General features: G+C 43.9%; 2 protein-coding genes across 3 annotated transcripts in view; one reads left to right on the top strand and one right to left on the bottom strand.

Annotated features, from left to right (window-relative positions):
• The first annotated feature begins 31,697 nt into the window (after positions 1-31,697).
• On the top strand, positions 31,698-39,849 carry LOC141148853 (E3 ubiquitin/ISG15 ligase TRIM25-like). The gene has a single exon (XM_073636654.1). The coding sequence runs from the start codon at positions 31,748-31,750 to the stop codon at positions 33,308-33,310; it is 1,563 nt and encodes a 520-aa protein (XP_073492755.1). The 5' UTR covers positions 31,698-31,747; the 3' UTR covers positions 33,311-39,849.
• A 14,828-nt stretch (positions 39,850-54,677) lies between these two features.
• The window catches only part of RNPS1 (RNA binding protein with serine rich domain 1), an 18,440-nt gene continuing 1,028 nt past the window's right edge, over positions 54,678-72,089 (bottom strand). The window contains exons 2-7 of one of the 2 annotated variants that reach the window (XM_073636652.1): positions 64,709-64,864; positions 64,020-64,214; positions 63,269-63,371; positions 62,329-62,482; positions 60,723-60,867; positions 54,678-57,484 (exon numbers count right to left, since the gene is read on the bottom strand). In XM_073636652.1, the coding sequence (XP_073492753.1) occupies positions 57,385-57,484; positions 60,723-60,867; positions 62,329-62,482; positions 63,269-63,371; positions 64,020-64,214; positions 64,709-64,864 (853 nt within the window). In that variant the 3' untranslated portion in view covers positions 54,678-57,384. The remainder of the gene's footprint in view (positions 57,485-60,722; positions 60,868-62,328; positions 62,483-63,268; positions 63,372-64,019; positions 64,215-64,708; positions 64,865-72,089) is intronic. The other variant, XM_073636653.1, reaches the window with a different exon arrangement.

Raw genomic sequence — 72,089 nt, 5'->3', positions numbered from 1 at the left:
ATACAGTCCCCCCCCCCCCCCCATATACCATCTAGCCATATAGTTCTCACCCCCTCATATACCATCCATATCCACATATACAGTTCTCCACCCCCCACCCCCCACCCCCCCCCTATACCATATAGTTCTCACCCCCTCATATACCATCCATATGTGCAGTTCTCCACCCCCACCCCCACCCCCCCCCCCATTTACCATCCATCCATATAGTTCTCATATACCATCCATATCCACATACACAGTTCTCCACCCCCCCATGTACTATCCATCCATATAGTTCTCACCCCCTCATATACCACCCCCCCATATACTGTTCTCCACCCCCCCCCCCCATATACCATCCATATATACAGTTCTCCACCCCCATATACCATCCATATATACAGTTCTCCACCCCCCCATATACCATCCATATATACAGTTCTCTGCCCCCTCCCCAAATACCATCCATATATACAGTTCTCCACCCCCATATACCATCCATATACACAGTTCTCACCTTCTCATATACCATCCATATATACAGTTCTCCACCCCCCATATACCATCCATATATACAGTTCTCCACCCCCCTATATACCATCCATATATGCAATCCCCCCCCCCCCCCCATATACACAGTTCTCACCTCCTCATACAAAATCCATATATACAGTTCTCCAACCCCCATACCACCCACTGCCATACCCTCCACACTCCTCTCCTGTACATACTGCCTACTTTCATGCCCTCAATAAATAACTCCTTTATTGCACATACTGCCCTCTGTCATACCCTCCTCACTCCTCTCCTGTACATACTACCATCCATATTCACATATACAGTCCCCCCCCCATATACCATCCATCCATATAGTTCTCACCCTCTCATATACCATTCATATCCACATATACAGTTCTCCACCCCCCACCCCCCCCCCATATATCATCCATCCATATAGTTCTCACCCCCTCATATACCATCCATATCCACATATACAGTTCTTCACCCCCCCCCCTATACCATCCATCCATATAGTTCTCACCCCCTCATATACCATCCATATATACAGTTCTCCACCCCCCCCCCACCCCCCATACACCATCCACATATACAGTTCTCCACCCCCCCCTCCATATACCGTCCATATATACAGTTCTCCACTCCCCATATACCATCCATATATACAGTTCTCCACCCCCCCCATATACCATTTATATTTACAGTTCTCCAATCCCCCCCATATACCATCCATATTTACAGTTCTCCACCCCCCCATATACCATCCATATATACAGTTCTCCACCCCCCATATACCATTCATATATACAGTTCTCCATCCCCCATATACCATCCATATGTACAGTTCTCCACTCCCTATATTCCATCCTTCTCACCTCCTCATACACCATCCATATATACAGTTCTCCACCCCATATACCATTTATATTGTTCTTCACCCCCCTATATACCATCCATATATACTGTTCTCCACCCCCTCCTCATATACTATCCATATATACAGTTCTCCAACCCCCATATACCATCCATAAATAGTTATCCACCCCCCCTATATACCATCCATATATACAGTTTTCCTCCCCCCATATTCCATCCATATATACAGTTCTCCACCCCCCATATACCATCCATATATACAGTTCTCCACTCCCCATATACCATCCATAAATACAGTTCTCCACCCCCATATACCATTTATATTTACAGTTCTTCACTCCCTATATACCATCCATATATACAGTTCTCCGCCCCCTCCTCATATACTATCCATATATACAGTTCTGCGACCCCCCATATAACATCCATATATATGGTTCTCCAAGTCCCCCCCATATACCATCCATATATACAGTTCTCCACCCCCCCCCCCCCCATATACCATCCATATACACAGTTCTCCACCTACCCATATAACATCCATATATACAGTTCTCCACCCCCATATACCATCCATATATACAGTTCACCCCCCATATTCCATCCATATATACAGTTCTCCACTCCCCCATATACCATCCATATACACAGTTCTCCACCCCCCCCATATACCATCCATATATACAGTTCTCCACCCCCCCCCATATACCATCCATATATACAGTTCTCCACCCCCCTATATACCATCCATATATACAGTTCTCCACCCCCATATACCATCCATATGTACAGTTCTCCACACCCCATATTCCATCCTTCTCCCCTCCTCATACACCATCCATATATACAGTCCCCCCCATACACCATCCATATGTATACAATTCTCCACCCCCATATACCATTTATATTTATATACAGTTCTCCACCCCCCATATACCATCCATAAATACAGTTCTCCAACCCCCCTATATACCATCCATATATGCAGTTCTCCTCCCCCCATATTCCATCCATATATACAGTTCTCCAACCCCCATCCATATATACAGTTCTCCACCCCCCATATACCATCCATATATACAGTTCTCCACCTCCTCATACACCATCCATATATACAGTTCTCCACCCCCCCCATACCCCATCCATATATACAGTTCTCCACTCCCCATATACCATCCATAAATACAGTTCTCCACCTCCCATATACCATTTATATTTACAGTTCTTCACTCCCTATATACCATCCATATATACAGTTCTCCACCCCCTCCTCATATACTATCCATATATACAGTTCTGCACCCCCCCATATACCATCCATATATATGGTTCTCCAAGTCCCCCCCCATATACCATCCATATATACAGTTCTCCACCCCTCATATACCATCCATATATACAGTTCTCCACTCCCCATATACCATCCATAAATACAGTTCTCCACCCCCATATACCATTTATATTTACAGTTCTTCACTCCCTATATACCATCCATATATACAGTTCTCCGCCCCCTCCTCATATACTATCCATATATACAGTTCTGCGACCCCCCATATAACATCCATATATATGGTTCTCCAAGTCCCCCCCATATACCATCCATATATACAGTTCTCCAACCCCCCCCCCCCCCCCATATACCATCCATATACACAGTTCTCCACCTACCCATATAACATCCATATATACAGTTCTCCACCCCCATATACCATCCATATACACAGTTCTCCACCCCCTCCTCATATACTATCCATATATACAGTTCTGCACCCCCCCATATACCATCCATATATATGGTTCTCCAAGTCCCCCCCCATATACCATCCATATATACAGTTCTCCACCCCCCCATATACCATCCATATACACAGTTCTCCACCTCCCCATATAACATCCATATATACAGTTCTCCACCCCCATATACCATCCATATATGCAGTTCTCCACCCCCCATATTCCATCCATATATACAGTTCTCCACTCCCCCATATACCATCCATATACACAGTTCTCCACCCCCCCCCCATATACCATCCATATATACAGTTCTTCACCCCATATACCATCCATATATACAGTTCTCCAACCCCCATATACACAGTTCTCATCTCCTCATACACCATCCATATATACAGTTCTCCACCCCCCATATACTATCCATATAGACAGTTCTCCACCCCCCATACACCATCCATATATACAGTTCTCCACCCCCCCATATACCATCCATAGATACAGTTCTCCACCCCCCATATACCATTTAGATTTACAGTTCTTCACCCCCCTATATACTATCCATATATACAGTTCTCCACCCCCTCCTCATATACTATCCATATATACACAGTTCTCCACCCCCCATATACCATCCATATACAGTTCTCCAACCCCCCCCCACTATATACCATCCATATATACAGTTCTCCAACCCTCCCCCCATGCCATCCACTGCCATACCCTCCACACTCCTCTCTTGTACATACCGCCCACTGTCATGCCCTCCACACCACTTTTATTGCACATACTGCCCTCTGTCATACCATCCACATTCCTCTCCTGTAAATACCGCCCTCTGTCATACCCTCCACACTCCTCTCCTGTACATACCGCCCTCTGTCATACCCTCCACACTCCTCTCCTGTACATACTGCCCTCTGTCATACCCTCCACACTCCTCTCCTCTACATACCGCCCTCTGTCATACCCTCCACACTCCTCTCCTGTACATACTGCTCACTGTCTTCCCACACACATTCCTCTCCTGTACATACTGCTCACTTTCATACCCTCCACATTCCTCTCCTGTACATACTGCCCGCTGTCATACCCTCCACACTCCTCTCCTGTACATACTGCCCGCTGTCATACCCTCCACACTCCTCTCCTGTACATACTGCCCGCTGTCATACCCTCCACACTCCTCTCCTGTACATACTGCTCACTGTCATACCCTCCACACTCCTCTCCTGTACATACTGCCCAGTGTCATACCCTCCACACTCCTCTCTTGTACATACTGCCCAGTGTCATACCCTCCACACTCCTCTCTTGCACATACTGCCCACTGTCATACCCTCAACACTCCTCTATTGCACATACTGCACACTGTCATACCCTCCACACTCCTCTATTGCACATACTTCCCTCTGTCATATCCTCAGCACTCCTCTGCTGCATATACTGGTCACTTTTACACCCTCCTCACTCCTCTCCTGCAAATATTACCTACCCTCTGCACTAATTTCCTGTACATAATGTCTTAATTTTGCACTCCTTTCCTACACATACCATCATACGCTCCACATTCTTGTATATACTGCTGTAAATTCTGCACTCCCTTCCTGCACATACCGTAATACCCTCTGTACTTAATGAAAATAAAAAGATGAGCTAATGCCCCTGGTATCCACTGCACTTACCTCTGTAGTAATGGAAGTTTTTATTTTATTTTATTTTTTTAAGTGATTGTGCTGAGGTTTATACATGTCAGTGAGACTCTTGCTTGTGGCACAGCAAAGTAAGCATAGGTACAAGAATTCTTTTGTTTTATTTAATCATGCCCCCCCCCCCACACAATATGGCCACACCAGTGGCGGAACTACCGCCATAGCGACCCACGTGGGCGCTATGGGGCCCCCAGCTGAGTGGGGCCCGGCAGTGGTGTACTAACTGAGGGGCGGTCCGCACCAGGTGGCACACGCTGGGGGGATGTCAGGTGGCGTATGAAACAGTGACAACGGGTAGGCTTGGTAGCGGCAGTGGCGATGTGCGCAGGGAGATCCCAGCTCAGGTGGACTGACCCATTGGGCATAAATATAGGGATGTCGGATGTACTTGACACACTGCTGTGCATTCTAAATTACGTTCTAATAGCACAGCGAGTACAACTCCTTCCCCCCTCCACAGAAATGGAAGAGGCTGCATCGGCTCTGCCCCCCTCCCTCCCCTCTGTTCCTGTGTCCGTCCAAGCTCCGTGAAGCCCATGTGCTGTGTCTGGAAGGAATGTGGGGGCAGGAACGTTTACACAAGTAGCCGACAGCTACAGAAGCTAGTATGAGCATCCTGGGAACATCCAATTGAGTTAGCAGCCTGTCAGTGTCCAGATTCTGCCCTCTATCTTTCCCAAATCTCTTTCTCTCCCCCTCTTTCCTCTGTTGTCCTCCAGCAGAATTAACTCCAAAGCATTTTCTTTTAACCAGCCCATACTAATAGATGGCCACATCATGTTTCTTTAGCCAGGGTTTTCACTAGTGCGATCACAGACATCGCATGTGATTCGCACCGCATTGCTGTGCAAATCACATGCGACGTCTGTGTAATGCAAGTTCAGCCATACAAACTGTATGGTTGAAATCACATTGCATTCGCTCTACAATGGTGCAGGACCCTTTTTTGGGTCCGCACTGGAATCGGATCACATGGGTGTTCACACCTATGCGATCCCATTTCTGCACCATTTTACAGTTTGCACTGAGATCTGCAAACTGATCTGAGGATGTCATTAACTTTACATTGACACCCGTAGCAGTTTGCAAAGGGCAGTGTGATTGCCGGCAAGTGACAAGCAATGCAGGAATCAGCAGTAGAATTGCGCTGATTCCTGCATCGCATATATGTGAACCAGGACTCAAGTGGGTTCACACTGATGTGCTGTGGTTCAGTTGCAGTACAGGTGTATACACAGTTTTCCTGCATTTAACTCCATTTTCACTACAGTCCCACAGACTTCTATTAGGTTACACATTTTTGCAACATTTTCTGAAAGCGCACCAAATGTCCTCTATACTGCAACTTTGGTGTGCTTTCAGAAAACACAGTAACATTATACAAACTAATAGAAGACTGTGGGACTGCAGCTAAAAATGGGGATAAAATGCAGAAAAACTGCGTATACCCCAGCACTGCGACAAACTCCAGGACACCAGTGTGAACCCAAAGGCTTCAGGGTGCAGGGTGCTGTGTAATGTAAGGGGGTCCAGATGTGCAGGGGGTTGTGTAATGTAAAGGGGTCCAGATGTGCAGGGGGTTGTGTAATGTAAAGGGGTCCAGATGTGCAGGGGGTTGTGTAATGTAAAGGGGTCCAGATGTGCAGGGGGTTGTGTAATGTAAAGGGGTCCAGAGGTGCAGGGTGCTGTGTAATGTAAAGGGGTCCAGTGGTGCAGGGTGCTGTGTAATGTAAAAGGGTCCAGAGGTGCAGGGGGTTGTGTAATGTAAGGGGGTGCAGGGGGTTGTGTAATGTAAAGGGGTCCAGTGGTGCAGGGGGTTGTGTAATGTAAAGGGGTCCAGTGGTGCAGGGGGTTGTGTAATGTAAAGGGGTCCAGATGTGCAGGGGGTTGTGTAATGTAAAGGGGTCCAGAGGTGCATGGTGCTGTGTAATGTAAAGGGGTCCAGTGGTGCAGGGTGCTGTGTAATGTAAAGGGGTCCAGAGGTGCAGGGGGTTGTGTAATGTAAAGGGGTGCAGGGGGTTGTGTAATGTAAAGGGGTCCAGTGGTGCAGGGGGTTGTGTAATGTAAAGAGGTCCAGAGGTGCGGGGGGATGTGTAATTTAAAGGGGTCCAGTTGTGGCGAGGGGGTACAAAGTAGTATGCAGGGGGCACAGTGGGGTGTTTTTACATTTTAAAGTTGGGGGGGTGCCAGATATAGGATCTGCCCCGGGTGCCAAATGCTCTAGGTATGCCCCTGGGGCCCGGTGAGGATGAGGAATGTAAGTTTACTGTTAAACCTCCCGGGCCCTGCGAGTCCGGCCATGTCCCGACACACGCAGCCGCATACAGCAGGAGGCAGGAGCAGAGTGGGTTGGAGCAGAGTGGGCGGGGCAAAACGTTCGAGCGCACCTGTGAAGGGACATCATTTTCGGCACATGAGGAGGCTCTGGAGTCTGGACAGGAGGTAGGAAGGGAGTGGGAGACTGTCATCTGTTTTGCACTGTTTTGCTATTTTTGTGGGGGGGGGCCCATACAACATTTTGCTATGGGGCCCTGTGATTTCTAGTTACGCCCCTGGGCCACACCTACCGTATGCCATGGCATGTTCGGTTTTGGCTTAAAGAAAAGGTGGCAACCGTAACTGTAGCTCTTTTATTTTTGTAATAAAATAGAAAATATATCAGTGAAATATGAAAATGTTTAGATCTGTAATTCACTCAGATTGGTTAACCACTTAAGGACCGTTTTTTTCCCTTAATGACCAGGCCATTTTTTTTGCGATACGGCACTGCGTCGCTTTAACTGACAATTGCCCGGTCGTGCGGCGTTTACACAGGCAGATCCCCGTTCTATCACTGCGGAGAACGATTGCATGTGGTCGGCAGACATCGAGTCCGCCCCACCCGCTGATTGGGTGCGCGCGCCCACAAATCGCTGTGTACGAGCCAACGTACAATGACGGCGATTCGCGGGAAGCAGCCACATTGCCGCAATACAAGTGCGGCAGCTGGTCCTTAAGTAGTTAATATTATTTGAATAAAGCAAGAAAGGGTTAGAGCCACGGTGAGGCTCTCTAGGAAGAAGGCTCTTCAAGGGAAATGGGAAATCTCTCCAATGGGAATGCAGATAAAATTAAAGTGGTTCTACAGACAGAACATTTTTTACCTTAATGCATTCCCTGCATTGACCAGTTCCCACTAGAAGGCCATCATATGACTCGAAGTGGTGATATCTGGGTGATGCCTGCAGCTACAGGCATCATCCAGATACCTTTCTTTTCAGCCAACGATTCCCTATCTTGTAAAAGCCATCCTAGCAGCTCATAAGCCGCTGGACTACTTTGGACAGGCAGCGGGAGAACTGGTCCAGTGGTGGCTCCGGATTGCCATAGAGCTGACCGGGGACCGAATGGTCCCCAGCTTGCTCTACAATCCTGGGAAGCTGGAATCAACGTCATGACATCACGTCTGGTGCTAGCAGTTATAAACACTGCCAGTTTTTTACCCTGGAAAGCAGAGATTGAGGTTTTGTTTTTTAGTTCATGCTTTCCAGGGTAGAAGAGATATCTGGGGTCTTATTGACCCCAGATGTCTCCATAAAGAGGACCTGTCACACCTTATTCCTATTACAAGGAATGTTTACATTTCTTGTAATAGGAATAAAAGTGATTAAAAATAAATAAAATTAATAATAATAATACAATTTTTTTTAAAAGTGCCCCTGCCCCCTGGTGCTCACATGCCTGACGAAGGGGTAAAATATAAAGGATAATGTTATGCTGAGTGACACGTTAAAGTTTTTTACAGGTTACCAGTTTAGAGTTACAGAGGAGGTGTAGTGCTAGAATTATTGCTCTCACACTGTTTTCATGGCAATACTGTTTTTGGTAATTGTCTCCTATCCATCTGTACATCTCTACTGAACTGACTTTGCTGAAACATATTTTTGGTAATTGTCTCCTGCTGCCATATCTTTAAACTTTCATATTTACTGCTAGCTCTATAACAAACACACTGCAATAGCAATATTACTGGTGATTGATTCTCAACTCCATGTGGCTTAAGTGATCAAGAGAGGTAATTAGCTTTACGACCCTAGCCTGTGTCTGTAGTTGGTCTGGCACTGGCCATCTCCTCCCCATATTCAGGTGTCTCACATCAGTCCCAATAATGACCAACTGAGCAATGCATCCCAGCTTAGTCTCCCTATAAATTTATGGCAGCTTATGGGGTGGCGCAGACAGGGGCAAGGCGCAGACATCATGGCTCTGTCACCAGTGATGCGCAGTTTCACAGACGCAGTTTAACTAAAGCTGCATGAACAACAACAAGAACTCTGCTCTACTCTGCAAGACGACAAGCAAACCAGCTTTGACATTTATTTTATATTAGGTTAGTTTCCCACTCTCTATCCACTAACATGCTCCTTATTCTCTTCCTTCTCACATTGGTGTCTTCTATCCTCAAATTATCTTTACTCTACCCCTCCTCTCTTCCCTGCAGCATGCACATATCACCCTCACTCCTACCCTCTCCCTACTATGGCACCCATCATCTTCTGCATTTGCTGCACCCACATGCTGACATAAACACCAGAGCCACTAGACACATGCGCTCATGCAAATCCCACTCCCACCCTGCCTTCCTCGCCCTCCTCCTTCTAGTCTCAGGTGACATTTCTCCTAATCCTGGTCCGCCATTTTCCAAATGCAAGCCACATATCCAATACCCCTCCCCCTCTGGCAACCACCGCAATCCACTCAGTTTAATTTCTATCCCCCTGCTTCCTCAAAGTACCCCACCAATCTCATGCGCCCTTTGGAACGCCCGCTCCATCTGTAACAAGCTAACATCTGTACATGACCTCTTTATCTTTCATGGCTTGAACATACTCGCCATAACAGAAACCTGGCTTCAAAATTTTGACTCAGCTTCTCCTGCTGCCCTCTCCCATGGTGGTCTCCATTGGACTCACTCCCCCAGACCCAACAGACAGAAAGGAGGTGGAGTTGGCTTCCTTCTATCCCCACAAAGCACCTTCCAAGTCCTTCCTGTCCCTCCCTCTCTATCCCTCTCTTCTTTCGAGATGCACTGTATTCATCTGTTCTCTTCCATTTCTCTGAGGATTGCAGCAATTTATAGGCCTCCAGGACCGGTATCGCGCTTTCTTGATGAGTTTGCTGCCTGGCTACCATACTTTCTCTCCTCTGAAATACCCACCATTATTCTTGGTGACTTTAACATTCCTGTCAATGTTAACAGCCCAACTACAGCTAAACTTCTCGACTTAACCTCATCTTTTGACCTAACCCAATGGACACATACTTCCACTCACTCCAATGGTAATACCCTTGTATTCTCCCATCTCTGCAACCCTGGCAACCTCATGAACACCCCCTTTCCTCTCTCTGATCACAACCTCATTACTTTCACTGTATCCTTGCCTCCAACCACCCATCCCTCCAAGCAGCAAACAATTACTTGTAGAAACCTTCGCCACTTTAACCCTTCTCTTCTCCATTCTGCTACTGACCACCTATATGACATAGTCTCTCCCCTGTCCTGTCCTAACCTGGCCACCTCTGTCTACAACAGTTCACTCTCATCATCACTAGATGCACTTGCTCCTCTAACCACACGCAGAATCAGGCCCCGACCGTTACAACCCTGGCAAACTGACAACACTAGAAATCTCAAGAGACATTGCCGTGCTCTTGAACGACTGTGGCGTAAAACCAAATGCCTGCAAGACTTCACCCTATATAAATTTGCCCTTCTAAAATACAATTCATGCCTCTATGCTGCCAAACAAGCCTACTTTGTCTCTCTTATTAATTCCTTGTCATCCAGTCCCCGTCGGCTCTTCTCAACCTTTAACTCTCTGCTTCGTCCCCCACCCCCTCTACCCACTAACTCACTCACTGCCCAAGAGATTGCCAATCACTTCAAAGACAAGATCGATGCAATTCGTGAGGACATCTCCACTGTGCGTACGTCTTCCCAACCCAACATACCTTGCCTAGCAGCACATTCAACACTCTCCTCTTTTGAATTGGCTACTACTGAAGAGGTTACAAAAATGTTCTCAGATGCCCACCTAACCAATTGTCCCTTGGATCCTGTTCCCTCACAACTACTACGGTCACCCTCTTCTTCTATCCTATGCTTCCTCACCCACATCTTCAATCTCTCCCTCTCTAGTGGCATCTTCCCCTCCCCTCTAAAACATGCACAGATCACTACCATTCTTAAAAAGCCTTCACTGGACCCTACTGACCTGAACAACTTAGGCTCCATTCACACCTATGCATGTTGCTTTTGGGCTATTTTGGAGGTTTTTTTTTCATGCTTGCCACGTTTTTGAGCAGCGTTTTTGCGGCGTTTTTGCCGCAATTTGCGTTTTGCGTTTTTTTTTTTTTTTTTTTTACAGTTTTTTTTTACAGTTTTTTTTTACAGTCTAAAAAAAAAAATTTAAAAAAAAAAAAAAAAAAAAAAAAAACAAAAAAAAAAAACGGCAAAAACGCATCAAAAACGCATAAAAAATGCTGCAAAAACGCTGCAAAAATGGTGCACTTGCGTTTTTGATGCTTGTCCATTGAAATCCATTACATGCAAAACGCTGCTTTTTGCATGAAAAAAAGTCCCCGACCCTTTCCAAAAATGCAGAGAAACAAAAAGGCATTGATGTGAACATGTTCCATAGGAACCCATGTTAAAAAATTCCCGTGCATTTCTGCAAAATGCAAAATGCATCAAAAAACGCGCTAGTGTGAATGGAGCCTTAAGACCCATCTCATTGCTCCCATTCACCTCTAAATTTCTAGAACGCTTAGTCTACAACCGTCTTAGCTCCTACCTCAATGAAAATAACCTTCTTGACCCCTTACAGTCTGGCTTTCGCTCGCAGCACTCCACGGAAACTGCCTTACTAAAACTCACTAAATATTTACTAACTGCTAAAACCAACAGCCAGTACTCCATACTCCTACTACTTGACCTCTCTGCAGCCTTTGATACTGTTGACCACCCGCTCCTTCTCAATAAACTACATTCCCTTGGCCTCCGAGATTCTGCTCTATCCTGGTTCTCTGCCTATTTATCACAGCGCTCCTTCAGTGTCACCTACAACTCTGTCTCCTCCTCTCCATTGCCCCTTTCTGTGGGGGTCCCCCAAGGCTCGGTTCTTGGAACCCTTCTCTTCTCTATCTACGCCTCCTCCCTTGGTCACTTAATAACTGCCCATGGCTTCCAATACCACTTATACGCTGATGACACCCAAATCTATTTGTCTACTCCTCACCTCACTCCTTCAGTCTCCTCTCACATTACTAACTTACAAACTGACATATCAGCATGGATGTCGCACCACTTCCTTAAACTAAATCTTTCTAAAACTGAGCTATTAATATTCCCCCCCGCCCGTTCCCCCCTCCATGACTTTTCCATCAAAATCAACAATGCAACCATCAGTCCCTCCCCTCACGCCAGGGTACTAGGTGTAATCCTAGACTCTGACTTGTCATTTCAGCCTCAAATCCAATTGTTGTTAAAACTTTGAAGAATTCACCTCCGTAACGTCTCTAAAATTTGCCCCTTTTTAACAAATGAAACCACCGAGCTCCTCATTCACTCCCTTGTTATCTCTCGCCTTGACTATTGCGAATCCCTTCTCATTGGCTTACCTCTCCATAGGCTATCCCTTCTTCAGTCTATCATGAATGCTGCTGCCAGACTTATCCACCTTACCAGCCGCTCAGTGTCTGCCAACCCTCTACTCCAATCCCTACACTGGCTCCCAATCACCCAGCGAATTGAATTCAAAATACTAACCACAACATACAAAGCCATACACAACTCTGCCCCGAGCTACATCACTAATCTTGTCTCCAAATATCACCCAAATCGACCTCTCCGCTCTTCTCAAGACCTCCTGCTTTCAAGCTCTCTCATCTCCTCCTCCCATGCTCGTCTCCAGGATTTCTCCAGAGCCTCCCCCATCCTCTGGAACTCGCTACCTCCATCTATCCAGCTATCCCCTACTCTTGCTACCTTCAGGCGATCCCTGAAAACTCATCTCTTCAGGAAAGCCTATCACGTCTCCAACTAATCTCCTACCACTTCCATCAGCTCATTCCCCACAGTTACAACCTTTTGTACCACCTGCCCCACCCTATTAGATTGTAAGCTCTTCTGAGCAGGGCCCTCTTAATCCTCTTGTATTTTATTGTATTATAACTGTATTATCTCCCTTTTATATTGTAAAGCACTGCGTAAACTGTTGGCGCTATATAAATCCTGTATAATAATAATAATACCTCACATGTGTGGTCCGAACGTTGTTTACATACTGTATGTGGGCTCGACCTTGTAGGGAGATGTAGGTTGTCTAGGGATATTTATTAGACCCTCCATAAGTCTGCATAAGGTGTACCTTACAGTCCCCACAGGCCTGTGAGATTAACCCATTGAGACAATGATAAAAAAAGAATGGACAGAGTCTAGCAGAGCAAATCTAATCTTTATTCTTTGGTGTGAATATTTAAAGGGGGCTTTCAGAAACTACCGCCCCTTGACCGTGTCATACAAATTATCCAATCAAATACAGAAACATTTTATGACAAAAGTGAAACTAATTATTTTTAAGAAATCACGTGCTTTACAAGAAACGAAACACAAAAGAAGATAACAGGAGCATGAGAAACGAAACTAGATTACCAATACGCACCTAGTAATCTGTGAAATAGAGTACAGGGAAAAACACAAAATGGAAACTAAATTATAAAATGGATGTGGTTAAGCTAAATATCCCTTCAGACCTACGTATGCGTTTGCTTCTCTGTGTGATATGTACTGTAGATATTCGCCAGCACACCAAGGATCATCAATTTCGTCCAAATGTTTTTTTATTCAAAGAATGATCACATCACAAAACGTTGTAGTGCAACATTTTAGGAGCCACACAGGACCCCTTCATCACTGACTGTGGAAACATCACACTGGACCTCATGTACCTTGGATTCTGTGCCTCTTTACTCTTCGTCCACACTCTGAGACCTTGATTTCCAAATGAAATGTAATATTTTTTATATTGTAAAGCACTGCGTAAACTGTTGGCGCTATATAAATCCTGAATAATAATAATAATATTTTCCACAGTCCGTGATGATTTGAGGAACCATGTCATCTGCTGGTGTTGGTCCACTGTGTCCAAAGTCAGTGCAGCCCTCTACCAGAAATTCTAGAGCACCAAGTGTTGAGTGCATACTATACTGTACATGGACATACTTTTCAGTAAGCCAACATTTCTGTATTAAAAATCCCTTTTTTTAATTGATCTTATGTAATATTCTAATTTTCTGAGATACTGAATTTTGGGTTTTCACTAGCTGTAATTCATAATCATCAAAATTAAAAGAAAGAAATGCTTGAAATATATCACTCTATGTGTAACGCATTTTATATAAAATATATGAGCTTCACCTTTTGAATTGAATTGAATTACTAAAAATAAATTAACTTTTTGATGATATTCAAAATTTATGAGATGCGTGTGTGTGTGTGTGTGTATGTATGTATATGTATATGTATATATGTATATATATATATATATATATATATATATATATATATAATGTTTGGGGGTTCTGAGTAATTTTTTAGCAAACAAATGATAGTTTTTACATGTAGGAGAGAAATGCCAGAATTGGCTTGGATGCAAAGGGGTTAAGGTAAAAAATCATTCCAGTGGTAGTATCGCCCTCTCACTCCTCTTATAATTACCTTACGAGTAATTACGAGTCTTATCTCGATCCAGTGCTGTGCCCATCCGCAGCAGCACTGGTTTCTCTCTCCTCTCTCTCTGGTCACAGAAGACCAGATAATAATAATAATAATAATATTAATAATAATAGCGCAAAATAAAAAACACAAAAAGAAAAGTGCGAATCAACACTCACCAAACTTATACTAACACAAAATTAGCAGAAGGAGCCCAAAGGGTGGCGCTAAAGAGCTGAAAAAACACATAGTACGTCACTACGTTCGTAATTGTTGGCCAACATTTGTGTGACCGTGTGTATGCAAGGCAAGTTGGAGCCAACAACTTTCAAACAAAAATCCACGGTTTTGTTGGCAGAAAGTCCGATCGTGTGTACGGGGCATTATTGAAAAGGGATCAGATGAACTTAGTGTCCCTAGGCACTTCATGTTGCATGTTCATGCAACAAATCCACTGAAGGGTTAAAATTCTGGGTGTTGGAATCTATCCCTCCTTGTGACTCCCAGGCTGAAAGGTTCCAGAAGTTATGCTGTAGGGAAACCTACTGGATCTTTACCTTGAATTCTCTGGCGCCTGGGGGTTTGAACGAGGAGATAGAAGTCAACACAATTCTATCATACCTATACTCGCAACACTATATCTCCTCTTCCCGCTTCCCCCTTTTTTTTACCGCCCCCTTCTATCCATTACCGCCCCCTCCCTCTTTTTTTTTTTACTGCCCCTCTTCATAGTCTGTGTGTATATACATCGCCCTTTAGATTTGCTAATAGGAATTATTACCTGATATGTATCTTGATAAATTTATAATTTGTATTTTTTAGTGTAAGTAATTATGTAGTAATCATAATAGGTTATTTTATTTGAAGTCACCTTTTACTGTATATAGTTATTGGATTTTTTACCATTTATTATAAAATAGTATCATAGATGTGTTACTATGCAGCCGTTCATTCGGATCAGATGACATTTTTTATCATTTTTAAGGATTTTTTTATAATCATGCCCATTTTCCTTTATTCTATTTAATATACTTTTTAGCTCATTGCCCGCTGTGCTATAGGTACACTTGTGCCATGCTATGACAGCTATACATGTTGGAGATTTGATTACAGCTAAAAAAGTTGGCCAGTATAGCCCTGTTGATTGGACGACTGGCCACGCCCAGTTTCTGTACTGATTGGGTGTTTTTTGTTTTATTCTGTCCTGACAATATAAATTTTCCTGTCTAGAGGGGGTGGGTTTGCCTGAAGAAGGAGGCGGCGCCCTGGAAACGCGTTACGGCCCTCCCCCGTCCTGATTTGGTCTCTTGCTAGCTCCGTGAGAGCAGGTGTGAGAGCTGGAGACGCTGCTGGTTATACACCTCCATATGGCAGGTCTGAGCTTATCCTCACAGTGGTCTTCTCATCCCTTGTGACAGCTGACTGCTTGATTGGTGATCCACATCCACCCTGTGTGCAGCTTGCAAGATACTTTTATGTAAGTGTATCTGAATTAAGTGTTACTTGCTTTTACTATCACAGTGACCCAGGCGCCCTCTTTCTGATGTTTTTGTTTGTCTGGGTGAACTCCCATTTCCTGCTGATAAACACAGGTAAAACAGACAGGGGGAATGCAACAGCCAACACCCGGATGCTGGAATGAGGAGCAGGAGCACTCCTGACAGTAAGGCTCGGTTCACACTGGGGCGACTTGGGATCCGACTTGTATGCCCTCAAGTCGCCCCAGAAAGAGATTCACATTTAAGTGAATGGGAGTGTCTTAATAGACACTACTGAGGTCGCTCCGACTTCAGAGCGTACTCCCTGTACTACTTTGATCCGACTTTGATCCGACTTCAGCCTATTGACTATCATTGAAGTCGGATCGCCGTCTCGCATGATCCGACTTCGGCATGCGACTTGTGCTCAGATGATCTTGAGGGGGAACTCCGCGCCAAATTTTAAATAAAAATCCGGCATGGGTTCCCCCTCCAGGGGCATACCAGGCCCTTGGGTCTGGTATGGACCTTGAGGGAAACCCCCTACGCCGAAAAAACTGTGTGGGGGGTCCCCCCCAATCCATACCAGACCCTTATCCGAGCACGCAGCCCGGCCGGACAGGAATGGGGGTGGGGACGAGCGAGCGCCCCCCCCTCCTGAACCGTACCAGGCCGCATGCCCTCAACATGGGGGGGGTTGGTGCCTTGGGGGAGGGGGGCGCGCTGCGGCCCCCCCACCCCAAAGCACCTTGTCCCCATGTTGATGAGGACAAGGGCCTCTTCCCGACAACCCTGGCCGTTGGTTGTCGGGGTCTGCGGGCGGAGGGCTTATCGGAATCCGGGAGCCCCCTTTAATAAGGGGGCCCCCAGATCCCGGCCCCCCACCCTATGTGAATGAGTATGGGGTACATCGTACCCCTACCCATTCACCTAGGGAAAAAGTGTCAATTTAAAAAAAAAACACTACATAGATTTTTAAAGTATTTTATTAGACAGCTCCAGGGGTCTTCTTCCGTCTTCGGGGGTCTTCTCCGCGCTCTCCGGGTCTTCTGCCGGGCTGCTCCGCTATTTTCTGCTCTTTTGCCGCTCTTTTGCTATAGCGGAGGAGCCCGGTCTGCTGCCTTCTTCTCTTCGGGGGTCTCTCCGGTTCTTCTCCGCGCTCTCCGGGTCTTCTGCCGGGCTTCTCCGCTCTCTTCTGCCACTCTTTTGCTAAAGCGGAGGAGCCCGGTCTTCCGTCTTCTGCCCTCTTTTCTCCTGATGTTGACACGACGCTCTCTGGGGCTGGAATGCACTCTGAGCGCTCCGCTCTGACTTATATAGGTGGTGACCACGCCCCCTTATGCCGTCACAGTCCCTGGGCATGCTGGGACTGTGACGTTTTAGGGGCGTGGTCATCGCCCAATGACCACGCCCCCTTATGCAGTCATAGTCCCAGCATGCCCAGGGACTGTGACGGCATAAGGGGGCGGGGTCACCGCCTATATAAGTCAGAGCAGAGTGCACAGAGAGCATTCTAGCCGGAGAGAGCGTCGTGTCAACATCAGAAGAAAAGAGGGCAGAAGACGGAAGACCGGGCTCCTCCGCTTTAGCAAAAGAGCGGCAGAAGAGAGCGGAGGAGCCCGGCAGAAGACCCGGAGAGCGCGGAGAAGAACCGGAGAGACCCCCGAAGTCGGAAGAAGACCCCGGAGCTGTCTAATAAAATACTTTAAAAATCTATGTAGTGTTTTTTTTTTAAATTGACACTTTTCCCTAGGTGAATGGGTAGGGGTACGATGTACCCCATACTCATTCTCATAGGGTGGGGGGCCGGGATCTGGGGGCCCCCTTATTAAAGGGGGCTCCCGGATTCCGATAAGCCCCCACCCGCAGACCCCGACAACCAACGGCCAGGGTTGTCGGGAAGAGGCCCTTGTCCTCATCAACATGGGGACAAGGTGCTTTGGGGTGGGGGGGCCGCAGCGCGCCCCCCTCCCCCAAGGCACCAACCCCCCCATGTTGAGGGCATGCGGCCTGGTACGGTTCAGGAGGGGGGGGCGCTCGCTCGTCCCCACCCCCATTCCTGTCCGGCCGGGCTGCGTGCTCGGATAAGGGTCTGGTATGGATTGGGGGGGACCCCCCACGCCGTCCTTTCGGCGTAGGGGGGTTCCCCTCAAGATCCATACCGGACCCAAGGGCCTGGTATGCCCCTGGGGGGGGAACCCATGCCGGATTTTTATTTAAAATTTGGCGCGGAGTTCCCCCTAAAGATTCATACCAAACACAGTGGCGGGGATCCAAGTCGGATCCCCGTTCATTGAAAGTCGGATCCACAAGTCGTGTTGAAGTCGGGTTGAAGTCGCGTTGCAAAGTCGCGTTGAAGTCGTGTTGCCCCTGTGTGAATCGAGCCTAAGAAACATTGTGCAGTAAGGGCAGTCTACTGCCCATGGCTGCCCAAGACTGTAGCCCATGTTGCCTTCCCATAAATCCTGGACTGGATCGATCAGGTGGAGAGCATAAAGTATCCCAATAACTAAACTCAATGGAGCATTTTGAAAAAAACAAATTGGATCTGCACAGTTTCCTTACCAGAAGACCTTAAGAGTTCATAGGAAACAACCACCTTATTTGTAAGTAAACTCAAAATGGAAATTGTATAAAATGTGTCTTTTGCTTCCATAGCAACCATTCAGCTTCTCTTTCTTCCCCTCCTCTTCCTGCCTGGTAAAAAAGGTTGTCCTCAGGTCAGAAAGTGAGGGTAAATCTCTCCAACAGCAACATAGACAAGTAAAAATAATCTTACCTGGCAGGCTCCATGGCAGCATACGTGTGGGTAGGCTCCGCCTCCATAACTACCCAATAGGACCCCTCTCCCATAAATCTTTGTTCTAGGCTGCTATCCATGTTCCTTTTGTGTCCTCCTCCGTAGGACCAGGTGTTGGTTCTCCTACCTGAAGATAATCCTCCCTACGATCGAATCAGCCGAGTGCCAATTTTTCCTCCGATAGGCCCTGACTGTTAAGCAGGTTATGGAGTGTACAGCAGAGTAGCGCTGAAGATTGGATCGGTTCATCTATGTGCGCACGGTCTGTTTGCCTATTGTTCCAGGCGACCATTATCTGCTGCCAAGTCCGGTGTGTGTGTGTGTATGGCGGTTCCTCGGCCCAGGTGATCATAGGTGGAGGGGTAAGTTTTCAAATTTATATACATGGCAGCAGTGTTTATGTGATGTTGGTACCTTTCTGTATGTTTATTTCCCATCACTGGTGTCCTAGCTGGTGCAGTCGTTTCCTGCGTTCCAGCAGCCGCTCGCTCCTTCATTTCCCGGTACCGGCCTGAGCTCTGCGCATGCGCGTACCCGATACGAAGTCGAGGCTTGGTTCTCGCATGCGCGCGGGCGTCTCGCGTCTGACGGCGGCGATGACGTCACGGGCACCACTTTTAAAAGCTGTGGTAAGCTTTCTTAAAAAACAACAGTTTTAGGCATTATCTATTTATGATACAACGGCTACAATTGCGGACACTAACCGAATCAAAACTACAGCCCAAAATCATCAACTGATCCAAAGGACATCTCAGCAGATTGAATCTGGAAATTCATCCTGGACATACAGAGACCTGTAACTGCGATACAATCGGGGCTCTGACTAGCAGCAGAGGACCAGAAGCTCCTCCCGCCAATATTTCCCTGCAGATGGGCTTGGAAAGAGCTGGGTCACATGACAGCTGTATATAAATTATGAAAAAGATTGTGTAACCAGTTCCGGACCGCACACCACATATATACTGCGGCAGGGTGGCCCAGCTGCTCGAAATCACGTACAGGGGATGGCCGAAATCTGACTTGTATCTTAGTGCAGCCTCCAGGGAAAATCAGTGAGCCAATCTAGGTAGCCATATTGCATTGCATTTTACAGAAAATTACAGCGGCTGCAGATTGAAAAGGTATGTGTCAGCTCAACCACATCTTCCACCGTTAAATGAAATTGGGATCTGCTGGCTGTCTCTGTGTGTGTGTCTTTGACAGAGCCTCCAGCCAGGAGTTGTTTTTGACTGACCTGACCTCTTGATGGATGATGATCCCTTCAGAACCTGCTCACATCTATATGCTCTTTTGATGACTTCAAAAATGTGAGTTTGATCACTACTTTCTTATGAATAAAAACTGTTTTTAGTCTACACCCAGAGGCGCCTCTCTCTTCTGTTTCTCCTTAGGATTTGGAATTTGGTTTCGCTTCTTGATGAAGGCAGCCCTGTTTGTGGACTCTCCATTCCTTGGATCCCTGGACCTTTTTTATGACTGTGACATTATGCTCCACATGTGATACTTCTTTTCCCTTTATCGTCTATGGATGTATACATGTGGATATAATTAATTTTATTGCTGACAGGGATTTTTAGTTTCCCTTCTTGTTGTTGTTTTTATTGCTATTTCCAGTTCTCTGCGCCTATACTTGTATAGTGTAAGCTTTCAGAGCCCCGGGAATGATCGTGGGGGATACGGCGACTTCCCGGGGCAACTATCTTGACGTTTCAAGGTAAGATAAGCTCTATTGTCTGGGTGTGAGGTCTGTTGTCAGCCAGCTGATGTGTGAATCTGTCTCTGCAGTTTCCTATTGTGTTGACACTATGGACTCCTCACTGCCCCCTAGTGGCCAGCCCGCTTGTAGCAGGTATGTTTGCATTTATGCTTTTTTACCTGTGCAAGGATTGAGAGTAGGATTTTGGGACACTAGCTGATTTCTGTCTCTATCTTTTCTGTGCTTCTTTCCTTACAGCCCTTCTAGGTCTGATCCACACCGTAGTTCCCATAAAGGAAGTGGATCATCAAAAATCACACCACCGGCAATCTTCCTCCAGGTCTAGCCATCATAGATCTCCTTCCAGATCTGAACAGCGCAGTAAAAATCCTTCTCACCCCCCTTCATCTCACTCTAGCAAGAGATCAGAAAAATCATGCTGGGGGTGCAGGATGCCTGTTCCAGTAGACAAATCTCTCTGTGATCATTGCTTCTTGAAAGCTGCAGATGAGAGGGATGGTGCAGACCAGCGTTTAGAATCTATGGTGAGACGGGTTGTGAAAGAATCTCTACAGGAAAGAGAGGCTCAACAGCCCCGTGATTCCCAATCAGACCCATTATGCCCTCCAGTGGGAGAAGGTTCAGTACATGATACACGGGAGTCTTCCCAGCCAAGTCACCATTCTGCTCCTATTTCTGACAGTGAATCGGATCTGGAAGATCCTGGCGTGGGGTTTCAATACGCTTTAGTCCCTTCTTTGGTGAAGGCAGTAAGAGAGGCCCTGAAGTGGGAAGATCCGGTTACTTCCCCCCCCCAAAACAGAGAAAAATTTTCAAGCAGCTCAATAAGGAGTGACAATATTTTCCTTTACTCTCTGAGCTGGGCGATATCATATCGGAGGAATGGAGCAAAATGGACAAAAAGAGTTCCATGCAGTCAAAGGTCTTGAAACTATATCCTTTAAGGAAGAGGAAGAAAAACACCTTGAGTCAGCTCCTTTAGTGGATGCAACACTGATGAGACTAGCAAGATATGTAACGCTTCTCTTAAAAGATACTGTATCTTTTAAAGATCCTCTGGAAAGACAAATTGATTCAGATCTAAAAAGGATCTACCTGACGTCAGGAATGGCATGTAAGCCAGTACTTGCGATAGCTGCAGTTTCCAAAGCATTGGAATCTTGGTCTGATAACATGGATGAGTTCTTAAGAGGTATCTCTGTTGAAACAGCTAAAGATTCTCCTATCCAGGAGATCAGGCTGGCATCAGCCTTTCTTGGGGAGGCCTCTATTGATGTCATCCGCCTGATGTCCCGAATTATGTTGGCGGCTGTTTCAGCACGTCATGCTTTATGGCTCTGTCCGTGGTTGGCGGATCCGGCTTCCAAGCAAGCTTGGTGCCGAATTCCTTTTGAAGGAAATTCATTGTTCGGCAACAAGCTTGATAGTGCCATAACCCAGGCCACAGGTGGTAAATCTGGTTTCCTCCCTCAAGACAGACGTTTACAATATCAGAAACGCAATTTTCCTAGAAGACAAAATTCCGATCGTGCTAGGGAAGCGCGCAGCTACATACCTGGTCGGGAGTTTTCAAGATCCTGGAAATCCAGGCAGCCCTCTTTCAAAAAACCTACAAAAGGTGGTTCCTCTGGTAACCAGGACTCCGCTAAGTCTTTTTGAGATTGGGCCCGCTAAGGCATGCCAGGTGGGGGCTCGTCTTCGCCACTTCAGGCATGTCTGGGCGGCCTCAATCTAGGATTACTGGACCATCAAGACGGTCTCCTCCAGTCACAAGTGGGTCTTCAACAACACCCCAAGACTCAGATTTGTTCCTACATCTCTTCCAGGTGTAGAAGAGAAAAAGCAGGTCCTGTTAACCTACGTGAATTGTTTATTGGATTAAGGCGCAGCCGTCCCTGTTGCAGAAAACAAACGAGGCAAAGCCATGTATTCTCCTCTGTTCATGATACAAAAAAAAAACGGTACATGGAGACCAGTCATAGACTTAACTCATCTCAATTTCTTTATCCGAAAGGAAAAGTTCAAAATGGAATCTTTACTTACGATTCAACAGTCAGTACATCTGGGAGATTGGATGATTTCAATCGATTTGAAAGATGCTTACTTTCACGTGCCTGTGGCAACGGATTTCCAACAATTCCTCCACTTTGCGGTAGGCAATCAGCATCTGCAGTTCACATGTCTACCTTTCGGCCTAACAACATCACCTCGGGTCTTCTCCAAGGTCCTTTTATCTGTTGTAGCTCTACTTCGCATCAAGGGGGTTCGTCTCCACCACTATTTAGACGACCTACTTCTCCTAGCTCAAAACAAAGATCAACTTTTAGAGCACAAGAGCTTAGTCATTTCCACCCTGCAGGAATTCGGGGGGCTTCTGAATTTTAGAGAAGAGCCATCTAGAGCCAACACAATCCCTTGTGTTTCTAGGGGCTCACTTCAACACATTGGAAGGCACCATCTCCCTTCCAGAGGAGAAGACTGGAGTGATTAGAGACAGAATACACGCAGCCCTTGCGTCATCTCACCTCTCCGCTCTCCAATGCCTAAAAGTAATTGGCACAATGACAGTCACCATTCCTATGGTGAAGTGGGCCCAATGGCATACACGACCCTTCCAAAAAGGGTTCCTTCAACAATGGGATTCTTCCAGCCAAGTCCAGCGCATACACCTTACTCCAACCATGAGAATGTCTCTCCTTTGGTGGCTTCAAGGGAACAATCTGCGCAATCACCATTCAATCATTCCCATCTCAAGGGTCACAATAACATCGGATGCCAGCAATCGGGGATGAGGCGCTCACAGCCTTTCGGAAGTGGCGCAGGGCCGATAGATTTTCCCTGCTCGAGGGATTGTCTCCAACATTCTGCAGCTGAGGCCCGCCTTTCAGGCACTCCTGTCATTTCGCCATCTAACAGAGGATTCATCAGTAATACTAAGGTTGGACAATACAACCGCCATGGCTTACATAAAGAAGCAAGGTGGAACTCGCAGCTGGTCTCTGTTACAGGAAGTGGAGCCAATAATGGGCTGGGCTCAGAAGTATTTGTATAACATCTCGGCGGTTTACATTCCGGGTATTCAGAATGTACAGGCGGACTTCCTCTCGGGGGTTCAAATGGACAACAACGAGTGGTCTCTCCACAGAGGTGTGTTCGAGTGGCTTCTGACCCTGGGAGTACTTCCAGAGGTCGATCTGTTTGCTTCCCAATGCAATCACAAAATGCCCAGATATTATTCGAGGTTCAGAGACCCTCAGGCATATGGAATAGATGCTCTCTCAGATCAGTGGAGGTTTCAGAAGGCTTATGCCTTCCCTCCGGGACCGGTGATTCTTCAATTTCTCCGGAGGCTCAGAACAGAGAAGGTGGAGATCATTGCAGTGATTCCTTTCTGGCCCAACAGGCCGTGGTTCCCTCTGTTATCGCTCCTCAGTTATCAAGACTCAGTTCTCCTACCTCTCAGGCTGGATCTACTGTCTCAAGGCACAACGTTACACCCATGCCCATCCTGCCTACACCTCAGGGTGTGGTTCTTGAGAGGGAAAGGCTTGAATCTCTAGGTTGTCCTGAAGAAGCTATTCCAACTCTTCTCAGTGCCAGGAGAGGAAGTACTAATAGGGTATACGAGCATATATGGTCTAGATTCACTGATCATATGTCTTCCAGGTCGAATCCTTGTAACTCTCCAGCAGTACAGGACATACTGAGTTTTCTTCAATCAGGACTTGACCTATCCTTAGCAGTCAGCTCATTAAGAGTTCAAGTTTCAGCCATCTCGGCCTTCACAGGAGTGTCTTGGGCAAATCATACATTAGTTCGTCAATTCTTTAAAGGAGCCATCAGGCTTAAACCTCAAAGAAGACCTAGGTTCCCCAAATGGGACCTCCCTATTGTCTTGGATTTTCTCTCAAATCTCGGATCAGATCCTGACAAACCTCTTTCCATGAGAGACCTCACGCTCAAGACCACCTTCTTAGTAGCTGTGACTTCGGCTAAAAGAGAAAATGAGAAATCTAGGTTCAGAAGAACCTTTTCTGACCTTCTTTCCAGACAGGGTAGTGTTGATTCCCATGCTAGGGTCAAACCCTAAAGTGACCTCAGTCTTTCATGAAAACCAAGAGATTGTACTTCCTACTTTCAGAACAACGGATAATCAGGATGTTCATCCACTTGATGTAGGCCACACTCTAAAACAATACCTGGAGGTCACGGCCCCGTTCAGACAAACAGAATTTCTTTTCGTTCTTCTCCATGGTAAAAACAAGGGAATGCGAGCTTCGGTCAGATCAATTTCTTCTTGGATTGTGCAGACCATTCAGAGGGCATACAAGGCAAAGGGCTTGGCTCCTCCAGAGGCAGTGACAGCTCATTCGACCCGGAGTATCTCAACCTCGTGGGCAGCTTCTCGGCATGTCGCGCCTGAAATCATTTGTAGAGCGGCTTCTTGGTCTTCTATTAACACATTTGTCTCCCACTACTGTGTTGAGCCTGCTGCGCTGTCATCCATTAATTTTGGTTTACAAGTATTGTCGGTTGAAAATGTTAAATAAAATTTGGTTTCTTTGCTCAAACATTTTTGCCCACCTGGGTGTGTTTTGGCGAGTTATTTCCCACACGCATGCTGCCATGGAGCCTGTCAGGAAAACTGAAAATTTATATCAAATACTTACCGTAATTTTCCTTTCCTGATAGGCTCCATGGCAGCAGGAGTCTCTCCCAAATGTCTGGAGTAGGCTAGTTACGGAACATGGATAGCAGCCTAGAGCAAAGATTTATGGGAGAGGGGTCCTATTGGGTAGTTATGGAGGCGGAGCCTACCCACATGTATGCTGCCATGGAGCCTATCAGGAAAGGAGAATTACGGTAAGTATTTGATATAAATTTTCAGTTTTATCTTGAAGAGGAGGGCCCATTAAAAAAAAAAAAAAAATTAAAAGTCAGCAGCTACAAATACTGCAGCTGCTGACTTTTAATTGGACACTTACCTGTCCCTGGGTCCAGCGATGCAGGAGATCGAAGCCTCGCTCGTCTCCCCCTCCGTTTGGCGGCGCAGGCATTGCAACTGTGGGCGCCGGGCTGTGGCTTCACAGCCGGGCACCCACTGCGTATGCGCGAGCGGCGCCGAGCACCGTGATTGGCCGCTCAGTCACCTGGGACCTGTAATATGTCCCAGATGATTGACAAGAGGGAGGGAGCAGAGCTGAGCCCTTCCTGTGCTGAGGAGGAAGTGATGTCACCAGCCCAGGCACTGAAAAAGGCAGACTACGAGGGACCCCCTAGCAACAGGCATTTAGAGGTGAGTAAAAAAAAAAAATTCCAAGTGGATTTTTTTTTTAGGAATTTTCATGCATTTTTTTTTTTTTTTTTTTGGGTGGAACACCACTTTAAGTAGGAAATACCAGGACCTCTCACCTTTTGTATTGTTCAAACACAAGTACAAGTGGGGCACTGGATTTGTGTCTTTAAAGGGTTACTGAAATGACCACTGGGCACACAGGCTCCATTTTGGCAGCACTCCACAAAAGGGACCACCTTCAGGAAAGAGGGAAAAGACCCAGAGTTGAGAATCCACACACATACAATCCAATAAGAGCACCAAACAAACGTCTAATGCCACGTACACACGATCGGAATTTTGGCCTGCAAAAGACCGATGAGAGATTTTCCTTGGATAATGTGACTGTGTGTATGCTCCATCTGACTTTTGCTGGCCGAATTCCAGCCAGCAAAAGCTTGTGAGCGTGTTCTTAATTTTTCGGTCGGAAAAAGTTCCTATCCGAAAATGTGATCGTCTGTGGCAATTCTGACGCGCAAAATTCCTACGCATGCTCGGAAACAATTCGGCGCATGCTCAGAAGCATTGAACTTCATTTTCTCGGCTCGTCGTAGTGTTGTACGTCACCGCGTTCTTAATGGTCGTAAGTTCAGCGAACTTTTGTGTGACCGTGTGTATGCAAGGCAAGCTTGAGTGGAATCCCGTTTGAAAAGCCATCATATCTTTTTCCGACGAGAAGTCCGCATACTAGCTCATTATGAGATACTTACCTTAGAACGAGGCGCCGGCATTTCACCCGGTCCACGTCGAGGGAGCTGACATTTCCCCTCGGCGTGTCTTCCGGGTATCGCGGCTCCGGCATTGTGAGTGGCCGGACCAGTGATGTCGTCACTCCCGCGCATGCGTGCGGGAGACTTCTTTCCGGCAAGGTCCGGAGTTTGCCGGGCTTTCAGCCGAGAATCCCCTGTGTGTATGCGCCGCTGCAGTCAGCGGCTCATTGCGAGGGGAATATCTCCTAAACCGTACAGGTTTAGGAGATATTATTTTTACCTACAGGTAAGCCTTATTATAGGCTTACCTGTAGGTAAAAGTTTAAAAATCAACTATACAACCGCTTTAAGAATTCTGACTGTGCTTAAATGGACTCAGGTGAGCAGATATCAAATAAAGCTGCACTGGGATTTACTTGGGAAAGTTTTAGGAGGGCAGGTTACGCCAGTGTTAGTGAATGTAGCAAAAAAAAAAACCTAACTGAGCCCTTGAGTCTGTTAGATTTAAACATGAACTTTACTTAAATACAAGTAAAACCTAATGGGGGTTCTACCCTTTCCCCATTTTATCCAAAAGGTTAAAAAAAGTTTAGGGTATAGTTTCACTTTAACTGCATTCATTTTCTTTTTTTCAACTTTTTACCACTCTATTTTTTACCTATAATCCTATCAGCAACACACACTGTTCTATGGTGATAACACTCACCATACTGTATCTATAGGAGAAGCACAGTTGTCACCTTGGAACAGGACTACAAACAACTCTTCCTCTCCTCATCTTTCTAACATAAGAAATGAATTGTAGGTCACAGAGGGAACTGGGGATAATCCTAATTGACATAGGTGTGCGCAGCCTATTTCATTAGGGTGTGCACCCCAAAGCTCCAACACATATGCGTTTGACATATTTACCGGCCTCTTCCGCACTCTCCATCCTGAAACAATGGGAGGAAGGGGGAGCCAGGGAGCACACAGGGGGACCCGGACAACAAAAAGAAGAGTAACAGGGACAGGAGGGGTGGTGGGGGTGGCATATATTGGTACCGATCCCCTGTATTTTCCTCCTGTGGCAGCTGAATGTCGATGAGAGGGAGAGGAGGTGAAGCCTACTTTCAGCTGCTGCAGGAGAAAAATACAGATCGGTTCCACTAAATTCTACATCCACCACTTTTCCTGTCCAGTTTGAGGGTCGGCAAGGAAGGATTGCGTTTTACCTGTCAGCTGCTCGCCATTGACGGGTTGCCAACCGCAGGATTAGGGTGTGCCCAGGCACACCTGGCACACACCTTGCGCACGCCTATGCTAATTGATATAAATGCACCACATGCAAAGATCACAAGAAGTTTTTAGATCACAAGATTTCTGGCAGAATCAACAGGTATTTTTTTCACTTATTGAATTGATATCACACAATTCTTACAATGAATTATATAACGGACCAAAAGAGGGCAACTAAAAGAAATGCACTCTTAGGGCTTAGATGTACTGCAATACATACTTTTTCTGGACGAGTGACTTCGGGGCATGAAAGCCAAACACCCCACAGTTATGTACATGTAATCAACTGGTCTGAAGCACTGGGTGAGGTAGATCAACACCCAGAAGAACCAGCTGTAGTTGCTCTGACCCGTATTACTTTCTGAAGTGGACTGTGAGTGGGGTGAAAAAGGCCTTTTAGGCCAGGCTAAGTGTTCTCTGCCATGAATACTAGTACACTTAGGAGTGAGAGTAATATTGGAGAGTGTGTCCAGCTGGGCTATGGGGTGGGACAAAAAGAGAGAGACTTGCATACTACAGAAGTCACCTTGTTAATCTTAGTTTGACAAAGATATTGTTAATCTCGGTTTGAATAAAGCAGATTGCTACAGAATCTAGTATAAAGGGAGATAGGTCCCAATACTGTGGTGCTCCCACCGAGAGGAGGCCAAGTGGAAGATGGCTTACGAGTGATGCGCTGATGTTTACAAATGACTGCTACAGTATGTCCACTGTTGTGTATGGCATTCTATGCCAAAGATACCTGTCAGTATGTCAAGTAATGTTGTATATTATTGCCATCTTTTTTAAAGGAACAGTAAAGTGAAGAAAATACTTCTTTAGTGTGTACATTCCTTTTTTGAGAATAGAAAGGCTAACGGCCAGGGATGTTGTGGATAAGCCTACAGCAAGGAATCGGGCACATAATGACGAAGGCTTCTAAGTACCAGCAGTGGGTCACAGTCTTAATCAAGAAGAAATGGGACGGGCACATTTTTGTGCCAACACCTGGCCAATCAGATATACCCTTACAAAGTGACCACCGTCTCCAGGACGGAAAGTGAATGGAAATCCAAAAATATTCAGCATTAGAATAGAAGGAAAATCAATGGAGTCAATAGTTCCGGTGGCTAATTATGAAAATGTCCCTTACTTTGGAGAGATTTCCTCAAGATTCCCTCGCTTTCTGACGATCTTCTGGCAAAAAAAAAAAAAAAAGACAGGATCTAATCATTCCCTACACTCTATCCAAAAAAAAAAAAATTAAGCATTCATAATGGCACTATTTTTCTGCTAGGACAAGATTATTTTGAAATTAAATTGTAATTCTCTCTTAAAAGAAATACATAAGTAATGCTTGTGTACGTCTTAAAATATTAGGAAAAATCTATTATGAGAGAAACCTGGGGGCAGCTATAGCTGATCTTCTTACAAAAATATCAGTTGTCTGGCTGTCATGCTGACTCCCTAGCTTCATCAGTGACATGGGACTAGCATACAGCCCAGGAATTCTGACTTCATTCCATCTACAAAAAAAGATTTCTGCTCTTCCTATAAACGTTACTACAACCCCTTAAACCTTCAGCTGCTAATAATTAATGTTAATACATCTAAAGAACGGCATTATTCCACAATTAAAGTAATAATAATAATAAAGGTCAATTTTTTATTTTAAAATAACTAAACTTGTAATACTGACCTATGTAATAGTTTTGCACAGGGCAGCCCCGAACCTCCTCTTCTCAGGTCCCTCGCTGGCTCTCCTGGCTCCCCCCCCCCCCCCACTGAGTGCCCCCATAGCAAGCAGCTTGCTATGGTGGAACTTGTGCAGGCTCGCTCCTGAGCCTTGCACTGTATCCATAGGACACACAGAGTGGGACTTGGCCTCATCCCCCGCCGTTACTGGCTCTGATTGACAGCAGAGTGACCTAATGGCTCCTGCTGCTGGGGACCCTTGAGGTGGTGTTACTTTGGATTCAGGTCCATATCCCCCCCAAGACACACAGACTCTGGGAAAGCTGTATATGACATATTAGAAAGAGTGACTGATTCATATTGTTGGGACACATACTGTTAGATGCTAATGTCATCAACTCCAGCCACCTGTCTGTTGTCTTCTTTAATGTAAATGAGTCTAGTCTGGCTTGCCACAGATTCTAAGAGTATTTCACCCATTGTTGTTTGTGCTAATTAACCTTGCTATTTTATGAAGGAGTTCTGTGTTGATGTTTATGATAATGTGTATTGTATAGTCAGTGAGCTAGGAGTCTACCCTAAAAGGTCATATCTCTGAGTCACCTAGTCTGGGTAAATGATTAGATAACTAGTTCATGTTAATTAGGTTTCTGGTTACAGTTTTTATTGTAAGCCTGTTGTATATATTTGTGTGTCATCTCAAATAAAAGAGTCCATGTTCAGCAACTAAACAAGTATCGTCTTGTTTTCTGCTTGTGAGTGGTTGGAATATCTGATATCTATATTAAGACTGGGAGGAAGTGGTATATGACAAAAGCACCCAATCGGAGTGCGGGAAGTTTTTATTATTTTCTCTATTTTTTATAATTCTGTTGTTTATTATTTTTTTTAAATTGTTTTTTTTCTTATATTTTTTTCATAGTGCTTCTGGGGAAGGGGTGGAGAGTATGTGGCGGTGATGGTGTCAGTAGGGCAGTGGATGGTGTCAGTAGTTTTTATTTTTACATATTGTTTTTTTACAATTTAGGTTTTTATTTTTTTTTGTTCACAATGCTTTTTGGGGGGAGTGGACTGTGTTGGTAGGGCAGGGGGTTGTGTCAGTAGTATTTTATATATTTTTTTATAATTACATTTTTTTAAATGTTTGTTTACGATTTCATTTTTTAAAATATTTTTTGCATTTTTATTTTTAAATCAACCCTGTTGGGGGGGGGGGGGGGCTTTGGTGAGATATCAGGGGTCTAAACAGACCCCTGACATCTCCTCTTTGAGACAGGGAAAGGGACTGAGGACACAGATTCCCCAGTCCCTTTCTCAGCATTGAAGATGAATGAACAGAAGACAGCGGCTCCTGTTTATCCATTCCGCTCGCCATCGTGACAGATCCCCACAGCTGGCAGGAGAGGAGGGAAGTCGGCTGCGGGGGATGAGGGGGGCAGAGGAGGAGGACAGGGAGCTGGAGAAGAAGGGGGGTGAAGGACACGGAGGGGAGCTGTAGAAGAGTGGGGAAGAAGGACACGGAGGTGGGCTGGAGAAGGAGGATACAGGGAGCAGTCGGGGATGATCGGTGCAGCAGGAGGTACAGCTGTAATCACGGATCTCCCTGTATAGCTTTTTAGCCGACAGCCGCAGGAAGGAGAGAAGGAGAAGTGGATGTCAGCTATACAGGGAGATCGGAGTTCACAGCTGTCCCTCCTGCTGCACCGATCATCCCCGGCTGTGAACCAGGGGACCATCCAGGATCAGCCCCGCAGCCGGGATATTGGGCAGCACTTTCGGGTGTCCGGGAGCCGCCCCCGAAATGTGGGAGGCTCCCGCACCTCGCGGGAGACTTGGGATGTCTGTAGATGGAAAGTTGAAAAAATTACTGAAGGTCCGCTTTAATTTGTATTTTAATTATCCAAGTAGTAATGTGTTGATTGTGGAATAGCACTGTTCTTTAAAACATTCTGGCTACAATTACGTGGTAATTTACACACAGACAGGCAAATAGCATTTTCAGAAATGATCAGCAAAGGCTGTTCCCACATTCCTCCCATTACTGGTCTATTTTCAGTGGGCAGTGTTGACTGAATGTGTTAATGTTTAAGCTTAGCTGAACATTCTGTGAAGTCACCCGCCCTTTCTAGAAGTAAAGAACACTTTCACTTTCATTTCTGCCTCATTCGTTCCAGCATGGCGTTTGTCGATCTAGAAGAAGAGCTGAACTGCTCCATCTGTCTGGACATCTATAACGATCCCGTGTCACTAAGATGTGGACATAACTTCTGCCAGGAGTGCGTAGTGCCTGCACTGAAAGCACAGAAGACCAGACCACATACCTGTCCCGAATGTAAAACTGAGTATGCTGAGTGGCCTGAACTGGAGAAAAACAGGAAGTTACGCAACATAGTGGAAGGTTTTCGATCTAAACAGAAAGACCAGGAGAAGATATTATGTACCTATTGTGTTAAATCTTCTGTACCTGCTGTTAAGACCTGCCTCCATTGTGAGATCTCTCTGTGTGCGGAGCACCTGGAAGCCCACAACAAGAACTTGGATCATGTTTTAACAGAACCCACCTCTTCCTTCAGTGGTAAAAAGTGCTCCATCCACAAGAAACCTTTGGAGTTCTACTGCTGTGAAGATACTACTTGTCTGTGTACATCCTGTTGTTTGGTTGGAAAACACAAGGGACACGATGTGATTCTAGTAGAAGAGGCTGCCGAGCAGGCGAAGAAGAGACTGAGAAATGCTCTGGATAAACTTACCCCGTTGGAAGACAAACTTGAAAAACGAGTCCGGAGTCTTCAGGAGCACAAGACAAAAGTGCAAGGCAAAGCACATTCTGAAAAACAACAGGCTAACAACCTGTACAAAGAAATCAGGAGACAGGTTGAAATCCAAGAGAAAAAAGTTTTGAATGACGTTTCCAAGATGGAAGAAAACGTTTTACTCAAAGTCTCCTATATGATCAAGGAGGTGGAGTCACAAAAGGCCAAGCTGTCCAAGAAGATAAGGGAGATTAAGAAGCTAAGTGACATGACTGATCCAATAGCTCTTCTGCAAGATGAGCAACCAAATGTAGATGAAGCTTCTGAGGGCCAAGATGTAAAAGCTGATAAAGACTTGGCCATCCCTGATCTGGATGAGGTTTTGATGGTGCTGACTTTGCACAAATCCATTACTGATTTTATAAACAATGCAAACTTGAACGTTTCTTCCCATGTAAAAGAAGCTTCTGACATGTTTCTGGATATCAACACTGCCCATATGAATGTGGCTTTATCACATGACCTGAAGACAGCATCATTCTATGCAACGCCTCAGGATAGATCAGATTTACCAGGGAGATTTACATACTGGAGCCAAGTGTTGAGCACCAAGAGCTTCTCCTCAGGGCGACATTTCTGGGAGATAGAAACCAGTGACTTTGGAGTGCGTGAATTTGGGGTCTGCTACCCTAGCATGGAAAGGCATCAAGAAGAGTCTGCTGTTGGAGAAAACAACAAGTCCTGGGGCTTACGACTCACAACGAATAAATATTTAGCTGTACATAATTCATGTACACATCAAGTTCCTCGCAAATCTCCCTGTATGAGATATGCTGTGTACCTGGATTACAAATCCGGACACTTGTCCTTCTATCAGCTATGTGATACCATCCTGCATCTGCATACCTTCAAGGCAACCTTCACTGAACCCCTGCATGCTGTTTTCTATGTGGATGATGGCGCTTGGGTAAAGATAAAGAGTTAAAGGGGTACTCTACTTTCTGGCTGGTGCAAAAAAGGTTTTTCTGTAATTAAACCTGAACCTCAGGAATTATTTTAATTGTATACTTACATTGGTCCATATTAGATGAATTTAAATATGCATATCTCATATCTCGCTGCTGTCTTCTGGGTCCTGTGGCAAGCAGCTGCCCCACTGCACACTGACCATAGGGGGTCGCTCACTTGGCACTGCCCATTACCCATTCAGAGAAGACCTTCAATGTAGTACACTAGCAGTGATTGGAAGCTACCACATTGGCTCCTCGGGTATGATGTGCATACTTACACTGGTCTAAGCTGGACCAACTGAGGTGTGCTATTAAGATCATACCTGAAGTTCGGCTTCATATTCACACTTTGGAGCCTATTTTGATTTATAGGTGACCTCTGGGGGGAATTTGAAACTCCCCTTGCCCCTCCTGCACTGTAAGGGTTAAATGCTCATTTTAGTCTAGAGCAGTGTTTCTCAACTCTAGTCCCCAAGGCGCCCCAACAGGTCATGTTTTTAGACTTTCCATTATTTTGCACAGGTGATTTGATCAGTTTCACTGCCTTAGTAATTACCTCAGCCATTTCATCTGAAGGAAATCCTGAAAACATGACCTGTTGGGGCGCCTTGAGGACTGGAGTTTAGAAACACTGGTCTAGGGTACCATTAAAAGCAGCTTCACTTACCTTATCCTATGCTCTCCTGACAGCCCGCACTCTCCTCTTCTCTCCTATTTCTCTGGGTTGTGTGGGGCCCTCGGCATCCTCGCTTATAATGTGGACCACTGGTCCTGCTTTGTTTGTGATCATGTAAGAGTGCCACTGCCTGCAATTGATGGAGCTCTGAAGAGCAGTGGCTTTTGGGAACCGTTGCATGGAGAGGGGGGGAGCCAGCAGGTGAAAGAGATAAGGTAAGTAAAATTGCATATAAAGGAACCCTGTTACATAAATGAGCATTTAACCCTTGCAGTGCAGGTTGAGCAAAGGTCATTTTGAATTTTCCCTGGAGATCAGCCGTCCATTTTAACCTCCCCTCTGAAACAGTACTTAGGACCATATTGGTGATTTTGTTTATAGCTGCGACTAATCATTGCTACAAGTTGCTAATGGGAGCGATTAATAGCTAGTGGTATATATTTGCTATAGCCGCTGGCAACTTGTTGTACATCATTATGTTAATGTTCTTCTTTAGCAGTTTTTAGCTAAGCCATAAATGTGAATGCTGAGCAATCATTGTTAGCCAACATGAAACGCTGCACAAACTCATTGTAAAATTGCTGTAAAAAGTTTGAGTTTGTAGTTTCATAGATTAGTCACTGCTACAAAATCGCTAGTGTGTTAAGGCTGAAACTTCACTAGCTGCATACTTGTTTTGTATCAGCAATACATTAAAGCGGTATTAAACCCAAAAATATAATATATTGCAGATCACGATCATTAGATGTGGTGGATGTATTTGTTTTCTTTTTTTAGGCTTTCTCCCTCTGTTTTCACCTGATGATCTGGCCAGAAACACACCTCCTGTATAAGACTGGATTCACACCTATGCATTTCTCTATGCATTTTGCAGATTTGCACTACAGTCCATTTAACATGGTTTTCTACGCAACACGTTCTGTAGTGCAAATCTGCAAAATGCAAAAAGCACTAAAAATGCATAGGTGTGAATCCAGCCTAAGGCTCCGTTCACATCTACGTGTTTTTGGGCGTTCTGCTCTAAGCCTCAGCTCTAAAAACGCCCAAGACAAATCCCATTCATTTCAATGGTTCCTGTTCACATCTGAGCATTCTGTCGTCTAAAGCAAAACGCCCATCGCTCAAAAAAGTACGCAAGCTTCTTTTTTGGCAGATTACAGGCGTTTTACTGCTTTTACATTGGTGACCTTTGAACTTCAAAAAGCCTGTACAGAAATGCTGCAATGCACAGAAATGCTGCAAAAACGCCTAGATGTGAACAGAGCCCAATGCCCGGCACACACGATCCGATTATCGGACGAATGATCGTCCGTTTTTTTTTTTTGCATGCTGATCTCACGTCGAATCTGATGAGTTTACTAAAGTCACGAAAATTCCTGTACGACAGCATAAAAATTCGGAAGTGATGTCATGTGTTGTAATACATTTGTATTGCATTTTCGAACGATAGGTGTACTGATGACACGAAAATCGTACGATCTGGCATCGTACGGAAAAAATTTCCGTGCATGATATCGGATGAACTGTCCTGATCGGCTCTCGAAAGCTCTGTACTAATGATCCGACTATCGTACGATTGATTCGAATGCGGCATTTTTCGTACGATTTTCGGATTGTGTGTACGGGGCTTTAGAGTTCCCCCACTCTGGATGAAGGGGCAACAAAAGTACCTTTGGACAGCAGCATTGTTAGTCTTGGGGGAGGGGAGTGTTAGATGTACTCACAGATTTAAATACACTAACACATTGAAGCAAAACTCCAGCTAATACTTTATAAACAATTACAGCTAGGGTTGCGCCGATACTAGTATCGGTGCCGATACCGAGTATTTGCACAAGTATCGGTACTCGTGCAAATGCACCGATACCTGAAACCGATACTTTCAGGCTTTGTTCTTTAAGCTGTCAGTGGGGATGAACAAATGTTCCTCTGTTTAACCCCTTATTAACCCCTAATTTACTCTAATCAGCCTTAATTAACTCCCTATTCTCCTCCATTTAATAATTATTTTCCTGCTTTTTTTTTTTTTTCTCACGTCTATTTTATAAACGATAAACAATTAAAACTTTTTTTTTTTGTTTGCTTTGTTAGTGAATATTTTCACACATATATATTAACATATATTTACACATTTCACATTTAAAAAGCGCAAAATTAAAAAACAAAATCAATTTATTGCATTTGTAAATGACTTTTCAATGCTTTGTACCATTGCTGACAGCTGAAGTGAAAACAAAACAGTAGGTATCGGTAATTGGTTTCCGCGAGTACTAGAAAAAAAGTATCGGGACTCGTACTCGTAAAAAAAATGGTATTGGTGCATCCCTAATTACAGCAAACAATTTTTTCCTTTTGGGATAAAGGTTATACATAAATAAAAGTGCATCATTGTACGAAACCCTGTCAGTGTTAAATGGTTTGTCTCATCTCTGTAACTGATATATTTTGCTGAAGAGCTTACTGGTTGGATCACCAGATGAAAATTGAAGAAAGCGTAAAAAAGAAATCTAAAACAGACATCACATCTAAGAACTGGTAATGGTAAATATATGTTTGCTTTTGGGTTTAATACTGTTTTCAGTAGGGGGAGGTCAGTAATGACAGTACAGGTTTGGCAGTATGAGTGCATAAAATGCATGATACCTGTACCTAAAACCAAAAACGTTTCTGCATGTGTGTTTTTAACATGTTCCAGTGCATTTTGTTGCGTTTCTGGATGTATTCCAGATGCTTTTTTCTTTCCTGTTTTTTCTTCTCACCACTGGGGTCCGGTGCATTTTTTATTCTTTTTACCACAGTCCAGTCCAGTTCTGTGCAGGAAAAAAGCAGTATGTTGTACTTTTTTTTTCTGGAACTGAAACACACTGCACTGGTGTGAACTACGCCTTTGGAACTCATATAGCCTGCTTTCCATGTGTTTTTGATGCAGAAAAAAAAGGACTGCACTGCATGTTGTGTGAACGGGCCCTTAAGGGTAAAACTGGCCATGAGTTTCAACAAGTTCCTGATCAGTCAAAACTCAAGCCTTGGGGGCCCTGTTGACACCACCCAGCTCGAAAAACTGAAAGATCAAAGGAGCCAGTTACAGATACTGTTGGAGTATTCAGACAGCCTCAGGTACTGGCTGTCTGAATACAATAACCAGCAAGGCTTTGTCCGTCCATGCTGTTTGTTCAGCTTGGATAGAGGAATCCGGTGTGTTTCTTTCATTCAGCCCAAAGGACAATCTATCTACATATGCCTAGCCTTAGTCTTTATACAGTGGGTAAAATAATTATTGAACATGTCACCAATTTTCCAGGTAAATATATTTCTAAAGGTGCTATTGACATGAAATTTTCACCACATGTTGGTAACAACTAATGCAATCCATACATACATCCATACATACAAAGAAACCAAAACAAGTAAGTTCAGAAATGTATGTGTAATAAAATGGAATGACACAGGGAAAAGGTATTGAACACACTAATACTTTGTACAAAATCCTTTGTTGGTAATTACAGTTTCAGGACACCTCCTGTATGGAGAAACTAGCAGCATGCATTGCTCAGGTGTGATTTTTTTTTTCCCCATTCTTCCACACTAACAGTCTTCAAATCTTGAAGGTTCTTTCTGTGGACCTCTTCTATGAACTCTGTTCTTTCCATAGATTTTCCTATTGGATTCAAGTCAGGTGATTGGCTGGACCATTCTAGCAGCTTTATTTTCTTTCTTTGAAACCAATTGAGAGTTTCCTTGGCTTTGTGTTTGGGATCATTGTCTTGCTGAAATGTCCACCCTTGTTTCATCTTCATCACCCTGGTAAATGGCAGCAAATTTTTATCAAGAATGTCTTGGTACATTTTTCAATTTATCTTTGCTTCAATGATATGAAATCTACCAGTATTGTATGCTAAACAGTCCCACACCGTGATGTTTCCACCTCCAAAACTTCACTGTTGGTAGGGAGGTGTTTTTGGGGTGATGTGCAGTGCCATTTGACATGGTGTGTATTATGGCATCCAAAGGGTTACATTTTGGTCTCATCTGGCCAGACTATATTCTCCCAGTATTTGACAGGCTTGTCAAAATGTTGTGTAGCAAAATTCCAGCTTGCTTTTTCTTCAGCAATGGAGTCTTGTGTGGTGAGCGTGCGTCCAGGCCATGGCAGTTGAGTGCAATACTTATTGTTTTCTTTGAAACTATTGTTCCTGCTAATTCCAGGCCTTTCTGAAGCACTCCGCAAGTGGTCCTTGGTTCTTGGAAAACTCTTCTGATTGTTTTCACTCCTCTAACATAAAATCTTGCGAGAAGCACCTGGTTGTAGCTGGTTTATGGTGAAATTATGTTCTTCCCACTTCCAGATTATGGCCCTAACAGTGCTCACTGGAACAATCCGAAGCTTAGAAATCCTTCTGTAACCAATGCCATCAGTATGTTTTGCAACAATAAGGTTGCGAAGGTCTTGAGAGAGCTCTTTGCTTTTACCCATCATGAGATGTTTCTTTTGTAACACCTTGGTAATGAGACACATTTTTATAGGCCATCAGATGAGACTGAACCAGCTGATATTAATTTGCACTTACAAAGGGCCGGATTGATTTCTAATTACTGATAGATTTCAGCTGGTGTCTTGGCTTTTAATGCCTTTTTGCACCTCCCTTCCTTCATGTGTTCAATACTTTTTTTTCCCTGTGTCATTCCATTTCATTACAAATAAACGTAATTTCTGAACTTATTTGTTTTGGTTTCTTTGTATGTATGGATTACATGGGTTGTTACGGACATGTGGTGAACATTTCATATCAATCGCACCTTTACAAATATATTTACCTAGAAAAATGGTGACGTGTTCAATACTTATTTTACCCGCTATAGCTAGTCCATCATGGGGGCAATGACGTATGTTGTATTACATATGACACACACAGATGTGGCATGTATTTATCAATAGAGGGTTGAATGTTAGATTATCCCTTTTAATGATTTTTTTTTTATGTTGATAGAATATAGATTTTTTTTTTTTTTAAAATAAAAAATGACATACAGTGATATTAATTGTAAAATGAGGAAATGTTTGAAACATCAAAATGCTAAAAGTACTTGTGTATTGCACTTAGATGAAATACAAAGTTGCATAAGATTTTTTTGGAATGGAATCTGAGTCTTGCAGTTCATCTGCATTTTCATTGCGAAGAATGATTTGTTATGTTGTGGGAATAGGGCGTTTTAGTTTCTCAGAATTTTAAACAATAGCAGTTAATACTGTACAAGACCGTTATGGATTTTAACTAATTATATATGATAAAATGTTTAGTTTTTATTATTTGTGAGGTGCTGATCATGTGTTTGATACTATAAAAAAAATAAGTATTAGGCTACATGTTCATGGGCAATTTGGCCAGTCTGTCAAAACTGAGTTTTTCAGGCACCCAGGAGGCACACGTACAGCATCCAGTCTCATTGCCAGCACCCTGTCAAAATCCATGAATGCCCACGTTTCAGGCATATGACCCTAAATGCAAGTACCACTCAGTATATCCACCGTGTAAGACAGGCTGCTGCATCTGTTTCTCCCACGTGCCCACAAACGCTAGGATTTGACAGACATGGGCCAAACAGCATGTGTCTATGAAACCCTAAATACACTGCCTTGAAGATTTAGATAAGTAAAAATATCCTGTGATGTGACCTTACTAGTCTTCATAAATACCGCTCATCATTGGGCATGAATAATGTATCTATATGACACTATATTCCTGTTTGGGTCCTGTTATCGCATTATCATTGAATTTCTCTGCCAATTGTATGTTCTCTCTTTGTTTATAAATAAAGAATTGCAAAAAAAAATAAAAATACCCTGTCCTGAGTAGTTACATGCAATTAGGGACTGAGCAGCCCTGGAATGTAATTTTATGTCCAAGGATGACATTTCTGCCCGCACACAAGCACAACGCAGAGTGCCATTGCATTTAGAAGTAGTATCTGAATCAGCTCCAAGGCCCCATTCACACCCAGCCATTTTGGGATCATGGCAGAATTGCTGCAATCTCAAAAATGCACTGCAATCACAAAACAGGTTAAGGTGCGAATATTTTCAAAGGCACCTAAAATACAGTGCGGTTTTGCCGCATGATTTTATTGCACGGCAATCGCATTGCATGAAGCTGGTCGACCAAAAGAAGCTCCTGCTCCTTTTTGGGCGACAAGCTTCACACAATGCGATTTGCCACATAACAGCAGAAAAACTACACCACGTTTTAGTTACCACTCAAAACATGGCACCTGAACCTGTGTTTTGTGATTGTAGCGTATTTTGCGATAGTGGGCAGAATTGCAGAGATCCTGCTACAATTCCAAAACACCCAGATGGGAACGGGGCATCAAGGACCTTTTGTTTTGACGCACCTGGAATGTATTTAGCCCATTTATACTGAAGGTCGAACTGGATTTTAAGGCTGCCATCACATAGCAGTGCTTCAAAAACACATAGCGCACTTTAAATGTGTTGCGGCAGCACATATGCCTTGAATAGCTTGTTGTTAAGGACATGATGGTCTCCGGTAACTGAGCCGGAACCCAATGGCATCCTTAATAAGTGGAGAAATACATATAGTTACCACACTCCTCTCTGCAGGAGTTGTCCGGCGGTGCAGCACAGAGCAGAGCCCACCATCTTTAGCCCGGTCATTACACAGAACACTGCAGGGAAGGAGCCAGGAAAACTGGACAGGACTGCAGTGAACAGCTCTGGCGCTACTGTGAATGGGGGGGGGGGGGGGGGGGGGACGGTGGACTGAACATAAAGATGCTGCAAGCATGACCTTTCAAACCACAGTGCAAACACAGCAGTGTGAAAAGTCAAATAGAATTTAAAGGAAAGTACTTTTGATGCGCTTTCATCACACTGGAAATGTACCTTCTAGCAAAAGCACGTAGGTGTGAAAGAGCCCTAAAGCATAACCCAGGTTTTAATGAACACTGAATAACTGATCCAAACGATTTCTTCACTAAAACATGTAGAAACTGTGTGCGCTGTATAAACTATGTATACAGTGCACTGTGTGTCGGCAGGACGGGTACTTCCCATCTCACTCTCGGAACAAAACCAAGTTGGGCTGAGCTCTGCTTAGCCATTCACAGGAAGCCTTGTATTTTATGATCACAAGGCTTCCGCTGATTGTGGTAGAAATCTGCCTGCCTCTCCACCTCAGCCAGAGGAAGCCTTGTATTCATTCAGAATATACAAGGCTTTCCTAGTGAATGGCTAAGCAGTGCCCAGCCTGACTCAATTTTGTTCCAGGAGTGTGACGTGAACTTCCCATCCCACTACGGAAAAGCTGCGCTGCATACTGTATGTAACAGATGCTACAGTTTATACAGAATACACAGCCACTGCACGTGTTGGTGAAGTAAATATTTTGGAGGCTTGGTTCAAGCAAACTATTTTAACATCCCAAAAAAAAGCTGAGTTAGACTTACCGGTAACTCCTTTTCTGAGAGTCTTCCAGGACAGCCCATGAGACCTTGGGCTCCTCCTACCAGGACAGGAAACACGTCACCCCCACCAGATAAAAGGGCGGTCCTCCAGGCCCATGTCAGTATTCTCAAGAACCGTAGGACCCTGCAAAACATATGCATAATACACATAACTTCAGACAATACCGGGTGGGAATCCGGCTGTCCTGGAAGACTCTCAGAAAAGGAGTTACCGGTAAGTCTAACTCAGCTTTTCTCCAAGCGTCTTCCAGGACAGCCCATGAGACGATGAGCCAGAACTTACCAGTCTAGGGAGGGACAACTGCCTGAAGGACCTTACGACCAAACGCCTGCTCCTGAGCTGATAGGAGATCCAGGCGATGTTTAATGAAGGTCGAGTAACTGGACCAAGTGGCAGCCCTGCAAATTTGTTCCGGTGAGGCACCAGCCCTCTCAGCCCAAGACGTAGACAAGGCTCTAGTTGAGTGCGCAGTAACAAAAGGTGTAGGGACCGCCCTAATTTTGTAAGCTTCCAAGATGGCTTGCTTTATCCATCTAGCCAATGTGGCTTTAGATGCACTATTCCCCTTGTGAACTCCAGAAAAGAGGACAAACAAGGCATCAGTTTTCCTAAAGGTTTTCGTGACCTCAAGATAGACCAAGAGAATCCTTCTTACATCTAGAAAACTAAATTTTCTTTCTAAGTCGCCCTGTGGCGAACTACAAAAGGTTGGCAATACAATGTTTTGAGATCGGTGGAATGTACTTGCCACCTTGGGCAAAAAACCTGGATCGGTTCGTAACACAACTCGATCCTCAAAAATCGTGAGGAAGGGCTCCCTAACTGATAGGGCCTGCAACTCACTTACCCTACGAGCTGAGGTAACAGCTATAAGGAACACAGTTTTTAATGTAAGTAATTTAACTGACATACTTTCCAGAGGTTCAAACGGAAATTCTACCAGAGTTTGAAGTACTAGGGACAGATCCCACGTTGGACAACTTCTCACTACTACTGGTCTGGCCCTAGAGATAGATTTGAAAAATCTGGCTATAGTGGGATTTTCCAGGAGAGAAAACTGGAGGAACACACTAATAGCTGCCGCCTGTACCTTTAAGGTACTAACAGAAAGACCTTTGTCGACACCCTCTTGGAAAAATTCCAAAATAGACGGAATATCATGAGTTAATCTATCATTTTCAGATAACCATGAGTTAAACCTTTTCCAAACTTTGGAATATATGGCTCTAGTAACTGGCTTCCTGCAATTAACGAGAGTCCTGACTACTTTGTCAGAGAACCCTTGGGCGCTCAGTATCTTTTCTTCAGATACCAGGCCGTCAAGTTTAAGGAAACCACCTGAGGGTGTGATACTGGACCCTGCAATAATAGGTCTTCCCTTTTCGGAAGACTCCACGGAGGCTCTGAAACCAGAGACTGTAGCAGGGAAAACCATGGCCTCTTGGGCCAAAACGGGGCAATTAGAATCAGATCTGTCTCTTCCAGCCGAAACTTCCGGAGGACTTCTGGAATCAGCCCGATTGGCGGAAAGGCATAACATAGGCCTGGAGGCCACGGGTTCGCCAGAGCATCGATCCCCAAGGTTTGGTCTGCCGGGTTCATGGAAAAGAATATCTCCGTCTTGCGGTTGTTTCGGTTTGCGAACAAATCCTCTACCGGATAACCCCATCTCTTGGTGAGGTCTGCAAAGACTTCGGGATGAAGGGACCAGTTGTCTCGGTCTATCCTGTGACGGGTGAGATAATCTGCCAGGCAATTGATTTTCCCCTTCAGGTGTACAGCAGAAATGGAGGCTAGATTCCCCTCTGCCCATGAAAGGATCTCCTGGGCAATGGACTGAAGCCTCCAGCTTCTCGTGCCTCCCTGCTTGTTGATATACGCGACTGTCGCTATATTGTCTGACAGGATTTGGAGGTTGTGACCCCTGATCTCCATCTGAAAAGACTGGAGGGCTCTCTGGACTGCAAGCAGCTCTCTTTGATTGGATGAGGCCCTTGCCTCCTCTGGGGACCACTCTCCTTGTGCTACTGCATTGCTGAGGTGGGCCCCCCCATCCCCAGGAACTCGCATCCGTGGTAATCCTTCGGGAAATGGGAAAGGACCATGGGAGACCTCCCGCTAGGTGCTGACCAGCTCTCCACCACCACAGGCTTCTTTTTATCCTGTCGGGAAGCCAGATCCTTGACTCCAGGGACCTTACGTCCCCGTCCCAGTTTCTTAAAAGAAACCTTTGTAACGGACGCTGACGGAGTCTCGCCCATGGTACTGCGGGAAAACATGAGGTCATAAGACCCACTGCCCTCGACACCTGTCTCAGAGAGACCGACTGGTTGGTCTGCAATGTTGACATAGTCTGGAACACTTTGGTAATCTTCTCCTGAGGAAGAAAAACTCTTTGGTTCACGGAGCAAAATTCGTAACCCAGATAAGTTACTTTCTGGGCCGGAATCAAGGACGATTTTTCTTTGTTTATTAGCCAGCCTAGGGACTGTAAGAAGTCCTGTACAGCCTGGAGATCTTCCAACAGCCTTTGGTATGATTTTGCCACTATCAGGAGGTCGTCTAAGTAAGGGATAACCGTTATTGCCTTTAATCTTAGAGGAGCCAGCACTTCCCCCAACACCTTCGTAAAGATGCGTGGGGCTGAGGAAAGACCGAAGGGGAGGGCCTGAAATTGAAAATGTCGGGTCCCCATACCCGTCTTCACTGCCAATCTCAAAAACTTTTGGAAGACTGGATGGATAGGGATGTGAAGATAAGCATCCCTTAAGTCCAACGTGGCCATAAAGCAGTTTGGGTATAGTAGGTTTTTGATTGTAAAAACCGTCTCCATACGGAAATGCTTGTATCTGATGGACTTGTTTAAGGTCCGGAGATTCAGGATAAGTCGAAACTTTCCTGCTGGCTTTCTGACCACAAATACATGGGAATAGAATCCCTTGCCCCGCTCCAATCGAGGAACAGGAATCAGGACTTTTTGATCTAATAAGTCTCCGATCTGGAGACCCAGAGCCCTTGCTTTCTCCCGATCTTGTGGAGGAAATGTGACCAACAAACGTTCTGGTGGTTGGTGAACAAACTCCAGCCTGTACCAGTTGGTCACTAGGTCCAGGACGAAGGGGCTCAGAGTGACTGCTGCCCACTGTGGGATGAAGGCCCTCAATCTCCCTCCCACCGGGGAACACAAGTCACTGCGGCTTGGCGGGCTGTTGAGGAGGGTTAAATAGCACTCCCCCTTTGCCTCTGCCTTTGTGCCCAGTCCAATGCTTTTTCGGCCTGCTGTCCTTTTCTCTAGGACTCTGTTGCCTGTTTTGGCCACGAAAAAATTTTCTGGCTGTCTGAACTCTTTTTCTCTGGAAACGCCTTTTTCTTATCAGCCGTGCGTTCCAGTGCCTCCTGTAGACCTGGGCCAAATAAATGACATGGGCCTGGAGTACCGCCCTTTTATCTGGTGGGGGTGACGTGTTTCCTGTCCTGGTAGGAGGAGCCCAAGGTCTCATGGGCTGTCCTGGAAGACGCTTGGAGAAATTTAAGTCAGAAGCTAATAATCCTGCAGCTGCTGACTTAATAAAATGACATTTACTTTCCAAGGACCCAGTGCCATCTTCACCCGGGCCAATTCTTGACCGGTCTTTGGGTCCCCAGCATGTTTAGTGTGGAAAGCCGGCTGCGACTGAGGCTTCACAGCCCTCTTACTGACACATTGTGAGTGGACCTCACAGCAGCCTTCTGGGACCTGTAACATGTCCCAGAAGGACGCAGGCAAAGGAGGGGGGTGGCGAACTTCCTTTTGGATTGCCTAGGCGATCCTAGCAGAAGTGGGAGCGGGTACCTTTCAAAACTAGGTACCCACTCACACCAAAAAATATGCCAAATGTGGTAGAGGACAACATAAAGCGGAATTTCCCTATTGAAGTTCACAAAGACTTGGAGTCAGGCTCCAAAAGCTGAACTGAATCCAACATGTCTTCAGCGCTCTTGCCATAATGTTTTTGTATGCTTAGCATATATCTATGGACATAACAGCAGACTCACCTCCTAATGTGCCTTCCCTCTTGGCTGTGCAGGAATAACCAGCCTTTGCCATTTTTTCCTAGCTGGCCTTGGTACAGCATCTTCTTAGCGACTGATGATGCCCACAGATGATGTATGTGCACAGGAGTTACATATTACAGATGCTGAATAGTACACTGAGGTGCACATACACCACATTGTACAATTAGCAAGATTGGCAGTATTTATTTTTTGCGGCAGAGGGAACGAACAAAAGACTTTTCTGCCACAAAAACCTGTCCGCTTACTTTTTTTTTTTTTTTTTTTTAACTTTAAAAGTGTCCATGTTTTCGCAGAAGATCTACACAGCCTTCACCCAGGATTCACATTTCAAAATTCTATTCAATTAGAAAATGTTAATCCTGGATGAAAGTTGTATGAATGCATTTTAAGTGGACCTCTCTATTGTTCATTTCCACTTTGAAGAAGGTGGTCAGCAACATTTCTCAGAAATCTTTATCTTTTAAGGTTTGGAGCTGCTTATCTTTATTGTGTAAAATTACTATTCTTATCATTCCCCCCATGTAACGGAAATGAACAAAAAAAGGTAAACATAGGGGCAGGAGGCGGAGCCTAGCGGAGCAGACATGCATTGTTAGAGCTCCACACCGCTGAGGAGAGAAGAGAAGGACAAAGCGGAGCCTGCAGGCTCAAAAGGTATCCATTTGAACCTTTTTACCCCAGGGAACAAACTGTGAAAGTTTGGGCAGGAAATATGGTACTGGGAGGAAACCGTGGCAGAAATAAAAATCACCTCACAAAGAGCTCACAGGCACTCACTGCAGCTCAAGCAGCTCCAGTCACCTCACAATATACAGCATCAGGGCGCTCTCACAGACAGAAAATGTCACAGCAAGACTCTCCATTTGAGTCAGATACAGAACAAATCCTCTCACAAACTTCTCCACAAGCCTCCTCAGCATCCCCAGTAATATTATTACAGTTTAAAAAGATGCTTCATAAGGCTTTAAAACAAACCTCAGACCAAATAACAGAAAGCCTAACCAAAGAAATAAGAGAGCTGGGAAACCGCACCGCAGCCTTAGAAATAAAAATGGATGAAATTGAAATTACAACCCAAGAAAATATAACAGAATTGGAACAATTAAAAAAAGAGAATTTAATACTTCAAACTAAGCTCGAGGATTACGAAAATAGAGCCAGACGTTCAAGCTTGCGCATAAGGGGAATACCTGAAACTGTGACAGACCTGCAATCTACTATTACTGCTCTATTACAAGAACTAAAGCCAGATATCCCTATTGAACGTTTAGAACTGGACAGAGTACACAGAGCCCTCACAGCCAAAAAGAAAGATGGACCCCCACGTGATATAATCACAAAATTTCATTATTACAGAACGAAAGAACAAATACTAATTGCTGCAAGAGAAAAAAAGGAACTTAATTTTCAAGGACACAATTATCAAATTTTTGCTGACCTATCCCAACTTACTATTACTAAAAGACGATCCATGAAACCCCAACTAATGGAACTGCAACGCCACAACATTATGTATCAATGGGGCTTCCCCTTTTCAGTCAGATTTAACTACCAAGGTACAATTTACAGAAGCAGATCAGCAGATGAACTACAACAAACCCTTTTAAAATTAAATCTGACAGAACCCACAAGCAGCAACACCCCCACACGCAGAAGAATGGCATCATCTTCACCTTCAGGCAGCACCCAGAAAATTTCAGAACAAAATGGGAATCATCATTCTCACAAAAGAGGCCGTTATGCCACATCATCCATGGACCAAGAAGATTCAATGGACTGACATCCTAATTCCTGATATCTCTTCATTTATTATACTAAGAGATGGTTCTCTATAAAAAACCTATATTTATAACTGAATGTAACTGCATTCTGATAGTCACACACTGTGTGGGATCATGTTACATTCCAGTTATATTTCTTATTACTTCTGATTCATATAGCCTTAGAATATATAAGTGAAATAAGGAAATTCTTGTTCAGTTATATATTATCAGGTAATAACAATAGATTTATTACTTTTTAGGACAAATATGTTCAATAATCCAGAAGTAATGGAAGCTTTTTCTTTCTTTTCTTAAAACAAATATATTATTACCTAACTAGTTCCTAGAATTATGTTTTTGTTTATTCTAATCTGAAGCAATACAACCTCAATTTTATGAGTTAACATATCTAAACAGTTACATATGAATAAAATATGTAATTGTTTACTCTAAAAGGGTTAAAATCCCCAAATAATTCAAACTATCTTCATCAATACCAAAGTTATTAACAGTACCTTTCTAACTGAATTATTTAGCCTAGGGCAAGACTAACCATATACAACCACCCTGGAATAAATAATTTCAACAAAAACTATATTCTGCACTCCAATTAATGAAACATTTTGATGTCTTTTGACATAGCACTTCTCTCCTGTAAGCGGAAGATCCGTGTACACCCATTAGCCCTCCTCATTCTCCCAACCATATTATGTGGGAGTGTGACGAAGGCACTTATTCCCCTGAGAGAGATATTTATTCTCTTTCACGGGTAAATTGTGATTACTTGCAAAAAATAATTTATACAATGTATCATCTAATCTCATATGTTTTTTGTTTACTCTTTACTCCAGAATTCACTGGTTTCTTTTCTATCTATTCATCTCTTCAGTCCACACAGGTTGATCTGCGCAGTCAGCTCTGCATAACAAAAAGTAAGTCAAAACTATTTGATCTATTGCCATGGCACCACTGAATATACTTTCCCTGAATGTTCAGGGAATAAATGTCCCTCAAAAAAGGACCAAAGCCTTCCGTAGTTTCCATAACAAGAAGCCTCACATAGTATGCCTCCAAGAAACACACTTCACCAAAGATTCTACTCCAAAATATATTTCTCCTTTTTATCAACAAATTTACACGGCTTCTGCCTGTACCAAGCAAAGGGGAACTCTAATTGCATTTCACTGATCCACACCATTCACCTTATCATCAGAAATTAAAGACCCAGAAGGTAGATACCTGATACTCATGGGTTATATAATGGATACAGCAATCGCTGTGATTTCCTACTACGCTCCTAACAAACAACCTACACCATTCCTCTCACATATATTACAAGTGATTAATACACACAAAATAGGAACAGTGATAATGTGCGGGGATTCGAACCAGGTCCTCCTCCCATTTCTAGATAAATCACCTTTTACACCATCCAAAATAACCTCTAGATTACCTTTTTCTCAACTTCTTTCCAAATACAATCTGGTAGATTCGTGGAGAGAAAGTAACCCAATGAAAAAGAAATTCACTTATTTCTCGCACCCTCATCAAACCTTCACCAGAATAGATCATATTTTTCTAACAATAGGAATGATAGCAGAAATTATTGCATCAGATATAATTCCGATTCCGTGGTCTGACCATAATGCAGTATACACTACTATAGCCTCAGCCATACCAAAAGCGCATGACCCAACGTGGTACTTACCGGACATAATGCTCAAACACCCACTACATCAGATGGCCATTGAACAAGCTTTAAAGGAATACATATGAATTAATACAACAGACATCTCCCCAATAACACTGTGGGAAGCTCATAAGCCTGTCTTGCGTGGTACAATACAAAGACAAATGGCACTATTTAAACGGGAACGCAAAAATCTAGCAAAAAAACTAGAACTCAATTTTAATGCAGCCTACATATCATTTCAAGATAATCCATCTCAGAGTACAAAATCTCATCTGGAAAAATCTAGATTGGAATACGATCTATTTCTCACTGAGTCAGTTGATAAATCCCTCAAACGCTCCAAACACAATTTCTACATGAATACAAACAAACCAGGTACATATTTGGCTCGGGCATTAAATTCAACTAACAAATCTTTCAAACCAATACGTTTGAAATTATCAAAAAATGTTTACACTTGTAATCCAGTTAAAATAGTCCATAAATTTCACTCACATCTCGCAACTTTATACAAGACAAACAATGAATTTAATCCTACAGAGGCTGAATCCTTCTTCTCAAAAATAACCTTACCTGAGTTATCTCAGAATCAAAAAAGCAGTTTGGATGAGCCTATAACTATAGATGAAGTTGCTAACGCCATAAAAGACCTAAAACTTAACAAAAGACCAGGCCCAGACGGCTACTCGGCTTTATACTATAAAACATTCTCAGAAATACTCTCTCCCATTCTCACTGAAACTTTTAACAAACTTCTAGATGGACATTCTTTTCGGCAAGAAACACTAATGGCAATTGTTTGTATGATCCCAAAACCCCTTTCTGATGATACTTCCTGTGTGAATTATCGGCCTCTCTGTTAAACCTCGATATTAAATTATTAGCAAAAATAATAGCAAAACGCCTCAATAGCATTATAGGAAAATTAATACATAGAGATCAAGTAGGCTTCATGCCAAATAGACAGGCAGGCGATAATATACGCAGGGCAGTGTTATTGGCACATATTGCTAAAAAACGGAAAATCCCTTTATGTTTTCTATCTCTCGATATTAAGAGGGCATTTGACACAGTATCCTGGCAATATATGCAATATTCATTACAAAAATGGGGTTTTGGACCCCACTTTTTAACATGGATCAAAGCATTATATAATAAACCCAAAGCCTATATAAAATATGCTGGATACAAATCTGAAGCCTTTAATATCGAAAGAGGTACCCGACAGGGTTGCCCATTATCTCCCTTATTATTTGCCCTTATACTCGAACCCATGGCCCAATACATCAGAACAAACCAAACTATAACTGGCATTGAAGTAGGAGGTATTACACACAAATTATGTATATTTGCAGACGATATATTACTTTTTCTATCATCACCACAGGTCTCTGGTCCTAACTTAGTACCAGCTCTTGATGGATTTGCAGCCCTATCCGGCCTTATGATTAATCCTAAGAAATGCCTAGTGCTTAATATTTCACTCACAAACATGGAATTGATCCCGGCTAGGGCTGCACTCCCATTCACATGGGCAGAAAAATCAATCCCATATCTTGGAATTCATTTAACAGCATCTCATTCTGACTTATTCTCAACCAATTATCCTCCTGTATTAAGACAGATCACAAATCTAATAAAACAATGGTCGCAACTTCCTTTATCCTGGATAGGGAAGATTAATGCAATCAAAATGACTATTCTACCCAAATTGCTTTATCTATTCAGAGTCCTCCCTATTCCAATTCCTTCCTATTTTTTGAGAATAGTACAAAAAAGAGCAACTTCGTTTATATGGGGCTCTTCTAAACCACGTATACCTATACACACACTACATCTTCCCAAAAATAAAGGAGGCCTGGGATACCCTAATTTTACTAACTACTACAGAGCAGCACATTTGGCCAGTCTGTCCAAATACCATGCAAAACAGGAAATCCCATTATGGGTATTTATAGAGGCTACAGAAAATGACCCTCTATTAATATCAAATTTATTATGGCTTGATCCTAAAGACCGCTTTAAAATTCATAATCCCATAACTAAACACTTCTTATCTCTCTGGGATAAACTAAAAACCAAATATCAGTTACAATCTCCACACAATCCTCTCCTTTCTTTTATCAGAAATCCGGCCTTTTATCCGGCATGGATCTACCCAAATTCTTTTAAAGCTTGGACAACATCAGGCATTCAGACACTAAATGACTTCATAGCATCTAAATCATTCCTTTCATTCCCATCGCTTAGAGAAAAATATGATCTACCAAACTCTGAGATATTTAGATATCTCCAAATCAAAAATTTCTATACACCATTCCTAAAGGGGGATACACCATTATCCCAATTATCCATTTTTGAATCAATCTGTACAAAAGATCCATTTGCTAAAAGGTACAATTTCATCACTTTATAATCAATTATATGGAGTAGCAAATCTTAATAGACCCTCTTACGTTCAGAGGTGGGAGGAGGACCTGGGACGAACTTTAGAAGACACGGACTGGTCTAACATATGGCTCACATCTAAGTCATCTTCACCCAACATCTTAGCACTGGAGACAAATTATAAAGTCCTAACTCGCTGGTACCTTGTACCCGCTAGAGTGGCAAAATATTCACCTAATACCTCAGCTCTTTGTTTTCGAGGATGCCCAGAAATAGGCACATATTTACACATATGGTGGACATGCCCAGTAATCCAAACCTTCTGGAAGGAAGTCTTCGTGATTGCATCTAAAATATTTAAAAAAATAATACAACCAGATCCATATTTAACTTTACTTAATCTAAAACCGGAATGGTTAACACTCTCTCAATTCAAACTTATGATCCAACCAATAACGGCTGCAAAACAAACAGTGGCCAAGGCATGGAAATCTCCTACATTGGTACTAGCAGAAACAATTCACAGAATGAATAATACAATGTCCCATGCTAAGATGGTAGCCATCGATCAAAATCAAATTCCAAAATTTGAAAAACTTTGGCATCCTTGGATAAAACAACAGTTCCTGTCAAACTTCAATGACTCTGTCCTGTTGCCATGGTAACAGATTAAATGACTTACAGAGACACCCATTCTAAGGCTTCAAAGAGAACTAAAAAGAATAATAAACTGACGAGCGGGACAACCTTGTGGACCATACCTCTACCTTTCAACCCTTTTTCTTCTTTCTCTTTCCTTTTCTCCACCTTACGATTAAAGCTCATTATCAGAATTTATTTGACCTATATACACTCTACTTGTAAACAATATGTATAGTAGGTATAAATCATTTAAATACCTACAAAAGTAACTAAGGAAATTATATATATCTTTAATTTAGGTTTACGTGAACCCAATGTTTAATATTTGAAATTTCATGATATTTACCTATATAAACCCTACTGTAAAACAATGAGCTTACTTTATAGATCCTTGTAAACTTACTTTATGTATCTTTATAACATTGTATACTCAATAAACTTCTTTTGACAAGGAAAAAAGGTAAACACATCTGAAGTCTCATCTGTGAGAAAACAATGGTTCCCTCCATAGAGGGAATCAGATGGAGAAAAAAAAATGCAGACATGAAGGGACATGTTATTTTTTTGTTTTACTGTGAGATAAAGGGAAAAAAAAAGCCATAAAAAAGTAAATCAAATTTTTTTTTTTTTTTTTTAATTTTTGGGTTTAGATGCACTTTAAAGGATAAGTTCACCTTTGGGAACATGTTACACCTGATTTTAGGGTGCAACATAATCCTAGCGCTGCTGCTGCCACCTCCCTGTGGCAGCAGTACAGGGAGAAGTACCCCATACTAGCTGCCAGTTTTTGAAAGCAGCGTGGCCGTACGGGGCTCCGCCCACACGGCCGCCTCATTCATACACAGAGTGTGTATGATTGAACTAGAAGTCCCAACAGCCTTAGCAGCTGTCAGCTTGTAGTTCTTAATGAACTGCCATGGGGCTGGGGTAGTTCTTGGAGTCTTCCTGTCAGGGAGTATTGGCTTACCCGTAAGGGCTGTACAGGTAAGCAGATACACCAACAGTCTGGAGGAGATCTGCTGATCGCTGGTGCAATGCATTACAGGCTCCGAATGCAAAAAATAAAAAATGTACTTTTTTTCCCTGCAAAAAGATCTGCATTTATTATTTTTTGTATGAAGGTGAACTTCTCTTAACATCACTTTTCAAAATACGTGTACTTTTTGTTGTAGTCTCCATCCCCAGAGGAAAATCCCATGACATTCCAGGATGCCAACACTTGGTGCAATTATCTTCCAGCCTTTACCATCCCTGATGAAGGGAGATCAGTGGAGACCCAGAAACACATTGGATATTTGTCTCTCCACTACACCTGCTATAAGAGAATTAGGTGGAGGCTGCCACTGCTGACCTCCTAAAAATGATTGTTGTATTTCAGTGACAGCCTAAAGAATGCACCCTGTAAATAAGCGTCAGATTTCCCTATATCTATTCTTGGTACAGGTCATGGACTTGGAACGTATTCAAGCCAAAGCATCAGCAAGACTCTCAGGGAATGAACATTCTCAAAAGTAAAGGTCAGAAATCGCAGGCTATACTGGTGTCAAGACAGGTGTAATTTAAAAACAAGTAAGCAATGTCAGCTCTCTCATTTCCTCAATGGTTCACTTTAACCACTTCAGCCCCCGGAATATTTTACCCCCTTCCTGACCAGAGCACTTTTTACAATCTGGCACTGCGTCGCTTTAACTGACAATTGCGTGTGGTCATGCAATGCTGTACCCAAACTAAATTTGCGTCCTTTTTTTCCCCACAAATAGAGATTTCTTTTGGTGGTATTTGATCAACTATGCGGTTATTTTTTGCGCTATAAACATAGAAAGCAACAATTTTGAAAAAAACACTGTATATTTTTTACTTTTTGCTATAATATATATTTATATATAAATATAATAATAAATTATTAAAATGAAGATTTTTTTTTTAATTTTTATCAGTTTAGGCCAATATATGCGCTTCTACATTGGGGGGGGGGGGGAATCGCAGTAAGCGTACATTGACTGGTTTGCACAAAAAAAAAAAAAAAAATAGTGTCTACAAACTATGGGAAAGATTTATGGCATTTTTATAATATTTTTTTTTTACTAGTAAATCGCGGTGATCTGTGATTGTTAGCGGTACTGCAACATACAGATCAGACACTTTTTTGGGACCATTGACATTTATACAGCGATCAGGGCTATAAAAATGCAGATTACTGTGTAAATCTCACTGGCTAGGAAGGGGTTAACACTAGGGAGCGATCAAGGGGTTAATTGTGTGTTCCCTCAGTGTGTTCTAACTGTATGGGGATAGGATTGACTAGGAGAGAAGACCTAGTTTTTCCTACTTGCTATGCTTCCTCTTCCCTGACAGCACAGGGATTTGTGTGTTTACACATACAAATCCCTGTGCTGGCGATCGTGTCCGCCGGCCACGCTCATCGGGTCCCCCACCGTGCAGCGGGCGCGCCCTCTGACCGCTAAAGGGAAGGACGTACCCGTATGGATTTCATCCAGGGGGGCCCATTCTGCCGCAGTAAATCTGCACGAGCCAGTCAGGAACCGGTTAACCTGATGTGTTTTATATCCAATGTTCCTTTTAGAAATACAAATCGGAAAGTCTAGTGAGCCATAAACAAAAAATAAAAATGAAACAAACACTCAGTAAACCTTGCCTGTTTTAATCCACAGTTTGCAGTTTACAGGTATGGAACAGACATTAAAAAAATCCTTAAACGCTACAAAATAAAAATAAAACAAATGTAAAATCTCAACTGTACATGTTCATGTGTCAAATCTATAGGAAATTCTGGACACAATGAAAGGATTCACCCATTTGCTGCCATGTAAACTATGTACATTACAGGCTGAACACATGGCAGACAACACACCCAGGTTTAGGGGGACTTTCTGGTGTATCCTCCTTCCAAGTACTAGCACTTTAAGGGGACTTGTCAGACTCCAGGTTTGATTCCCTTGGGAAATTTCCAAGGATGGACCTCTTTGCTGCTGCGGGTTTCTTGGAATAAAACAAAATAAAACAAGGCTTCAACAAAGTTGATGGGTTCATGGAGGAGTCACTAATTGAAATGTAATCCAGTTGCAGAAACAGTAAAAAAAAGTTTACTTTTTTTGACAAACTACAAGAATGTGTGATCTGCATTCCAGCCAAAACATCAACGTTTTGCATCGTAGGGAGAAGGGAATGGTAAGCACTTCTGATAGGTCTCTATTGATGTCTGGAGCTCACATTGGGAGGGGAGGTTTTCCTTCACTTCTTGCTCTGGTCACAGGGATAGGATGGTAAACCTCTCCAAAAAAAGAACTATTTTCTGTGTCCTGGTTGGGAGATTTTTCTTCATTTCCTGTCCTGGTTAATAGGTGGTCACCAGTAAAGGACATAGTGGGAAATCATACAAATGGGGGGACAATCACTATACTCAAAGTACTGGTTCGGATTTAGGAGATTTACTTACTACAGTAACCACACACTGCACAACTCAAGCTTCCAGTCAGGTCAAGGGAGTTTTTTTTTTTTTTAGTGTTCCTAGGGAAAGTAATGCAAAGAAAGCTTAGTATCTTTGCTCCTATGAAAGGCTTCATTTTATCATTTCGTTAAAATTAGTGCAAAGTCAGGACAGTGTTCCTGGCTGTCTGATGAGCCCACAAAATGCTGTGCCCCCTGGAGGATGCACAAGGCATCACAAGCCAAGGACACACTGCATGGGCATGCTGCATGATTTGGTTGAAAAGCAGAACTGTGTGTCTGGGGAGCGCCAAGCGAGAAATAAATATTGGTAGTAATGCACCTAGACAGTAAACCATCTGCCATACATCAACATTCATCTTTATTTCAGTGTCCTTAAATAGGAAAAGGTGAAAAGCTTAAGCCTATGGAAAACCTCCATGTGATAAAAGCAATGCCCCCTCACGCCCCCCCCCCAAACTTGAAGACAGAAAGCTGCACTTTAAAAAGTCACCACCATCTGTCTGTGAAATGTGATAACAAGGGGTTGGGGGGACAGTTCTGTACAAAACCAACTGCATGTCACGTCAAATAACAGTCTGGAGGACTAGCGACTAAGCCCTGGTACACTGATGTTATGCAGGATTCACAGTGATTCCTGTGCATTTCCCACACCGCATCACAAACAGTTTAGGAGAACCAGTCCAGGTCAATGTTAAATTAACGACACACCAAAAAAGGTTCACAAAACGCAGTGCGATTGGCTAAAATAGATCGCATGGGTGTGAACACGCATACGATCCAATTCCAGTGCTGCAAAAATAAGGTGCATGCACCTTTTTCGTGCACGTGTGCTGCGAGACATACAAAATAAATGGGCTCAAATCGAAATGCAAAGAATCGCATGCGATTTCTGTCTGAATCACATGTGGTTCCCACACAGCATCAGTGTGAACCTGGCGCTCAAGGGGACTGCGGAGGTGAGATCATATACATGCAATGGCCTTAAAAGGATAATTAACGCAGATGCTGCTTTATTTTCAGTACTCAGCTCAACATAAGGTTGCATGAGGTCTGAGCTCTTATCTGAAATCAGCTGCCACAAGATGGAATTGTAATGGGACATGCTGCCACAGGTACTCAATAAGCATTCATAGCAGCTCCTTTTTCTCTCAAAAAACAGTCAACGTTTCGCAATCTGCAATGGCAGTTGAGTAGTAGCAATCAAACATCCCCCTCATCTTTCCTTGCGCTCAAACATTGAAAACTAAATGAAATTATGGTCTGGTACTTTTTTTTTTTCATCCACAATTAAATAACCCTCTCCAAAAACTAAAATCTTCCAGGCAAAGCCATTTTCATACAGCAGTCCTTTAAATTAATTCACTTACAGGTCAACCATTTAAATGTGGCTTCACCCAGAAGTCCTGTTTTTGGACAGAGCTGCATGCATACCTTTCTCAAGGACCATTGCATTAGGTCTGCTTACCAGTACTTTGCATTATAGTGATATTACCCACAAGGTCTTGGACAAATTAAAACCAAATCCATTTTAAATAGTATTAAAAAAATTAACCCTTTTCACAGGCTGTACAAAGAGTTTTGCAAGACCGACAATAGGACAAATCTTGGTAATGGGTTTACCTTTACAGCAAGTTTCACATAATCAGGTTTCAAAGACAATTTTAGGCTTTTTTTTTTTTTGCAGTAAATTAAGCATGCTGCCAAGTCCTTTAGTCCAGTCCATTTCACAAAAGCCTTTACAAGTCCTAGAAAACATTATATGGTTTTGGTGCCCTATAATAAGAGTCCTCAATGAGGCAGTACTGTCAGAGAACATGGTCCACATCTTGTTGTGGTAGTCCGGTGGGGAGGGAGCTGTGACAGAGGGAGATGATGCTTCACCGTGATGAATTGGAACTGGAACGACTGCGGTGACGGCGCCGTGCAGGGGATCGCGAGCGTCGGCGGACAGGGGAACGGCGACGGGGGGAACGGGACCTGCGGAAGGAACACAGCGTTATCGGCTGAACCATAAAAATAGATACAGGTTTCCCAAAGTGTAGATCAATGGGGAGAGACTGTGACATGACCACAGACATACAATCAAAAATTAAAACATGATGACTTTTCAATAGACAGTTATTATATTGGTGTAACTGCAGACCTAAAAATCAGACCCATAAGCCCATTAAACCCAAAGATTTATGTAAAATCAGACCTCAGTTCAAGATGCCCGGAGGCTTTTATTTGCTCTGGCTTGTACATGGCACCATCTTCATATGCTAAGAGCTGGGAGGTACATGTGTCTGCCTGAATCCCTGCTAGAGGGCTGAAGATGCAGCTCGGCTATACACATTTCACAGCGGTGAAAAGCCCCAAACATCTCTTGCGACATTCTGCGTTTACTCAATAGATCGGGAGGGTGAGGGACAGAACATGGATTCACTTATTTATCCCCTACACTATTCTTTAGAAGAACCACCAAAAAAAGCCAACAGGCTAGCGCTGGAACTATATTGTGGATATCCTGTGTAGCAAATCTCAGAGGAAATGTGGCTTTGCAGAGGACTGTGTGACTATACCTTTTACTGCTGAGAACAGACATTCAATGCAGAGCCATGACGCCAGTCCTCCTACATCTGTACAATTTCTATTATGGTGCATCACACGTCTCTACCCCCCGGTAGCACAGCTCCTATATTAGTCATATTTAATAAAACTTTGTAAGGGGACCTAATAAAAAAAAAAAGAGCATTTAGGGCCAGTTCACACCACATGTAGTCCAGTGTTTTTTTCTGCATTAGAAACATATGGATAGGAGGTTATATGTTTTCCAATGGTATAGTTCACACCAGTGTGGTCAGTTTCAGTGCGTCCCAGCACCAGAAAATAATAAAAAGTAGAACATGCTGCATTTTTTTCTGCACTGAAAAAGACAGTAAAACGCATAAAAAATGCACATGCCCTTATTTAAGGTAAAGGAAGACAGGGGGAAAAAAAATGCACCGGTACACATCAAAAGCGCATATGCAGAAACGCATCCGGACTAAGTTTCTATCGTGTGAACCGGCCCTTACTGTCCTCTCAAAACACGGCTCAGAGCATGCTTTACACCACATGCCTCCATAAGGTCTATAGCACACAAGCAATTCTGTCTCGTGACAACTCCTTAGCACCAAGATCACTAGGATGAGAACCGCTGACCTGCTACAATAGAGTCACTCCCTTGCTGGCTGGGCCAACGGGGTGTAGCTCCATCGCTATTTTAATGGTGAGGGAGATTCTATAATGTTGTAGATAGTAAAAGGTCTGAAGATTGTATAACCAGGCAGTGTGCTCCGTTTAGCGATCCTGCTGCTGGTGAGTTGTCACCAGTGACTGGATCACTAGTCTAGCATGGCGGCCCTTACAATTTTCCTCACTATGCAAGAGCAAAATCCTTTAGCCACCGTAAAGCGCCAACAGTTAAAGAAAAATTTGTCACACTAAATGACAGATAAGCATGTACCAAAACTTGCCCAGAGGTTCCCTTTAAATCAAACATTTTCAGGGAGTTCTATCCTGTGTCCAGATAGCACAGGATTTAATGTGTTTTGCTTCTCAGTCACATAACACCTTCCTCCACCCTATTGCTCAAAAGTCTTGCTGCAGACCCCCAATGACCAATGGAGGGCCCAGTATGGGATTGTTAAATGGAATGTGGGGGGAAGAGGGCTTGGGTCCAAGTCAGCCAAGCTGAAGCCTACCCAATGCACACAGTCATGGTGAGAGCTTCTTGTACATGTTAATTTTTGAGATTTGAAAAAGTACAACCTTTTGTTGTCTGCTTTCCATCCACACTGTTAAAGTGGAACGAAGCCTAGGTTCACACATGTGGTGTGGGAAATGCACATTTCCCACACTGCATTGTAAAGGCACTTTGCTTGCGATCCACTGCGGGTGCCAATACAAGGTTAACGACACCCCAACAGAATAGCAAAAAAAAAAAAAAAGGTAGCTTTACACTTTATTGCTGAACTGCATTTTACCCAAAATTCTAACAAAGAGTATCCCCAAATCTGAGAACACAATAGATTTTGCCTGTTACCAAGGCTCCTGAGAAGAACTATTAAACTTGACCATTGTGAGGTGCGCAAAAAAAAAAAAAATTCTTCTAAACTGGTATCAGAGTTCAGTGTAGACTGAACCAGCCTCCAAAAAGGTGAGAATACAATATATACTAGAAACTAGACCATACTGAAAGTGCTTTTCTCACAGCCAGACAACCCATTATGTTTATTAAAGGAGAAGTACAGCCAAACAAGCTTTGGCTGTACTTCTCCTGTGGATCACAGGAGTGCAGTTAGTTTTGCACTCCTTTGACCCGTTTTCAGCGGAGAGCGGGCTGAACAGTCAGTCCAGGCTCGCGTCATCACCACCATACTATGGCAGATGAAGAAACTTCCGGGTGTGTTGGATGACTGGTCCATCAGTGCTCTGTGGCTCCATTAACTAGCCCCTGCATAACTACAGTAATGATGTAGATTCCAGTATATGGGCCCAGAGAGTGTAAAAGTGCTAGCCATGCAGCTCCCAAAGCTTTCAAAGACAACCCACCACCTGCGGTAAGTATTATACCTCTTCGGCAGGAAGCAGGCTTTGGCTTTTTTTGTAGCAACAGTGTTTCAACGTTCCTTTAAACAAAACCATGTACAACATTGTTCAGTAAAACCATAATACAACTACACACATTCCTAGCTGGTAGATAGTCACCGATTTTACTCCAAACCCAGGTCTGCAGAACACCACCTTTACATGTATTGTATACAAGGTAAAAACCATATGATTGCGATATATATATAAAAAAAGTGAAGCTTTTGAAAATGCCAGCAAGTTATGAATCTATAAGGAGAAAGGCAGAACAACAGATAACAGACAGGACACAAGAATACAGAATGCGGTTTCAAAGCAACAGTTAGTAAAGTGCTTTTGCCAGGGTCAAGTTCGACCAAGACTTGCAGATCCAAAGCCCCACACAGAGACAGCACATTAAGGAAAGACATCAAAAAGACATTATCATATAAAAAAAGCTGAGGGTTGATCAACAGACTGGACCTATAAAATTCCAGTTAATATCCTGAAGCAGTAAAAGGAAAGCAAAGAAGGCAGAATGGGAACAGTTAGGACAGTCAGAATCATCAACAGGGGTGCAGATTGCTGTTAGGAGTTCTCAGAGCCTGCAGAAAAGATGCACTACCTCCTTCTCATCCGTGGGGGAGACCGACGCCACATAGGGGGAGGTGGTAACATCCGACGAGGAGGGCTGAATCTTCGGGGTGCCGCCCTCATACGTAGAGGTGCAAGGACTGCTGAAGCTGTGATCTCTTGCCCATCAATCTGTCCTGGAAGGTCAATACAAAAAACACAAGGTTTTTTTATCGTACTTAACTGGAGGGAAGTAATAAATGTTAACTCTTACTTAAAAGTAACAATGAATATAGACAAGCAGCCAGCAAATTTACCTATTAACATGCGTCCGTGATAAAGATCCAAACTATAAGGCCTTTAGAACAGTGACTAATTTTAAAATGTGAGATTATATGGAACTATGGCCTCCTATATATAATAAAAACAAAAACGAGCTACAGTTTATTTAGACACACAGGAGCCATAATACTTACCTCTCTCCAGTGACCTTTATGTTATACCTCCCTTCCAGCACTGCAGCCTCCTCAGTCATCAGTAAGGATGAGCTCCGGCGTGTTCGCACACCCCACGTGCAGAGCCCACCAGGAAGTTGGCGCTGCGCTAATCACAGGCAGTGAGACATTGTCCCGATGTGCGGCTGCAGAGATCTGCAAATGTCTCACTGCCTTTGTTTAGCGCAGCGCCGACTTGCTGGCGGGCTCTGCACGTGGGGTGTGCGAACACACCGGAGCTCATCCTTACTCATCAGTATTAGACACTTCTTGGAGTGTCAGATGACCGAGTCCTCCACTGCATGCTGTAGTTGCACTCCTACATCACTGACAAGTCCTGTAGGGATGAAGTGGTAAAAGGAGACATTTTAACCACTTCCCGCCTGCCATCATATGACGTCCTTGACTCTGAACGGGGATATCTGAATGCCTGCAGCTACAGGCATCATTCAGATATCATCTTTTAGTGCCGGCGATTCCCTACACCATAAGAATGATCATAGCTGCTGTTCCGCCGTTTGATCGTTCTTACGAGAGGGGACGCCCCCCCCCCCCCTCCTGCCGATGCTATTACGGACTCACCGCTGCCATCGGTGAGTCTGAGAATGGATCCGATGTTGATCATAGAGATTTCCGGCGGACCAGATGGTCCCGAGTCTCTATGATCATTCGGAGGGCGTGTAAAAATGTTATGACATCAAACCCGGCTTCTGCATTCAAACAAATGGCGCCGCCTCGGAAGCCGAGATAAATGTTTTTTTTTTTTTTATTTCAGGCTTCCCAGTCTTATTGACCCCATATCTCACTGTAAAGAGGAACTATCATGCTTATTCCTATTACAATGGATGTTTACATTCCTTGTAATAGGAATAAAAGTGATAACATTAAATAAAAAAGTGTCAAAATAGAAAAATTGAAGTAAAATTAATAAAATAAAATAAAAATAAAATTACAGCGCTTTACAGCCATAAAAGAAAATCAATGCAGTCACCGTATCTACGAACTGGCGAGTTGCAAATGAATGTTTTTTGTTTTGTTTTTGGGTTTAATACAGTTTTAATACTGCACTGCTACTTGCAATGGAGACCCTTTCATCTTGCCATAGTTTGCTTACATGATTGTAGAGTTACGGCATTTCTAAAACATACTAATTTGCTGGTTTACCTCCATCCATGTGTTTTAGGGCCTTGTCTGCTTCATCTGCTGCCTCAAACTCCACATAGGCATAACCCTTATTAAGGTGCGGGTGACAGCGGTCTACTGGCATGTCGATCATTTTAATCTTCCCATAGGTGGAAAAGATCTCTAGAATGTGGTCCTGTGAAAACAGAAATATTAAGCATAATGCAAGAATAAGAACTGTAAAATATGACACAATTAGCATCAGATCAGTACACAGATTTCTGGATAAAGTGAACCTGTGTATTTTGTTCATTTAGGGCCAAGTTCACTTTATGAGCAGCTGCAAGGGTTGTCTCTTTTGCACTGCCAGGGAAGCAAAGTGACTTTCCCAGGGTTCTACATGCTAAGGCTGGGTTCACACTGTTGTGTGTAGTAATGCGTGTGCGTTAATTATATTGGGATGCCCAGCACACCAAATCACAAAAAACATGAACGTACAATTTTCTATTTTTTTAACACAGTGCACCACAATGAACATTAACTTATTAACTTATGTTGTGGTGTGCTGCGTTGCACAGCTGTTAGCAAGGTGTGTTGGGGGTGGTGTTAAGAATGAATGGCAGTGCAGAAACGTGCAAACCATGCTGGGGTTTAGTGAATGGATATTCAGACACCCAGCACATGAGGGATGAGGAAATGGTCAAAAAGAGCTGTGCAAGCTCCAAATTGAAAAATGACATTTGCATAGGGCACCCCTCCTTGCTTCTGAAAGCGAACAGGGAGTGAAGGGAATGTAAGTTTGGTAAAGCAGAGGTTTTTCTCCATGAAGCAAAAGTTTCATTGATGTAACTCTCACCAAACCTACCTAAATCGGTTTATGTACTCGGGGCATCGTTGCTCTTTGTTCAGCTTTACTGAATAAGCCTAAATGTGTTCAACAAACTCAAGCCTAATGACCAGAACATTATTAAACAAAGCTAACCTTGGTAACATTTCTCGTCAGCCTCCCAATGTGAACTTTGGTGGGCCGCGGGCTTGGACTTCGCCTTTTTCTCTCCTTCTCATCGCGTTTTGGCTGTTTGGATCTGCAAGAAATGAAAATAGTGTTATTCTACTAATATGGCATGCATGGAGAAATCTTTGAAGTACTAGCAGTGCTAGCCAAAAAACAGTTGTCAAGTGGGCTCTTAATCAGAGTGGATGCATTAAAAGAGTAAACCTATTAGAGAAATATGGGTGCTGAAGTTGCTTTCTAGCAAACATGAGTCAATGACTCCAAACAAGTATGCAATAGGGTAGGCATGAAGGCCAGACAACAGGTATTTTCAGAAGAAGAGGTCAGCCATGGAAGCCTGCACAATAATCTGATAACAGGTTTACTGAAGGTATTTACCACCCCTCAATACATACTGCTGTAGTACAGATTGACCTATATTAAGAGGCTGATAAAAGGAAGTTACAAATGAAAAAGTTTACTATGAAACAAAGCCAGTGGCAAGGGATTTCAAAAATGTACCACAAATTCTCTACTTGAACTAAAATAGCATACATTCTGGTTTACGTACCCCATAGTAACGTGCCATGCTGGCAGAAGACAAACATCCATTTTTTTTCTTTTAATAAACCACCTAAGGACCCTCTATAGCTTAAACTCCATGGCCTTATTACTACATGTCGTCTTACTATCCCAAAGGCAAGCGCCTTTTAGCTTTCCAAAAAAAAATGTAACATACTTGGAGCGCGAGCGCCTTCGGTTGTCATGTCTTCGTCGAGAAGGACTGGGAGAACCAGAGGAGCTGCTAGAGCTGGAGCTGCGGGACGAGCTGGAACTTCCAGAGCGGCTGGATGCAGATGAGGAGCTGGAACCTGAACTAGATCCTGAGCTTGACCCGGATGATGAACTTGAAGAGGAACTGGAGCGGGAGCTTCTGGAACAAAGGAGGTAGCGTATTCATCAATAAAACAAGTAGGACTAGTAGCTGGTCAAAGCAGAGCTAAGGTTTAAGCATAGAAGGTGTCTGACTAGGAAAGAAACTCATTATCCCCCACATGCTTGAGTGCACTGCTGTCAAACTCTAAGGTACATACATACTGGCAATAGGTATGTATTTTATGATGCTTGTTTGTTGCCTTTGCCAATCATCATGAATACTTTATTTTGACCATTTTTGATTAGCTGCATGTTATGTTCAGTGAAGTGTTGGTACCCACACAATATGTACATGCTTTTGAGGTTAAGTGACACATCAGCTAATTAACCTAAAATAAGACTGGCAGAACACAACTTGTTTTGAAGCCTGCAACTTCGAAAGCAAGCAACTTTAGTTTCATACCAACTAATGTTCAGTGTGCAACAGCAGCAAGAGTAGAAAGTAGCTTCGTCATTGGTGTATAGTTTGTAACGGTTTGTCATGCCACGTACCTGCTGCTACTACTGCCAGTGGAGGCACTGCGTCTCTTTCTAGTCTTGTCTCGTCCACGGTCTTTCTCTGCCGTTTCTTTTCCTGGAGCCTTTTCTTTAGTCCGATCCTTAGACCTGTCCTCAGACCGCTCTTTACGCTTGCTAGGGGAGGGAGCCCTACACAAAAGAAACATGAAAGCCATTATGTAGCCTCATACAGTATAAAAACAAATGTTATGCAAGATAAACCCATTTTGAACAAGTACATTATTTATGAAATTAGCTTTGGTTTTTAAAGTTATTCTTTGACCATTTTTTATGTATTTCAATTTGGAAAGAAATTGCATTTTTTAAAATCATGAGTTTTTTTGGCATCTGTATCCCACTAATGAGTTCAATTCATGTTCTGGAAGAGGCAGAAGGCAAAGAAACTCCCATTAGACAAGTGTGCCCCAATGGAAGATTTCCTCCAGTCTTGTTCCAAACAAAACAGTAGAATTGTGGATTTCCCATTATCTCTTTGGACAGAGCCATTCTTTCTAGGCCATTAGCAGGGGTTAAAAGCGCCCCGCTATCGGCGGAAAAGGGGCACAGAAACGACGGTAAAGCGGCGCTAAAAATAGCAGCGCTTTATCACCGACGCCCCCAACGCCCCACCCAGTGTGAAAGTAGTCTAAAGCTTAAACTGACCTTGCCAGTGTGCTAGAAATATTCCAAAAGCAATACTCTGTGAATAAAACAATTTCATACTTACCTGTCCGATGGGTCAGTTTGCAGAAACTTTGCTCTGCAGCAGAACCCGAAATGCAGATCCTATTAAACTCCTCGGGCTGATTGATTAACGAGTCCTCCACACTGGTTCCTCCTAATCACTGCAGGACACAATGGTGATGTAGGGGTTGTCGGCCAGTGGGGGGACAGGCTAGTCCACACACCTCAAAGTGTGGAGCAGGGTCATCACTGGGAGCTCTGCTATGGAGTGACAATTCTGCAAACTAAACAGACAAGTAGAATGTTGCTTTCTGCAATTGTTTTAACCTCCTGAAAGGGTCACTAACTGAGGCAGAGAAAAGTTAAGTAACCAACCCGTCTTTGATGTCTAACAGACCTCTAAAATAACCCGGGACTGATGGACAGAATTGCACACACCTGGCAGGTAAAACAGCTTATATATTAGGGGTGCAACGGATCGTCACCAATCCGTGATCCGAACGGGTCAACCTGTTCGGATCGGCACACACGCGATCCGCGGAGCACTCCGCTGCCTCAGCCTTAGCAAAGGCCGCAGCTTCGACCTAGCTCCGGAGCGGCGGCCATCTTGGTACACCCGGTGGCAGTGGTGAGCGCTGACGTCATCACCCCTCAACTCGTGGATCTGATCTGGCCGGGGGGGGGGGTATCAGAGATGACATGGATATTACAGCGGGGGGGGGCTTGGATATTACAGCAGTGGGAGATGTGGATATTACAGTAGGAGATGTGGATATTACAGTAGGGGGAGATGAGGATATTAGGATATTACAACAGTGGGGGAGATCAAGTAATTTAAAAGTGTTAACAAAAAGACAAACTTATGTTTATTTGTCTTCTTTTTTTTTTTTTTTTTGCTGAACCGAAAATGATCCAATCCGTGATCTCTGATCCGAGGAACGATCCTATTATATATGTATTTCATCTGTCTATACAGCTGTTTGCTTGAACTGAAGGTCAACGTTAAACCGGAATTCCAGTTTTTTTTCACTGTTTGAGCCAGCTTGACTCAAACAAATGCTGATTCAAGGCAGAATGGACTGGCTGCTGGAGACAAGCAACAGCAAAGAGCCGTTCATACAGTATCCCCCATAATTCAGGAACAGCTTTTTTTCAATGCACACAAGGTATTGTTTGGCTGGCTGAGGTGGACAGATGATGCCGTAATCTGTACCTTCATAAGAAGCCAAATAAAAGGTTTCTTTTGAAGTCCGGAGATCCTGTATAAGCGACTCTTTCCACCATATGTGCAAGAAAAATGCATTGACAGACACTTCATGAGAGCGTTGGTGTGATGCAGAAAAATGGGAAAATGCTGCATTTTTCCCTAACTCTCAACCCCATCGTAGTGGGAACAGGGCAGGGTTTTTGGTGTGCCCTTGGAAAAAAAACAGCATTTTTCAAGTGCAGAAAACACAGGTCTCCGCACAGTGTGAACAAGCCTTCCTGACTGGCCAATCACTGGACTTACAAAACATTGTAGAACTGTAAGCTTTCCTGAAAACACTCTGGCTGAGGTTGTTTTGAGGAAGAACTACTGTGTTTCCCAACACCTCCAAACAATCAACACGGAAGAGAATGTTAAGGGCCCATTGACACCAGGTGTGTAGTGGGATGCATTTTTGAAGGTATTCCCATTACATATACAGTCCAAAAACTAGGTTATCTAATGGGCATAGTTCACACCATTGCAGTACAGTGGGAAAAAGTACAGCAAACTGCATTTTTTTGGCAACAAAAGTGTGGAAATGTGCATAGACACAACAAAACAGTGCACTATCACATCCCAAAAAAGGAAGCAAATGTAAGCATACAAGCCCAAAGCGCAAAACAAATGCGTATAAATTCACCTCAACATGCAAAAACGTGCAATTTCTGGTGTGAATTGACTCTTACATAGAACTAAAGGCAATTTTTTTTGTTTCCGTCTTTTTTGCCATGTCTCTTTGGCATGGTTTCCCTTTACTTCCTGTTCCATAGTCAAAACAGGAAGTAAGAAGATTCCTGGTTCCTGCCAGAGTCACTAGAACTAGTGTCCTCACTGGAAGATTGTGGATTTTCTTTCACTCCTGGTAGCAACAGAGAATGACTAGAGAGTGAATCTCTAAGGCGCCATCCACACTATGCAGGAGCAACGGAGGGTGCGTGTGTTTTTGAGCATTGTGTTTAGGGCAGTCCACTCAATTCAATGGGCTGCCCTGCATGAGAAATTTTCTAAAGAAATCCCTGACCCTTTTTAAAAAATGGGCCACACCGGATGTTATCATATCCTCGGCAGCTACGTTCCAGCTAACGCCTTCTTGGCAATTACAAAGTCTTCTTATACCAAGTTATGTACTTTTAACATTTTTCAATAAAAATATATAGAAAGTCAAATATTGCGTAGCACCAAAATGCATGTTACTATGTGAGCTGGGAAACCACAGCATCTGCTTTATGGCTGCATTTTTGTGTGCTGTGCCAAAGGACACGATTTTGCCTGCAGTATCTGTTACATACTGTGACCAGGCAGGCTTTTTATTGCAGAAGAGATACACAACATTGACACCTCCCTGCCTGCTCACAGCGATCCCTGGACTGTAAACTGAGCTGGGAATCTCAGTTTGTAGCTGCCAGGCCAATCCCTGTATGCCAAAATGAATAGCTCCTGTGCAGAAGTGCTGTCATCCTGTGCTGGCCAATGAAGATGGATGAAAATCAGCACACAGAAAAACATACTAGTAATGGACCACTGGAAAGGCGAGTAATAGCCCCTTTAGTTCAGCTTTCATAACTGACCAAAGAGACATAGTATGCTGGAACTTTGTAGAACAGACAGGGGATCTCATCATGCAGGCAGTGATCTTACAGTACATCTGTTGTACATGTACACTTTACCTGCAGTTAAAAGACACATACACACAAAACGGAGGGATGGTACTAGCACAACAACAGACAAAAAGCCTGAGTGCTGCTTGAGATGTTTCCAATACTCCAATGCAGTAAAACCTGACGCTCCAAGGAGTGGAAGTGAGTAATCATGCAAATGTCTTCATTATCAGAATAGTGGGCAGCGCCCCACTGAAACACCGGACCCCCAATGAATGTACACATCTGAACAATTACTTTCTTCAGGTCCTAGGAGTGCCTGGTGATTATAAACAAAGACAGAGAAGGAGATGAGAAGGAAACAGTGTTCCTATCTAAAATAGATTCTAGAGAAATATATCTAGAGAGAGACTGGGGAGGAGATATGGATATATCTAGCCATGTGTATATACAGTATCAAACAAAAGTGAGTACACCCCTCACATTTATGTAAATATTTTATTATATCTTTTCATGTGACAACTGTGAAGAAATGACACTTTGCTACAATGTAAAGTAGTGAGTGTACAGCTTGTATAACAGTGTAAATTTGCTGTCCCCTCAAAATAACTCAATACACAGCCATTAATGTCTAAACCGCTGGCAACAAAAGTGAGTACACCCCTAAGGAAAATGTCCAAATTGGGCCCAATTAGCCATTTTCCCTCCCCGATGTCATGTGACTCGTTAGTGTTACAAGGTCTCAGGTGTGAATGGGGAGCAGGTGTGTTAAATTTGGTGTTATCGCTCTCACTTTCATACTGGTGGTCACTAGAAGTTCAACATGACACCTCATGACAGAGAACTCTCTGGGGATCTGAAAAAAAATTGTTGCTCTACATAAAGATGGCCTAGGCTATAAGAAGATTGTCAAGACCCTGAAATGGAGCTGCAGCATGATGGCCAAGACCATACAGGGATTTAACAGGACAGGTTCCACTCAGAACAGGCCTCGCCATGGTCCACCAAAGGAGTTGAGTGCACGTGCTCAGCGTCATATCCAGAGGTTGTCTTTGTGAAATAGACGTATGAGTGCTGCCAGCATTGCTGCAGAGGTGCGGGGTCAGCCTGTCAGTGCTCAGACCATACGCTGCACACTGCATCAAATTGGTCTGCATGGCTGTCGTCCCAGAAGGAAGCCTCTTCTAAAGATGATGCTCAACAAGCCCACAAACAGTTTGCTGAAGACAAGCAGACTAAGGACATGGATTACTGGAACCATGTCCTGGGGTCTGATGAGACCAAGATTAACGTATTTGGTTCAGATGGTGTCAAGCGTGTGTGGCAGCAAACAGGTGAGGAGTACAAAGACAAGTACAGTCAAGCATGATGGTGGGAGTGTCATGGTCTGGGGCTGCATGAGTGCTGCCGGTGTTCTATCGAGTAGTGCCCTCCGTCGAAAAGTGCCCACGCATGCGCAATACGGAAGGGCACTCCAACTGATTTCCCGATCAGCTGGCGTGACATCACCATGGTGCATGTGCACATCGTAGGAGGCATTTTTTTCCAACGGGAGATAACATTTGACAGTCACAATTGAAAGCAGAGGGAGACCGTAATTGTCAGATGCTGCCTTTCTGTTGCAGGGCGGGTTTTGTCTGTGTTGCAACCCACCCTTACACACAGGCAAAACCCGACCTTGAGCACACATGTAAACCCGCCCCGCAGCAGTGAGGCACAATCTGAAAACTACAGTCTCCCTCCGCTATTTGCATAGCTTTCAATTGTGCTCATCAAATGGTATCTCCCACTGAAAAATGCCTCCTACGATGTGCGCATGGCGCCATGGTGACGTCACGTTAGCTGATCGGGAAATCAGCTGGCGTGCCCTTCTGTACAGCGCATGCACTTTTCGACAGAGGGCACTATTCGATAGAACACCGGCACTGGGGAGCTACAGTTCACTGAGGGAACCATGAATGCCAACAGCTACTCTGACATTCTAAAACAGAGCATGATCCCCTCCGAGACTGGGCCGCAGTTATCATTCCAACATAACGACCCCAAACACACCTCCAAGACGACCACTGCCTTGCTAAAGAAGCTGAGGGTTAGAGCCCTTTCACACTGGGGCGGTTTGCAGGCGCTATTGCGCTAATAATAGCGCCTGCAAACCGACCCGAAAGTGCCGCTGCTTGTATTCCTGTGTGAAAGCCCCGAGGGCTTTCACACTGGAGCGATGCGCTGGCAGGACGGTAAAAAAAGTCCTGCCAGCAGCATCTTCGGAGCGGTGAAGGAGCAGTGTGTATACCGCTCCTTTACCGCTCCTGCCCATTGAAATCAATGGGACAGCGTGGCTATACCGCCGGCAAAGCGACTCTGCAGAGGCGCTTTGCGGTGGTATTTAACCCTTTCTCGGCCGCTAGCGGGGGGTAAAACCGCCCCGCTAGCGGCCGCATACCGACGGTAAAACGCCGCTAATAATAGCGGCGTTTTACCGCCGACGCCGCCCCCCGCCCCAGTGTGAAAGGGCTCTAAAGGTGATGGACCGGCCTAGCATGTCTCCAGACCTAAACCCTACTAAGCATCAGAGGGGCATCCTCAAACGGAAGGTGGAGGAGCGCAAGGTCTCTAACATCCACCAGCTCTGTGATGTCATCATGGAGGAGTGGAAGAGGACTTCAGTGGCAACCTGTGAAGCTCTGGTGAACTCCATGTCCATGAGGGTTAAGGCAGTGCTGGAAAATAATGGTGGCCAGGGGTGTTGCTAGGTCTACAAAAGATCTGGGGCTAGAGCCCATAGCAGCGTAGTAAAGAAAGTCATACGCTTGGGCGGGCATACACTTGTATATACAGTAATATACGTGTGGGTGTATATATATCCCCAGAGAGCCCCCCACTTACAGAGTCCTCAGAGAGCCTCCCCCTTCCATCAGGGTACCCAGAGGACCCCCCCCCACTTACATAAGGGTCCCCAGAGAGCCTCCCCTTGGGGACCCCTGCAGAGACTTGGGGCTATTGGCCTCAGATTCGGGGCTATAGCCCCAAAAGCCACCTCCTAGCAACGCCCCTGATGGTGGCCACACAAAATATTGACACTTTGGACATTTTCACTTAGGGGTGTACTCACTTTTGTTGCCAGCGGTTTAGACATTAATGGCTGTGTGTCGAGTTATTTTGGGGGGACAGAAAATGTACACTGTTATACAAGCTGTACACTCACTACTTTACATTGTAGCAAAGTGTCATTTCTTCAGTGTTGTCACATGAAAAGATATAATAAAATATTTACATAAATGTGAGGGGTGTACTCACTTTTGTGAGATACTGTAAATCCTATATAATAACCATCTAATTTGTTACATATAAGAGATACACTAATTACCAAAAGTATTGGGACACCTGCCTTTACATGCACATGAACTTTAATGGCATCCCAGTCTTAGTCCGTAGGGTTCAATATTGAGTTGGCCCACCCTTTACAGTTATAACAGCTTCATCTCTCCTGGAAAGGCTGTCCACAAGGTTTAGGAGTGTGTCTATGGGAATGTTTGACCATTCTTCCAGAAGCGCATTTGTGAGGTCAGATACTGATGTGGATGAGAAGGCCTGGCTCACAGTCTTCACTCTAATTCATCCCAAAGGTGTTCTATTGGACTGTACAGACCAGTAAAGTTCCTCCACCCTAAACTTGCTCATCCATGTCTTTATGGACTTTGCTTTGTGCACTGGTGCCCAGTCATGTTGGAACAGGAAGACGCAATCCCCAAACTGTTCCCACGAAGTTGGGAGCATGAAATTGTCCAAAATGTCTTGGTATGGTGATGGCTTATGAGTTCCCTTCACTGGAACTAAGGAGCCAAGC

The sequence above is a fragment of the Aquarana catesbeiana genome, linkage group LG06, assembly GCF_042186555.1.
Source record: "Aquarana catesbeiana isolate 2022-GZ linkage group LG06, ASM4218655v1, whole genome shotgun sequence".
Taxonomy (NCBI): Eukaryota; Metazoa; Chordata; class Amphibia; order Anura; family Ranidae; genus Aquarana; species Aquarana catesbeiana.
This window is presented reverse-complemented; position numbering and strand designations above follow the sequence as displayed.

Bases quoted from the DNA above. Each gene is read 5' to 3' on its own strand.
- LOC141148853 (XM_073636654.1), top strand. From the start codon at position 31,748: ATGGCGTTTGTCGATCTAGAAGAAGAGCTGAACTGCTCCATCTGTCTG.